General features: G+C 43.0%; 3 protein-coding genes across 6 annotated transcripts; 1 reads left to right on the forward strand and 2 right to left on the reverse strand.

The window, feature by feature from the left end:
* Positions 1–8764: 8764 nt before the first annotated feature.
* On the reverse strand, positions 8765–57247 carry LOC125695870 (uncharacterized). Of its 4 annotated transcripts, XM_048950899.1 has the most exons (9): positions 33138–33210; positions 23953–24078; positions 23551–23666; positions 21795–21858; positions 20734–20887; positions 19244–19404; positions 17816–18019; positions 17116–17297; positions 8765–16778 (listed from the first exon to the last, which is right to left on the reverse strand). In XM_048950899.1, exons 4-9 carry the CDS (start codon positions 21853–21855, stop codon positions 11220–11222), a joined length of 6321 nt encoding a protein of 2106 aa, XP_048806856.1. In that variant the 5' UTR covers positions 21856–21858; positions 23551–23666; positions 23953–24078; positions 33138–33210; the 3' UTR covers positions 8765–11219. The 4 variants fall into 4 exon arrangements, with proteins under 4 accessions (XP_048806856.1, XP_048806857.1, XP_048806858.1 ...); XM_048950900.1 differs by lacking the exons at positions 23953–24078; positions 33138–33210 and adding an exon at positions 57197–57247; XM_048950901.1 differs by lacking the exons at positions 23551–23666; positions 23953–24078; positions 33138–33210 and adding exons at positions 56803–56918; positions 57197–57234.
* PTCHD3 (patched domain containing 3) lies at positions 34174–39023 on the forward strand. Its single transcript, XM_048950906.1, has 4 exons — positions 34174–35037; positions 35136–35257; positions 35656–35801; positions 36016–39023. The coding sequence occupies exons 1-4, from the start codon at positions 34300–34302 to the stop codon at positions 37644–37646; spliced, it is 2637 nt and encodes an 878-aa protein (XP_048806863.1). The 5' UTR covers positions 34174–34299; the 3' UTR covers positions 37647–39023.
* LOC125695869 (uncharacterized) lies at positions 44951–55727 on the reverse strand. Its single transcript, XM_048950898.1, has 7 exons — positions 55686–55727; positions 55210–55273; positions 54149–54302; positions 53141–53301; positions 51801–52004; positions 51183–51364; positions 44951–50935 (listed from the first exon to the last, which is right to left on the reverse strand). The coding sequence occupies exons 1-7, from the start codon at positions 55725–55727 to the stop codon at positions 45377–45379; spliced, it is 6366 nt and encodes a 2121-aa protein (XP_048806855.1). The 3' UTR covers positions 44951–45376.
* Positions 57248–71449: the final 14202 nt, after the last annotated feature.

Consider the following 71449-nt stretch of genomic DNA (forward strand, 5'->3'; position numbering starts at 1 on the left):
CCTTCTTTGCATACCTTTTGCTTTTTTGAGCTGATTGCTGAGTGTTCTCTCTTATGTAATGCTATAGTGACAGTTGTTGCTCTTTTTTTAGAATAAATAGAACATTCTGAACATTTAATTTTGCCACTGCATAAAAGAAGGTATGTCCTCTCCCAGCTCATGCTGTATGTTTTGTATCCACAGTACATGAAAAGAATTTGATTTCTATTGTTTTTCTCATTGTGCAGTAAGTGTATTTGCTACTTCTTTGAACACCAGAATGAACATCTGGTTTTGGTGCTCGCTGATCTGCCAAGTCAGAAAGCTTTGAATATTTTGCCAATCCATTCACTCAGCATTGAACTGATAACTGATATCAGGAAAGTCACTGGAGGAAAATGTAAGAAACAATGGGCTGTGTAACAGACAGTGTAAATCTTTCAAGGATAATTTTTATATTATTAATTTTATCAATGTGGCTACAGACAGCTCCCCCCCACCCCGATTCAGTGTACTTGTATCAAAGAGCTGCTTTAGAAATATCCAAAGCAAATAGTTTCATTGTGAACATATATCTGTGAAATATTTTTGGCAAATAAGAACAATTTTGGAACTGAATCATCAGCAGTGGTAAATATGAAACAAAACAAGTTGCCTTGATGCTTTAAGAAACCAAACATAGAGCTTCAAAGCATCATAAATATAGAACTCAACTATTCCATGAAAGCAGCCAGAATTACGAGGAGATATCAAGAGGGAGTGCAAGGCATTAGGAAAAGCTTTATTTACAGTAAGTGTAGCTAAGGGCTGAAACAAATTACTTAAGGGTGCTGTGGTGTTGCTATTGCTGGAATTTTTCAACGATTGGCTACACAGTAACTGCCAAGAAAGGTTCCAGAAGAATACATTTTGTTTTGAGTTATCTCTCAGGATCTTTTCTTTGATTTTCTTCAAAATACTGAACAGAAGAAAAAATCCTGGAACAAGTCTCTCCTACATTTCCACACACCATCCAGATCTGACTGTGCTTTTAGTTGCATAGTTGCTTCTCCTGCTAGGGCCTGCTAGCCTCCCTTCTTGTTTTTCCTTCCCTGGTTTTGACATTTCTGATTCTAGCCAGTATTTTCAGTATTTGCTTTTCATCTGGCCTGTCTGCTCATGGCAGTTACCTCAAACTTGAGCCATCAGATAAAGTGCTGCCAAGGCTTCAGCGGCAAGTAAACATAAGACTCCAAATTAAAAACAGAAAAAAAAGATTATGGAAAAATAGTTTTAAAAAAAAAAAAACAACAATTTTTTAAAAAGGAAATCATCTTACTGACAGCTAAAATGTTTTCAGGAACTGTGTTTCCTACAGCCAACATCTCATCATCCTAGCGCCCAGCTAACGGGCTTCCTGCCCAGTGCTGGTGTGAGGAAGAAGTGCAAAAGAATCTGGCTGTAGTGGAAAGTCAAGGGGAAAATGAGGTGGAACGAGTTTGCGTGGCCCACTGCCATGGTTCAGCACGGGGTGAGGCTCCATCAGCAGCTCTGCAGGGCGGTGACAGCCCACACCCAGCCCTGGGTTCCACGTGGGCTCCAGCCCTCTGCAGCTGGGGGACCTTCCCCCTGGGCACACGGGCTGCCTGTCCTAAACATGTTCCTCGGAACACATAAAGCAACATTTTCTCTCCAAAGCTGTGAGTTTTCCCTAGGAAATTGAAGCAGCTCACGTGTCCTCTCAGCCCTTTGGTCTCACTGGACATGAAGTACCAGCTGCTCCCCAGGCTCAGCCTTTGCAGTCTCTCATCACACTTCCATAACTGTGAGGAGGACTACAGTCATTTTCTTTCATAACTTTTGATTGTTCCATCGTGGAACATTTTCTCCACTAATGAATAAAATAAAATAAAATTAAAATTAAAATAAAAAGGAAACAGAAAGGGACAAAGAGATGGAACAAAAAGCAACAGTGCAAGATAAGATGGAGAGCAGCAGGAAGATAAGCTTGTGGCCCTGCAGCTGAAATGCCACCTGCAGACAGGTGGCCTGGAAGCCGAGGATGGTTTTAATTCTATTTTACATGGCACACAATATAAACTGATCTATTCATATGCCTCTCTCTCCTCCTCTTTCTCAGATTTATTCTTTTCTTGCATATTGCATATTTAATTCTGTGGGTTTTGTTCTTTTTCAAAAGCAGGTTAAGCAAACACATTTTAGACAGATAAACAGTCAGCATGTGAAGCCTTCTGATGCAAAGTGGGTTTTAAGAATTTGCCTTTCATTGCATGACAGTCCAGAATCATCCATAGATTAAAATCTTGCTGTGCCACAGGAAGTATGTGAATTCCAGGCCTTACAAAGTAATTTTCCATGAGATTGGCGTGCAGTTTTGCTGAGGGCAGCTCAGCAGAATATATTCACCAGTCCCAGCACTGCCAGGCCAGCCAAGCAGCCCATGCCACCTTCACTGCTGCTGGTTTCAGTAACACAGGGAAGCTGGTGTCCTGGAGAACAGCAAAAGAATCTGACGTCTCCCAGAGGAATAAGGGAAGCATGACAGGTGGAAGGGAGATGTTCAAGGCTGAGCAGGTCATCTTATGCTTTTTTCATTTCCAGTGCAGAAAAGCAAGGCTTGTAATTTCAAGTCCTATGCTTGCTTCTGTATACAGACTTTGTTTTACCTGGTTTAGATGAGAATATCTGTGTTCTTAATCAAAGGAACCCATCAAGCCCAGGCAAAGCTTGCTCATGTGTGAGATCCAGATTTGAGTCCACCATTTCAGCACGTTTGCTATATACTGGGATGTGAATTTGTTCTCAATTTCCCCACGAGCTCTCATTCCCAGACCTTCCCAGATCTCTGTGCTTTCCCTGTGCATTGCCCAGCAAAGTGCTGTACCTGGAATTTCACTATTCAAATCCTAGCAAATTAAGATAAACCTTGGTCTCACGTACTATTTTTCCTCTTGGCAGCACCTGTTCATGTTGTCATGTACATCAGGTGCAGGTTCAAAAATTGTAGAGGAAATCAAGTTTTCAGGAGACAGATCTAGATGATGCTACACATACTGGCAGTAGTCAAAATTTTCAGTTTCAGTTCTGTTCCATGAAAGTGTTGAACAAATTGTGTTTTAATTCTCAGATGTTCTGCATCTGTTGTTTCTCTTTATTTGATGAATGTGGTAATGGAATTTATGTTGAGCAAAATGCCAATTTTTATTTAGCTTTTGTATTTTTGCAGCTGCAGCCTCTGCCTTTAAAGTCCAGAACTGGTAGTGCAAAAGTCTTTGGCAGTTCAACAGTCCTTCTCAGCAGCAGAAATGTCCAGACAGGCTATGAGGATTTTCGTGATCACACCAGTACAATGCAGTGGCCACTGGGACACTCAGGCAAGGGGCACAAATGTGCTTCCAGTCAGGACTGCATCCAGTTTATATTTCTGATATACAGAGCTAGTGTGAAAGAAGGAGTAGCCCTTCTTTTTCCATCAAATTTCTATTAAGTATCACTTACCCACTGTTTGAGGACATGTTTTTACAAAGCGTTCTTTTTCTTCTATATTTGGGTGTTATTTCTGGTCTGAAAAAAACTGAACTTCCAGGATTCTGAGCATTGCTCACTGACCTCTGCAGAAACAGCCATCCCAAACAGTATTGTATTCAGCTTATGTAGTTTTAATTTCAGTTTTCTTTTTCCATAGTTTCCAGTACTGGATTCAAGCTGTAGAACACAACTGGGACATGTAAAAATGAAGAAAGGCATTTCTTCTGCTGAGTGCTAAAGCCAATTATTTCTGAAAAGCACTAGTAAACTTGGCATTTCCATGGGCAAGCAACTTGGCAAGTCAAGAGCAAGTGATTGACTTTTTTGTGTTCAGTTGCTCAGCTGCATTTTCTATTGCCAACTTGAGGCATTAACTGAAATTGGAGAAATAATACCATTGGTTTCCTAGTGGGATGGGCAGCCTGTATTTTCATACACCATTTGAAACATTGTTTCTCCTAAACCTAGTACAGCTCATGGTCATACTCACAGAATCACAGAATCATTTAGATTGGAAAAGACCCTTGAGCTCATAAAGTCCAACCATTCAACTAACTACCATGTCCACTACTAAACCATGTCCCTAAGTACCACATCCACACATTTCTCTCTAGGGATGGTGGCCCCTGGGCAGCCTGTTCCAGTGCTCAGCCACCCAAACACAACCTCCATGAAGAAATTCTTCCTGATATCCAGTCTAAATCTTCCCTGGTGTAACATGATGCTGTTCCCTCACATCCTGTCCTACAGTTCCAAACTATGTAGCTTCTGATTTGTGTAGAGATGCTGAACAAAACAAGGTTTCCATACTAAAAATCCAATATAAAATTTGAGATCACAGAAACAGATCTATTCATCAGAAAAACAGCTTACATTATGCACATTTTTCCTTGTATGGTTCTTAACTGGATCATAATAGTGTAAACAGGTAAATCTTCCAAATAGAATTTTCATAATATGAACTTTGTCTGCTTTTGAAATTGTCAATTTTACTACCTGCTGGCTTAATTTCTGAGAAAATAGATTAATTAGCATTTTTCTTCTCAGTCCACATATTGAAATGAAGACCTAGTTTGTTGATTTGACACACTTTGTTATTTGGATTTCCTAATGGTTTAGCCATAAATTGAGCTGATGGCAAGAAATTAGAGCTCTGTGCAAGATCTTGTTTTTTTGTATCTTGATTTTGAATCCAACATTTGGATGTAATCTACCTTTATTTCTGTTCTGAGAAATGTAAGGATATTTTTCTAAACCAGTGCCATGGCCCAGGTGGCTTCCTCAGTTGTCACACATGTCATGAGCAAATGAAGCTGCTCTTCTGTTGAGGTCTGACATGTGTAGACATGACATGAGTATCACTGTAATGCATTTTATCTGACATTCAGTCGTACACAGCCCCCTGTACAGTTTCCTAGATTTTTGCCAAATGTAGGCCATAAGCTTACAGTTGTTTCATCTACGGCCACTTAGGTTGTGTTTCCCTGAAAGTTCAACAAAATCAGTCTGGCTGTCTTCTCAAAAGCAACAGGAGAGCTAACTGCACTGGTTTCCTCATACTCCATAGGGAAAGCATGTCACTGAGAGCAGAGTCATCAGATCCATTGTAGATGTTCCATTTTGGATCAAACAGCCATGGCTCACAGTGTTTGTCAGTCACAAATGACTATAAGGGGAGTTCAGGGTGATCAGCTGACATGGAGATATCAACTTTGAAGCACTGCCGTTTGTTCATATCACTCCCTCCTTTGTTTAATCTATCAAAATGTCTCTGAGAATAAGTCTGTGTGCTGTCTTTTATTTGAAGAGAATTAACACACCTCAGTAGTTTTTCTGTACACAGTTCCCTGGCTGTAATTGGCTGATTCTTGTGGAGGAGTGGGTCAAGATGCTCTTCATTTTGTGGTGAGAGGCTGTGCATGGCCATCTAGAACGTGTCTTGTGTTTCATGTCACTCTTGCCACTGCTGCACTGCACCACCCACTGCCTCACTGTGCTCACATCTACTGTGTGATCTCTGCCATTGTTCAGCAGGCATCAACGAATGTCAGTGGGTGCAATTTTTTTTCTACATGGATGAATTCAATTTCACACCTTTGCTTCCTATGCACTTTCATGTCAGGTGCCATTTTGTCAGCCTGCCCCTCTGCTGCCATCTGTCAAGTGGCAATACAATGTAACAGGATACTGGTGAGAAGGTTCAACCTCTACGGCCATACTGCCAACATGTTCCACTGACATTGTGGACCATCATAATAAAATAGGGAGCATTACTTCTGGAGCAGCCCTTGTATGCTGGGATTTCCAAAAATGGCTCATTGCTACCCGAGCATCAATGAAGCAGTTAACAAAATGAAAGAATAAGAAACAAGGGGGAAAAAAAAAACAGCCATGTTCCAAAGAGTAGTATACACACCTCCCTTAGAAACAGGCTGAAGTGAGACATATTTTAATCCTTTAACAACATTGATTAAAGCATTTACACGGATTCAAAGAAAATACAGATTGTCTTTGTAGGATCCTGGTGTTTGACTGACTGGGCTCAGAGCCAAGGTAGCTCACCTGGGACAGTGGGGAGAGACTCCCAAAGGCACTGGCCACAACTAGCTCCAGTCAAGGGAGATCTGCATTAAAACCAAGCCTGCATCACCTGGGTAACACCAGAGCTACAACCACAACTGTGTAATGGCATAGCTTGGCATATCAGGAGCAACAGTCCCTGATGCAAGTCTGAGCAAGTTCTGCAGTCCAACCTGCACGTTATCAAGCATTACATGATCCATGCAAAACAAAGAAACATAATGGTTTATTTGTGTGAAAACATAGTTCAGCCTGAAAAGTCCATTCACATAACAAAGAGATGCTCTGACTAATTGCCCGGGGCAGAAGGCAAACCATGCAGCTCTGAGCACATTTTTCAGATAAAAGTTCTATCTCTTCTCATTAATTTATGCCACTGCTGTGCAGAACATATCTGACTAATTACATTCATGGGTATACTCAGACCAGGGGAGGCAGGCATTTTGCAGATTGCCTACATGTATCATTTCAGGATCTGAGTGGAAAAATCAATATTTTTCCACAGACTGCGCTAGGGATGTGATTATCTAATGACTGAACATGCATCCTGCTAATGGGATCCTTCCTGTGATAACGGGACTGAGAGTTTGGAGACTGAGAGCCTTTGAAAACACACCCCAGGTGGTTAATGCTACCTGAGGATCATTGCAATGGCCGAACAATATTGTCACTAAAAGCTTTCTGTGAAACATAGAAACTGACTTCTTCAACAAGTAATTTATCTAATTACAGTCCCGATTATGAACAGAACATTGTTTTCCAGGCAGAAACGGCAGCTGCAGCTTTCTTCTAGCTCATGTCTGCCAGCAGCTGACAAAGAGCACTGAATCCAATCCAAGGGTCCAAGCAAGATCTGCAAGAGTCTGCAAGGGTCTGTTTGCATGCTCCGGAGATGATATTTGGCAGTACAGAAGAGCACGCAGGACTCTGTCACTGCTCCTGTTGCACTGTCACAGCAATGCAGGCTGTTTCTGTGTTTCTCCCAGGCCATCCTGCTGCTTCTGGATAACTTTCCCTTCCCTTCCCTTCCCTTCCCTTCCCTTCCCTTCCCTTCCCTTCCCTTCCCTTCCCTTCCCTTCCCTTCCCTTCCCTTCCCTTCCCTTCCCTTCCCTTCCCTTCCCTTCCCTTCCCTTCCCTTCCCTTCCCTTCCCTTCCCTTCCCTTCCCTTCCCTTCCCTTCCCTTCCCTTCCCTTCCCTTCCAGCTGCTTGCAGGTTTCAGGCCATCTAACGTATCTCCTACCTATTGTGTCATCTGCTTGCATTTCCCACTCTGTCTTTCTGCTTATATGTCCTACACATTTGGCAGGCAGAAGCAAAAGGGCCCTCAGCACCCCGCCACTGCTGTGCTCCTCTGCACTGCGACCTGCTGCTGTAGGACTGCCAAATGCTCCCTGCGCCAGCTGCAGCTGAAATGCACATCTCCAGAGCCTTTTTCAAAATCAGCTTTCTTATTGTTCTTACTGTGTGTGGGTTAGAACACTCTTGGTTTTATTCACATATTCTGGCCCCTTTATGGCAGATCCTGAGCAGCAACCAAAAGCAAAGATGTGGAAGACAGGAGCTGCCCTAGCACTCCCTCAGAACACAAGTGCCATCAGGAGGTGATGAGAGCCTGGCTTTCCCCACAGTGTGGCTGGGCACTGCTGCTGGCCCAGCAGAGGCAGCTTGGTAAGAGAAAGCCAGAAAGCAGCAGTGCATTCAGCCAGCCAGAGTTGGTGCTTTGGCCTCGTGGTCAGACCTGACTACCAAGGCTTTGATCAACAGATTACAACTACACAATGTGAAGGTGTACGTGAGATGTTCATGTGTACTTAACCCAGCTTCACTGCCCACAATGCTGAATGTGTATAACAGCCTCAGGAGCTGGGGATACAAGCTCTGGAATCAGCTGGGAGGATCCATCCTCTTTGCATCTTCATCTCAGGTGTTTGTTAGACATTGAGTCCTCTCTGCATTATGCTGAACAGTCCCAACTCCCTCTGCCTTTCCTCATAGGAAAGATGCTCCAGGTCCAGTACTGCCTTTCACTGGACTCTCTACAGTATGTCCAGGGCTTGGTCCAGCTTGGTCTTGAATACCTCCAGGCATCCACATCATCTCAGGGCAACCTGTTCCAGTGCCTCACCACCCTCTGAGTAATGAATTTCTTTTTAGCATCTAACCTGAATCTCCCCTTCTTATTTAACATTCTTCTCCCTCATCCTATCACTGTCTGTCCTTGGAAAAAGCTGCTCTTGGTCTTCTTTATAAGACCCTTTAATTAGTGTAAGACTGCAATGAGGTCTCTTCAGAACCTTCTCTTCTCCAAGATGAACAAGCCCAGCTTCTGAACATCTTTATGGCTTACTTCTGGACCTTTTCCACATTTTTCTTCTGTTGGGGAACAGATTTGTACACAGTACTCCAGATGAGGTCTTATGAAATCAGAGTAGAGGGGGACAATCGCTTCTATTGACCTGCTGGCTACAAAAAGTTTTGGCGCTGAGAGGGTGGTTGGGCACTGGAGCAGGCTCCCAAAGGCAATCAAGGCACAAAGCCTGTCAGATATCAAGAAGTGTTTGGACAACACTGATTAGCTCTATGGGCCAAAAATGTTCACAGTGACAGTAATCAAACAGTAGGACAGGTTGCTCAGAGAGGCAGTGGAATCTACATACTTGGAGATATTTAGGACTTCACAAGAATAGGCTACAAGCAATCCAACTGGCGGCCTTACTGTGGCCAACAGGCTTGACCAGATGGCTGCCAGAGGTCATTTCCAACTTAAATCATTCAGCAATACTACACCCTTGAGATTTAGCCCCCCTATTCAAAGCATGACTGAAAGACCTGACAGATCTCCCTTCCCCAGCTCTGCTAAATCATGTAATAATTAGGATATCTAATTCTGGTCATCATACTGCATCAACATATATATCTTGCTTCCCCTTCCTGATTCTGATGAAACAGCCAGTTGAACAGTTTCAGAATATAAGGGGATGGATTTCAGGACACTTCTTGAATATCAAGGATTTTGTCAGCAACTGTCCTACACTGGATTCCTTGAACACTCATTTGCTAATTCTTTTGCAGTAGTTCCAGCAGTCAAAGGCAGTTGTGTCTGCTACTGCCAGTCATGATGAAACTACTGGAAAGAAATCATCTGCCAAGCCATTCTGGGGCTTCATCGTTGTGAGATAATCACGCACCCAAAGGACCAAGAGACATTTTGCAATGAGATCCAAAGGACCAAGGGACATTTGCAATGAGGGCTGCCTCTGAGAAATAGCCATCTTTCATACTTCTCATTCTGCAAGGGACTTGATTGCTCCCTATATGATTTCTTCAGTGAGGTTTCATGTGCCTCGGTCAAATAAGAAAAGCTAATCATGCCTGTCCGTAGTAAGTGTGCCTGACTTTTTCTTCATATTTGAAGCAAAAGAGAGGACAAGAGGTAGCATTTGTTGAGCTGGCACTCTTGGCAGCTACTACTAGTTGGGATATTATGCTCTCATTGAGTGGACTAGTCCTGTGGTGAAAAATTGGCTGCATCATCAGGTTCAAAAAGTGAAGGTTCACATTCTTTCCAAAGACCAGTTACAAGCAGAGTTCTTCAGAGCTCTACCCTGAAACACACAGTTTCTTACCTATATCAGTAACATCATACGCATACACACAAGTTAGAGAGTCTTTCACCCAGGAGAAGAGATTGAAAGGAACTTAGGAAGAAGATAGGACAGAAGGGTAGATATACTGATCAGCTATAAAGCATGGCCAAATGTAATGATCAGCCATCTGCTGCCACACAACAGGCTTGCTTTATCTCCTTATCCCTCTGTCCCCCATGCTTGTTGTTCCTCAAATCACCTAGATCCCTCCCTTTTATAAACTTGTGTTTTTCTCCTAAATGACACACAAGTGCAGTCCTGAAATATTCTTTCCCTGAGTACCATGAGGCATCCCACTAGCCCTAGGCAGTAACCGCCCTCAGTTCAAAGGCTGTTCCAGTATAGTCTGATCTTGATGGCTGTCATACCTTGACACAGGGGCTGAGGCTCCCCTGAGATAGCACTGAGATGGTCCCAAGCAGGATATCTCTTCCTCTGAGTCCTTAATTTGGCTTCTTGGTTGTCACTGTGCCTTTGTGCTCTCTGTGCTCCTTTGGATGTATGGGGAGGGGCCTTTAATAGGTGAATTCTTCTTATGATAGGCCTGGGCACAGCCATGGGAGGGAAATAAACTAGGCTCCATCACCTACCATTGACTCTTTCTGCTCTTCATGGGTGTGCAAATGACCTTTTCTCACATAAAATAACAAAAGGATCTAATGCTGGTTCAGTTTTGAACAAATCACAGCCGCCTGCCCAATTTATGAAAGATACTGACAATAAACTCGACTTCAGCCAGAGGGTCATCAAGATGGTTAGGAACTGGAGCACCAGAGCTATGAGGAGTTCCTGAGGAAACTGTGCTTGTTTTGCTTGAAGAAGAGACGGCTTCAGGGGATGGATGTGTTCTTTCTGTAAGTGACGTCCATGCTCATTAGCATGCAATCAAGCCATGCATTAGTTCCACTATTACAGAGGTGGCTTCCCTTCTCAGCCAGGTGATGTGCCACCTCTGTATTAGGGTAAGTCCAGATGCTGCCAGAACTGCAAGAGAAATCTGATGGGAAGTGGTAACTGGATATAAAATGGATAAACAATACAAGGACACTGTCCTCATTTTAATCAATTATTGACAATGTTTCCTCAGTGTACTACGGGGAAAGTTAGTATTTTCTCTTGGAAGTAAAGTAAGGGCAATTGTTGTTATTAGGAACATTTAAAATTGGAGGGTGCAGGAAGGATAAAAACTAAAACAGCACAGAGATACACTTGCAGTTTTGCATTTTTAAAAATGTTACTATTTTCATTTATATGATCTTTCATAAAAGGCTAGCAAATACAGTTGTTTTACTGACAATTTTTAAAATTTTTGTATAAGCAAAATACAAATTCTAAATTGTTGAAAAAGAAAACCCTTAAATTCACAACATCTAAAAACAGTCATTAAAAAGATGTCCAATTTATACCTGTAACAAGAAACAGAAAATTACTGAGATCCTGCAAAGGGTCTAATCATCTTTAGATAATTATTGAGAGAAATGATTCCTACAGCCGAATCTCATGTTCTCCACTTGCAACTGCAGACATTTTTTTCTCTACAGTTCCATCTGCATTGGTTGTTTCTCCTAAAACTACTACTAAACTTGACAGAGTGGTGTGAGGATCAAGTAGTTTCAGAAGAGGTATGTCCACCTTTCTTTCTTGAAAGACGCGGTTCTGAATTGTCATGGCTAACATAGAGTCTATGCCCAATGATGAAAGAGGAGTATTCATGGCCAGTTCATCTGGGTTCAGTCCAGTGAGGTCAGCCATCAGTGAGGTAATATAGTCTTCAGACTTGACTGAAGCAGTATCCTGGACTTGAGATTTCTCAGGGGTTTCAAGCTTGCTTCCAAATTCTTCTGACATGAGTGATGTAAACCGATTTTTAAGTGAAATAATCCGAGTAAAAACATGATTAAATAAAGTTGAAAAATTTAATTTGACAACAGCTTGCTGAGGGTTATTTGAAAGTAAGCTCTTCTTGAGATACTCATGAATCTCATGCACTTCCAGAATATCTATGCCCTTGGATCCCAGAATGTTCTGAATCTGGTTTTGATTGAGCAATATGCCAAGGTTCAAAGCACCCCAGTTGATGGACTGGCCCGAAAGACCACAGTTCCTCCTGTAGAGGCAGAAGACGTCCAGGAAAGAGTTTGCAGCTGCGTAGTTTGCCTGCGTGGAGTTTCCTAGAAAGGAAGTAATGGAGGAGTAGCACACAAAGTAGTCAAGCTGTTGGCCTCTTGTAGCCCAATGAAGATTTAGGGTCCCGGCCACTTTGGGGCTTAGCACTTTCTGAAAGTCAGCAAACTTCAGAACTTCAAGACGACCATCGTGTAAAACAACAGCACTTTGAAAGACACCTTTGATTGGACACCCGTCAAATAATTTTGCAATGATCTGGAAAGCTTCCTCAACATCGCTGGTCAAAGTAATGTCACACTGCACAAACACTATTTTGCTGCCTTCATACTTCATCTGCAAATCCCTCATCTCTTCTTGCTTCTCCTTGCTCGGAAGTTTCCTGGACAGTATTGCAATACACCCTCCTCCATTCGCCGCAATGAATTTCACAGTTTCAAAGCCAAGGCCAGTGAGCCCCCCTGCTACTACGTAAACAGCCTTCGGCTTAAATATCTTCTTCTCAGATCCATACAATGGGATATCTGAAAGAACAGGGATGTCCTTCTGCTTTCGCAGTACAGCAAGTGGGACAGATTTGCAGGTAAAAGAGCACACCACAGACTGCGGCCTTTCAAAGTTCTCAGTTTGCTGGAAGACAGAGCCTGGTAGATGTCTAAACCGTTTCATATCTAAAGAACCGATCCACACCCGCACCGCCTTTTGCAGTTCCTTTAGAGATGCCTTCTGGAAGATACTGCTAAGGATGAGAATATGAAAGCTGATATGTTCATGATCAAGTCCACTGACGCTCTGAATACATTCCGATTGCTGATGGCCACATACTATCACCACATCTTTCAGACCGTACATGTGTGCCAAATCCTCCTGAGACAGTCTCCCTACTGAAGGAAGAACAACAAGGGCATTGCATGCATTTATATGCTGCAACATATCAGGAGTGGGCCTTGCAAGTACTGTTTTCCAGCCCACCTCTTCTGCTGCCACAGAAAGAACACGGCATAACACTGATGATGGTTCTGTAGAAATAATTCCCAAAGTTCTGCCGTGCTTCCCCTTGGGTAACCTCTGATTTAAGATCTCCCATGCAATGATGAAGTAGGACACACAAGGGACGGTCTGAAAGCACGGAAATTTCTTTACATTTAAACAAACAGTTCCTGGGACCTGAATTCTGGATGATGCAGCTGCCGGATAACATGAAACCACGCGATCACCCACTTTAACCTTCTTCACAGCTGTGCCTATTGCAATGACTGTGCCACTGAAATCAAGAGCTAAAAGTCTGTGTTTGTCTGCTGCTTGGGAATTCCAGTAGAGTGCATTGCCAAAGTTACGACTAGAAACACTAATGGGAAAATAATCTTCAGAGTGGATACAGATCTTATCCACTTGAATCTCAACACTTTGATTTTCCAGCTGAGTAGCAGTGCTGGTGGATAGTTCAGCAGACAAGTCTTTTGCTGAGTATGGATCAGCAGTGTACAAAGTGAATGTTTCTGAATTCTGGAGAGACCGTACATGCTGGCTGTAATCTTCATCTACAAAAGGAGTGCGTTTGATTTCAGATGCATAAATTCTTCCTTGGCTGATGTAGACTTCCGGATAATCCTTGCCTCTGTATTTGACAAGGACATCTGATAATGTTGAGATGTCCAGGGAGCTGGAAGAGCTGAGGTCAATTATCTGAAACGTGATTTCTGGAACTTCAACAACACAAGTTCTGGTCATGCCATGCAATGCAAACCCACAGTTAACGTGGTCTACATTTCTTTCTGTTGTTCTGTAGCTGATCACTCGGATTGAACAGGGAGACCTTTTCTCTCTTAACGCCACGATAACTTGGCGATAGGCTTCACAACACTTGGAGAGCTGGTCGACCACCTTACTTGGGAGCTCTTCATTCACCTTTTGAATTCCCCACAGGAAGAGAACTTCATCGTAATCCTCAACCTCTGCTTTCATCTTATTCCCTGCATGGACTTCCAAGAGGGATTCCCAGTCCTCATACATAACATATCTGGAATCGGGATGCAAATATTTTCTGAGCTGCTCAGCTATCCCAAATTTGTCAGCAAACACTAGGACTCTAGGCACTGCTTCTACATGACCAATCATCTTTGACGGAGAAACTTCTGACCACTTGTTTTCAAACATGAACTCATTGTCTCTGGAAGACGCTGGTTTCATGAAAGTGATGGCAACACGCTTGAGTTCAGCCAAAACGGACCCGTGTTTGTCCATGAAGCATCCACAGACCTCAAAGCAGTTCCCAATGGATTTGCTTGTTCTCATATATATCATCATTTCTTCCTCCAGAGGTCGCAGCACCACCAGGCTGCCTATCCCTGAAGGAAAGCCTGCTCTGGACTGCTGCGTGCTCGAGATCATGACAGCAGTCATCTGCATAAAACAGTCCAGCAGCACTGGGTGGATACAGTAGCTGTACATCTCTCTGAGAGTCTCCTTGTTCACCTTGATGCTTGTTATAGCTTCCTTTAGTTCCTGGCAATAATGCACATCCCTGAGCTGCCTGAATACGGAGCCATACTGAAAGCCAATCTGAGACAGTGCTTCATAGACCTTCTCTGTGCTAATCACTGACGTGCATCTGTGATAGACCTCTTGGAAGGAGATGGTGCTTTCTTCCACAACAGCCTCAGGCACCTTTCTAACTTGGCCTGAAGCGTAAACTGCGTTGGAGGAAGAGAGTATCTCAAAGGCTGTTGCTGCATTTTGTGGACTCAGATTGATATTCAAGACTTGGGAACTCTGTGTGAGAACGCAGGGCGCTGAAAAACTGACGTTCATCTGGCAAGCACTCAGAGGCATTTTAGGTCCTGAGCTGCTCATCACACAGGCCAGACCAAGCTCCACATAAAAAGCACCAGGAACTAAAGCCACACCGTTGTTCTTGTGCTCATATAAGTAGGATGTGGTGTCCTGGGAGAGCAGGCAGCCAAACTGCGTGTTGTCACTGTTGATGACATAAATCAAAGGATGACCAGAGCCAACGTCTCTTTGGTTTGCTTGTTGGCGGGTATCCAGAGAAGTCACAGCTCTTTTACGATCAAATTGATATCGTGGAATGGTCACTGGAATGCTTTGATATCCATCATAAAAGCGGTGCCAGTTGGGATTATAGCCCAATTCAAACAGATTTCCGACCAAACTAAAGAGTGCCTGATACTCTGCATCAGACTGCAGAGAAGGGAAAACCTTGGTGACTTTCCCTAGAGTCTCTTTTATATTTCTCTGCAACGCTCTATGAGGACTTATTTCAACAAACACTACATTTTCCCTGTCTCTAGCTGCAGTCGCTATGGCTTGAGTGAAAGCAACTGGCTCACGAGTATGCTGGGCCCAGAATTTGCCACGACTGAAGTCATTTGCAGAAGCAGCTGCCCCAGTCAGAGTTGAAATTACTTCAACATCACCCTTCTGTTCTTCTAAAGGCTCTATGCTCTGCTCCAACTCCCCAAGTATCACATCCATGCTAGGGCTGTGGTAGGCAGCTGGGACATTCAAGACATGAAGAAAGATGTTTCTGTGGCTGAAAGCTTCTGCTAAATCTTTCTGGACCAAGTCCACATCATCTGGATTTCCAGACAAGGTGCAGGAAACTGGGCTGTTGAAAGCTGCAATGCACACCTTTCCCGAGTAGCGATGCAGATGTTCAGCAATCTCTTGAACGGGGATGTTTCCAACCACCAGCATTCTGCCCCTGGCAGTCTTGGCCTGCAGCCTGCTCCGGTGATATATCACTTTGACCGCATCTGCCAGGGAAAGGTACCCTGCAAAATGTGCTGCGGCAACTTCCCCCACGGAATGGCCAACTGCAGCCACTGGCTTAATGCCCCAGTACTTTAGAAGAGAAGCTAAGGCAACCTGCAGGGCAAAGAGCATGGGCTGGGAGAGTTCTGGATTCAGCAACTCCTTTGAGCTGCGACCTCTTGCTGGCAGAAGGCTGATGGGAGCGTGTTTCCGAAAGAGCGCTTCTACTTCCTTACACTTGTCTCTGAACACCGGCTCTGAGCTCAGCAGTGCCTCACTGAACTCCTTCAGTGTTACGCCGTTGCCACAGAACACAAACACCAGCTGAGGCTCCACCTTTGACGTGGCAAAGTCAGTGCTTGCTGCCGACGTAACTTCTTGCTGCAAGTGTCGGAGAGAGTTTGCCACAAATGCTTTTCGGTACCTGTAGTTGGCATGGCTTCTTCTGCAGGCAGATGTATAGGCCAGGCTTGGCAGAGTTACGCAGTTTCTTGTACTCAGATGCGCAGCTGTGTCTGCCATTGTCATCTGAAGGGACTTAGCTGATGCTGCGGACAGCAGGACTAATTCCAGCGGCCTCTTAAAGGCAGGAAGAGGCTCTGGCTGCTTAACCTGCCTGACTACAACATGGGCATTGGTTCCTCCAAATCCAAAGCAGTTGATGCCAGCTACTCTTCCGTACTCACCGGAATCTTCCCAGGGCTCCACCACGGTGGGAATGGCAAGGTTTAACTTTTCTGTATCGATGCTGCTCATCTCCTTTGAGTAATGTAAAGATGGAACAATCTTCCCATGATGCATCATCAGAAGCACTTTGATCAAACCTGCTGCTCCAGCAGCTGATTCAGTGTGGCCAATATTTCCTTTCACCGAACCAATTTTCAGAGCAGGAACTTGTGAAGGTCTGTTTTTACAGATGACATTGCCAAGGCTTTCAGCTTCCGTGGGGTCTCCAGCAGCAGTTCCCGTCCCATGAGCTTCAATATACTGCACAACTGAGGGATCCACATGACCTTCATAAATGCTGCGCAGCAACTTCTCCTGCTCTATTTGAGACGGCCTTGTGATCGGCGTTATAGACCTACCGTTCTGATTGACTGCACTGATGTTTATAACACCCCAGATCTTGCTGTGGTCTTCCATTGCCTGTTTCATAGAAAGAGAAAATCATCTTTAATCATCTCATGCTTTATCTATCTGCGAGGAAAAGAACCATCAGTAACCTTTAGTGGTGGCAATGGTGATGAGGAGACAGTTGGACTAGATGATCTTGTAGGTCGTTTCCAACCTTGTGATTCTATGATTCTATGATTCTTACATTTGTGATCTTTTCCACGCTAGAAGAAAAGCATAAATGTTTTCCTAATGCTAATAATAAGCTTATATTAGAAATGCTTTTTGCTACAGTAACTACAAGAAATGGATACACAAAATTCAGGTAAGAAGCCAGGCTTATTTTAGGCTTCTTCACAAACAATCTTACCTTTTTCAGTGGTTTGAGGAAAACAACACCACAGCCTTCTCCCCTTCCGTAGCCATCTGCCTTTTTGGAAAAGGGTTTACTCATTCCATCTGGAGAGATCATTTTTGCTTTACTGAGAGACACAAAGGTGAGGGGATCTATTATGCTGTTCACACCACCACAAATAGCTGCCTCACAATCTCCTGGAGTAAAACAGAAACATATTCCAGTTGAGATGTTCAAGGTCACAGAAAGAAACACATTAACTGTAACTTAGTTGATTGAAAAGACAGATATTACAGAAAGACTTCACTGATACTAAAAGTTAGTTGTGATATTTTAATTGTTAAGATTGGAATCTGTCATTGTGATTGGTTGTTGAAAAAGTACCCAATACAATTATCTAAAATTACATCAGGCTATGTTAGAGAAAGTAACAGAATTCCTCACAGTAAAAGATTACTGCTTCTGCAGGTACAGTGCATATTTCTGAGGCACTGGAATCCATTAAAGCACCTACTGGTGAACATGAAGGTATTAATCACATCTCAGGAAGAATAAAAACATGAAATAATATTGTAACTTAGTTCTTCAAAATAGCTAGAACACCTAACTTCAGAACTTATGTAACACAAATCCCAGGTTAATATATATATACCTCTGCAATTTCATACAGCATTAGTTCTAATTTCTTTGCCTACAATCTCTTCAGTCCCATTACCTGATTTCATTGCTCGCAAGGCGTAATGCAGGGCAAAAAGAAATGATGAACAAGCAGTGTCAACTGTCAGCGATGGTCCAGTCAGATTAAATATGAAGGAGACCCTATTAGCAGCTATGCTCATTGCTGTTCCTGTACCAACATAGTGATTTATTTCACTTACTGATTTGCTTCTTATGATTTCAAAGTCTCGATTCATAAGGCCTGTAACAATACAAATACATGTCACGTTACCCTGACCAAACCAAAGGAATGTACAACCTTGAACTTGATTCCACATCCTTATATCTAAATAGGGGATAAAAAGATTTGAAGGGTGGACTATTTGGTATATAAGGAATTGGTTGGAAGGCCACAGCCAGAGGGTTGTGGTCAATGGTTCTATGTCCAGGCGAAGGCACAAAGTAAGTGGTATTCCCCCGAGGTTTGTCTTGGGACTGATATTCTTTAATATCTTTATTAATAACATAGATGATAGGATTGAGTATATACCCTTGAGGTGGAAATGCTAAGTCACAGCCTGAAACGGTGACTGAGCACCTGGTGGGAAGGAAAGATGATCAGAGAGTTGGAGAACCTCTCCAGTGGAGGCAGGCTGAAGGAAGTGGGCTTGTTCAGCCCAGAAAAGAAAAGGCTGCAGGGAGACCTCATTGCAGCCTTCCAGTATTTAAAGGAAGACAATGAACATAAGGGAAATGAATTTTTTTTATGCAGGTAGATAGTGATAGGACAAGGGGGGGATGGCTTTAAACTAGAAGAGGGGAGACTTAGATTAGATGACAGGAAGTTTTTTTACTGACAGAGTGGTGAGGTGGGCACTGGTTTTCTGGGCACAAGTTGCCCAGAAAGGTTGTGGATGCCCCATCCCTGGAGGTGTTTAAGGCCAGGCTGAAGGGGGGCCATGGAGGGGGGCTGGAGGGGGCCATGGGCAGCCTGACTTGATCTAGAGGTTGGCAACCCTGCCTGTGACACGTAGGTTGAAACCTGATGAGTCTTGAGGTTCCTTTCAACCTAAGCCATTCTATGATTTTATGATTCTATGACAATCAGCAGCTGGACAAGTACACCTTGGTAGTATACCAATATCTACATAAGAATTTCTGCTGCTTTCAAACTATCTTAACCTCCACAACACCTTAACCACAGTACACTGCTAAACATCAAGGTGTTTAGCAGAAAGGGCTAGGCGGAGTTGAGATTGTTTTCCGTGCCAACACTGGTGCCTCAAGATATTAACAGGGACACCTAAAATTAGATACATTAATTATGTTATGAATTTCTAGAGTGACCTAATAGTCTGTCTTCAAAAATAACTAGTCATAATACAGTAGCCTTAACATCTCCTAGGCCAGCGACACACAGTTTACAAAGGGGTGATCAATTTCATGAGGGTAGAATGGATATTCTTCACCATAATTTTTCTCTTACCAACAAAAACACCTGTTTTGGTGCCACTGATGGCTTCTACAGGGACTCCTGCATCCTCCAGTGCTTTGTATGTGCATTCTATCAATAACTTCTGTTGTGGATCCATGCATTCAGCTTCCATACTATTTATTCCAAATAGTTGGTTGTCAAATGTGTTAAATCTGAAATACATGAATTAGAAAAAAGCACAATATGTATGCAATACATAGATTACCAGCTTTTTCTTTTGCAGTGTCACAAAAAGCAAAGCAGTAAGTGATACTGTTCACATTTATGAAATTTTAAAAAAAGACTGGGCCAAGAATGCTTTATTTTCTGCCACAAAAATATATATTTTTATCAACTATTCTACATTTCAGATAGAATACCATTCATTGATTTTCATTTTTTTTTACACACTGGTAGATTATCGTACTGGTACCAACAGCATTCCTCACGCTATCAAAACTTGCACAATGAGACCCCTTTGCTGCAGTGTTGACCTAGTCAACAAGTTATGACTGCCTTCTAAACAATTTAAAGACAATACAGACATATGACTGTACAATTTAAATATGTATGGGATCAGCTCAGATGCTCCCAGAAGATACCTTTCTTTTTCTCTAACAATAATCTAAAAATATATTGTGTTTTTGTAGTGTTTCTCTCTTAAAAATCTTTAAAATAGGCCCACAGTTAAAAATAATTAAGCCCAGATTTTAGCTTTTATTCACATTTGTATGGCTTTCTGTCATCTCTTGAATTAAGCAAAAAATAAAATATCTGAAAGGAGAAAAAATAGTTGAGTAATTCTAATCCTAACCCATTAAGTGTTCTTCCCAGGGCCCGATAAGATTAATTCTGTCTGTATATATTGGAGAAAAAAGAAAAAAAAGCACATACCTAATATAATTTGACAGGAAACACTGGGGCACAAGTGAAAAGATACACACCACAGTTCAAATCTCCATGACTTCTTTGTTCAGAAGGATCTTAAACCAGTATTTATGTACACAAGATTAGTGCCTGAGGTCCAGCAGATCTGGTCAACCTTCAAACTGAAACTGGGCAAGGCTCCTAAGGCAGACTGTACTCTGAGTCCATACTCTGCCGCATTCTTCCACAGGCCATAACTGGGCTTTACAAATCCTTTAGCAGGCTGTAGCCCACCTCAGATCTGAAATACACACCTTCATACCTAACGCAGGTGCATGTGTGTACTCAAAAAGTACACATCCATTGCACGACTGGTTGCATCCCAACACATGACAAGTATGATCGTGAAGTTGCATTATGCATTCAAAGATCGTGGCCTGCAAAGAAATGTGCTCGTAACTGTCATGATACAGGAATTCCTGCAATTTGAAAACTACAAGTTCATTGTGTGAGATGAAACAAAACTGTTTCTACGTCCAATTAAAATATCTCCCTGCAGCTTGCCCTCTCTGAAAGGCTGGACACATCAGACTAGATACAGAAAAAAATCTGTGGCACAGCACAGTAACACTCACTCAGTGAGAAGAGCAGCTCGTGTTGTATACATTTTTCCTGGCTTGTTACTGTCTGGATCGTACCACTCTTCGGTATTAAATCTCTCTGGGGGGATTTCTACTGTGCAGTTCTTGCCTTCCTCCAGCACTTTCCAGAAATTCTCAATTCCTTCACCTATTGTACAAATATGGCAAAGAAGATTACATTATGCATTCCCTTTTGTCATGCTCATTCAGAAAAACACATTCTGTTACCTGAAACTCCCACATATAAATCCAGGTAGCTGAAATGTAATTGCTACAGACAAACCAACCATCATGTTTTGGTGACACAAATATGGGAAGGAATGACTCATCTTTTCACTACATGCTTAAAAGCAAGTTAACCCACCAAATTAATTCCTTGAGAACTCTGAAGATTGTTTAAGAAAAATAATATGGCAGATAGCAAAATAACATGGCATCAATGTTCCAACACACATTCCATCTCCTCCCAGCTTCAGCTTTCTCCACTATTCGTATGTCCTCATCCACGCTCCCTCTGGAAGCAGTGCTAACCTGTTACATGACCAAGTACTGACCAGCTCAGCTCTAGCTGATGTGGGACATCGGGCACCGGAACTGTCAGGAATAGTTACTGGACGACAGCAATCTCACCTGAGGCTAAACACCCATGCTCAGTCCACCAGCCAGCTACCTAAATGTCTCCATCCATCTAACCTAACAATACAAATGTCCCTATGGATGCACAGTCCTACACCTGCGCATGATCATCTGGCCAGTGCACGTGCAATAACCCCAAATCATCCCTGACACGTTTGGTTTGTCTGCATGAGTTTCATGCATGCAGCTCAAAGCCCTGCCCACAGCGAACACTGCAGCTCTCGCTCTCAGTGGGCCAATTCAAACAAACTCATTTTCACCATAATGAGATCATTCAGAAAGATCCTACAAGTAGCAAAGCCATGAACTCTGCAAAATTAAGGGGGAAACATGCTATTTTACTCCACATCAGTGCTAACAAGTGACTGTGCTTTTCAATATTCAGTCAGCATCCTGCTTTCTATTTACTCAAAACTTACCTCCGGGAAAGTTGCATGCTATTCCCACAATAGCAATTTCATCTCCTGTCTCCATCTTCATCACCTGGGCAGCACAACGCAGTTAGAAACAAAACTCAGATCAAACAACTTTACATTAACCGTAAGATAAATATTAGTTTAAAAGATGATCTTCACGTAAGTACACATATTTGCTCAAAGGTTGGCTTATTCTGAATGACTTATTTTTGGCTGCAATGAGAAAGGTGGCCAACCTGAGGGGTATTTCTCATTCGCTCTACATTTAGAGGAAAGTCCCTAACTAATTCCTCGGACTCCCTAATCCACAGACACTCTTTTTGTTGTTTAGCCTCAGATACACCCATCACCACCTCGTCTGCTCTTCAGCATAAAACACAGTTACCAAGCAGGCTCTGCATGTTACCAGTTAAAATCAGACCAGCTAAGCAGTCAACAAACAATCAAATAAGGGAAGGAACAAAAGTTGCTTCATCCACACTCTGAAAAAGCGCTTGGAGAGAAAATCCTATTCTGGGCATTGCTTTGCTGGATCCCATGGCTGCCTGGCTTTTCTCTGAATTGCCTTCCGCTGGTGAAGTTCCATAAGAGAACTCCCACAGACTCTGCTCAAGGCTACCAACAGCTAGCAAAGAGATCTCTGTATTCCTGACAGTGAGCAATCTCCAAATAGCACCACTACAGCCCCTGGAATCGCTTGCCTTGCATCCCACCTGCAGCTTCAAGGAGAAAGCTTTTGTTGAGGAGAAATTTGAAACAAAACCGTGACATTTTTCAACAACATAATGGTAAGGAAAAACATTGTATCAAACGAAATTTCTCAGAATAGATTTCAAAGATTTTGTTTGTTTGTTTTGTTTGTTTGTTTAATTCTAGAATTCAAACTGGGAGACAAAAATGGGTTCAATCCAAAGAATGCCTGCCTCAGATCCCTTGCTGTGCTTCCTTCAGCCTAGAAAGCTGTGAAGATTCACAGTGAAAGGAATTTTTTTTTAATGCTTGGCAATGATAAGATTATCATCTCCGTGGTAGCACAGTAGGTCCCAAAGAGCCCTTCGGAGTCACTGACTGCAGTGAAGGAGAAACAAAGCTGATTCACAGCCCTACAGATCACATCTGTGATTTCTGGGAGGTTATCTTTGGAATGGGTAATTAAAACAACTGTAACGATTCATACTGTGAGAGGGGAAGTAAGGGGGCAAACTAGCAAATAAAACCAAGCCAGGATCTAGCTTTCTAGGATTAGATTCTATTTTAACAATCATAATAACCCTAAAATGCCATAAAAAAGTTTCCTTCTTGTTCTTTCCAAATCACCTCTGATTTTAGGACTGGAGATCCCTTCCAAAGAGTCAGAAATAAATATGATCATTAACACGTCTGTGATTTGGGATCTTTTCCCCCATGCTAACTTGAGAATCCAGTTTCTATTTCTATTAATCTCTTCATTAATTTATAGTTTGAATTTCAGTTTCTATTTATTTCCATTTCATAATTTAGGCATTATTTAATTTGAAGTTAAATTTCCTTTTCATTTCTACTTTTGTTCTATTGATTTCCATGTTATTTCTATTGCATATTTTAATTTCACTGCCAACTTAAAGTTGCAAAGCCCAACACTGATATTCTTACCACAAAGATACTAGAAAGCACTGGTTTTAAGTAAGCATTTAAATAGCATTTGATAGAAAAAGGATTTCCTCTTTTAACACTAAGTATGACAGTTACAAAACTATCCAATGAGATTCATAACTCTTACCTTATGTGATTCCAGTAGGGATTACTAACAGACTGAGTCTTTGGAAGTCCTTTATATAGCATTCTGGGAGGTTTCTTATTCAAATCCATGCTAGAACGTGACAAAAATGTGAACGCCTTTTAGAAGAAAAAAAACAAATGAGTCAATACATTATGATTAATCAGCAGCCCTCTCCATGACTAAAGTTCAAAACTCCCTCCTTGAAGGTAGTAAATGCTTAACGAAATCAAGTGTTACATCAGGACAAAAATAAAATCTGTCTTATCTAGCTCCCACTCTTATCAACATCCAGAAGCAAACTCTGAAGGCATCACATCCCCCAGCCTCTGCTAGATGCCTTTTTAACTCTTCCCCAGCTGGTTTCATCCCAACTTCCCAAACTCATCTTTCTCCTTCTCTTACTTGCCAATGGAAGCACAGTCTTTGAGGAGCCAGGAGAGTCCACATGTCAGCATCTTCCCTGATGTTAGTGCCTTCCCTGGCTGTGGAACAAACCTCTTTCCAAAAAAGAAAGAAGAAATCACTGTCCTGAGTAAAAGAAAACAACGTATACTGTCACTAAATAGCTCTGAAACCTGCTCTGAAAAGCCCCAAATCTGCTCACTTTCATAGCTGTAAAATGCTTTCCTGTATTCTGGCATTACTGGGGTTATTTATGCCATTTCTTCAAGTCAGTTAACCCACAGGCTCTGCCCACATCATCATCTCTAGGCTGATTCACAAGGTGGCTACTGCAAAGATAAGTTGAGTCTCCCTGTATTTTGCACGTGTCTAAAGAGCAATCTTGTCAGTGGTGATACCACTAACATCCCCAACAGGGGGGAACGTGGGTCATCAGATGAACCAGCAAGGCACTGTGGAACCTCCCTGACATTTTCACTGTTAGTTCTGAAAGTAAGAAATGCCGAGCCATGTGTTGAGGTATTGGTTCAGTATTGGAAGGAGTACTGAAATGAATCCTGCACAACTATGAATTTCAATGCAAATTAAACCAGTTTGTGCACTACTCAGATACTGATAGGGAAGTGCTGTTAATGTCACTGATCCAAAGCAGAAGACTGATGAACGGTTATCAGTCTGTTGTATGAGCACTGCTGACCTGCAAGAATATACTTACAAACGGGAGGTAAAGGATGTGAGAGTAAAATATGTCAGCCTGATTTTGCTGAGATCAGGTTGAGGGCCTGAAACAGCAAAGAGCTTCCCCATTCATTCTAATTGTAGGGGGGAAGTATCACTGCTGGCAGTTCAACCATGGACAAAAGCAACTATTTTCATGACGATTAAGAGGCAGTAGAGAAGACACAAAATCATAATAGGGAGGAATTTGCCTGATTTTCCTAAAATGTGTGTGGTAAGAAGGGGAATAAGGGGGTTCATATTAGTTTCCCTGAAGGTGGAATACAGAAGCCAAATACCACTGAAGTTCACCGTGTTGTATTAATAGAAATAGGCCTACTAGACCAAAAAAAATTGGTCCTTAACATCAGCTTCATGCATCAAATGAAATCTACTGCTCCAGGTTAACAAACTGTAGACTGAGTCCTCAAAAACTGTTCAGGAATAACTGGTTTTCTTCCTGGCTCCAAGGTCCTGTTAATTACCCTCAGTTCAGCCCTTGCCCTTAAGAATCCATCTGCAGACTGAAGGAAGATATGCAAAACATAAGGCTATCAGTGCCACCCAGAGCTGCCATCATCTCTTGTAGGTAGGACTGCCTTTCACTCCATAATCTGTGCATTTATTATTGTTCAGACTTCTGATTCAGTCTCCTTAGTCTGCTGGTGAGCTACAGTCACCTGCAGCTTCTGGATTCTGGGTTAAAGTCTGTAAACCAGCTAGGAGAGTGTCCACCACCAGAATGTTCAACTGGATCTACTCATTAAATAGTAGTTTTTCCCTTTCTTTAGCCATAGTTTTGCTTACAAATCCACAGACCTCTTCAGCAAGCAATGCCAAAATGTGATGTGCTGTGCAAAAATGGCACTGCTCCTAAATGTATTAATTTACCTTTGCTTTCTCCCAGACAGTCATTGGTGACCTATCAACGGAATTTACGCAGCGCTGGCAATATTTGGAATTTTCTGCTGTGTTGGGGATAATTAAAAAAAAAAAAATTAGTAAAGGGGGATAGCAATATACCATGCTTCTAGAAAACTGCGTAATTCCCTCACTGACTCTACATACCAAACTAAGATGGCTGATGGTTCCTCTGTGTTACCTTTTTTTTCCTCTGGACCTGCCTGCACCCAAGTGGACGGCAACATGAGTGTGTTTCATGCCTCATACAAAAAGAAACTGTAGGCAAATAGGTAGAGGATGCTGATTGGGTACACTTAAGGAGAAACGCCTCCAAAAATTCTCTCAAGTCTCCTCAAGAGAGAACCCAAGTGCCCATCTCCCTCACAGAACTTTTTAAGAAGAGATCAGTAGGAGTAAGCCCAACGATGACCTAACCATACTACCCTGACTAACAACCCTCCACTTTGATAGATAAACAGAAGGTCTTGATGCTCAACATCTAAAACAGAGGCGTATTTGCAACTCCTTCTGGGTAACAAATCTAAACCACAGCACCAGGCAGGCTGCTCTGGAAAAAATTAACTCCATCCCAACCAAACCCACTGCCACATGCAGTGGAAACCGGCACAGAACAGAGGTCCACTACACAGCATAAAGTCTTTCTGAGCAGAAAAAAAGATGGGCAAGGAAATGCTGCATGCAGCCTCTGGACATACAGTACTGGTGCAGATGTGGCTGCCTCACTGTTTGTATGGGTAGCTCAGCACTTGCTCTGTTCAAGGAGGTCCCAGGCAAAAGATGCAGAAGTTTGGCATGTTCTGCTTTTGCTGTTGTTTTTCACTTTGAATCTTCTCAAGGTTCAGAGCTCAGCTTATAGCACGGTTTATCTGTGTAGGTACTGCATAAATGAAAAGGCCTAGGACTTTCTGCATTCTCCAAAATTCACTGGCAATTTTTTCTCCCAGTCTAGGGAATGGTATTTGCTTGACCAAGGCATGGTTCTGCCTGTCACACAGGCTGGTTTGAGGATTAAATTCTCTCTGCTGCGTTCAGAAAACAATCAGAAATCATACTATGCTGCTTTGAAAACCTAAGGCTGCCCTAAGCTAGTCTTTGATGGTAAAATAATGCCATAAACATAAAATTACCCATGACTGTAATTGATACTGACTTCACATGAAATAAATCTGCTTCTCAAAGAGGCAGTTGATTATATCATTACACAGAAGTATCAAACAAGTGTAAATAACTTACGGCTTCTTTTAAAAGCTATAAAAAAGGTTCAAAGTGTGAAGTGAAATGGCATTCCTTGACTTTTACAGCATAAAAAATTAACCTAGAAGGAAACATATTCTAATATTCAGCACTGTAATATTAAAATTAACCCGAATAATCTGGACAGCCTAATTTGCTTTACTCTCAGATCACTCCCTTACAAGAAATATTTCCTGTAAACAGACTTTATGGAAATGGCAGACATGAATTGGGTGGCCAGCAGGGACACTGAGGTCATTGTCCCTCTGTACTCTGCCCTCCTGAGGCCCCATCTGGAGTGCTGCATCCAGGTCTGGGTCCCCTATACAAGAAAGACAAAGAGCTGTTAGAGAAGGTCCAGAGGAGAGCCAAAAAGAATATTAGAGGGATGGAGCACCTCCCCTACAAAGACAGGCTGAGGGAACTGGGCTTGATTCAGTCTCGAGTAGAGAAGGCTGTGGGGTGACCTCATTGCAGCCTTTCAGTATCTAAAGGGAGCCTATAAACAAGAGAGGAGTCAACTCTTTGAAAGGGTGGATAATGGCAGTACAAGGGAAATGATTTTAAGTTATGGGAAGGAAAACTTAGGTTGGATATCAGGGAGAAGTTCTTTATTATGAGAGTGGTGAAGTGCGGGAACAGGCTGCCCAGAGAGGCTGTGGATGCTTCATCCCTGGAGATGTTCAGGGCCACGTTGAATGGGGCCCTGGGCAGCCTGGTCTAGTATTAAATGGGGAGGTTGGTTGCCCGGCCTGTGGCAGGGGTGTTGGAGATTCATGATCCTTGAGGTCCCTTCTAACCCAAGCCATTCTATGATTTTATAATTCTATGATTCTGATACTATGATTCTACGATTCTATGAAGTTGGGTTCAACTGCAGACTTAAATACTAAATGTTGCACACGTAAATTGAAGAGTGTTTACATAGAATTGCCAACTGACCAATTGTCACTCTAGATAATGACAGTATAGTCATCAGGAAGATGAGTGTGAAAGTGTCTTTTACAGCTTGTGGACAGCCTGTCCACAAAAGTAGAGGAGTTTTGCAGAGCTGCCCATTTGACCAATGCAGTTTCCAGCCTCCGTTACCAACATTTAGACCTCCAAAAACAATGAGAACTTAGCTCACTCAGATAAAGTTAGCTACACTGCAGACATCTAAATGTAGGTGAGATGGATGTCATTAATACCACTCCAGGAGGAGGCACTGAGCACTTGTGGAATGATCCAGAAAAATGGAGGGAAAGAACTCTCAGTAAGTAGGCAATTTGTATCCAAGAAAGATAAATGAGAAGTAGCAGCGATGGGATTACATTTTGCTTTTTAAAAATAGTAATCTTACAAGATTCCTAGCCTAGCAGGAAAGATTTCTCTAAACAGTATTTCAGTAGGTGAACAGCAAGGAAAAAGAAAAGAGTGAAGTTACAAAATTTTTAAATCAGAGGATAATTGCTCAGAGAGGGAAATGAGTAATAAATTTAGATGTAATTTTATCCTCTGTATATAAGGCACTGTCAGTTTCAATGCTATGAAATCACAGAATCAAAGGGATTGGAAGACATCTCTGGAAATCATCTAGTAGATGAGCGTCCATCCTTTTAGCAGCCCCAGCCCCGGGCACTGGGCACCACCATGGACACTGGGACAGGCTGGGGCCAGGGACAGGTCCAGGCCAAGTCTTGTGGTTGGGGTCTGGGCCCAGGCTGTGGGCCGTAGCCAGGCACAGGCAGTTTCCACAATCCATGACTGCACCTTGGCTGCAGCCTTCCCACAGCACAGCTGGGAGCCTCTGCCCACCTCCCAAACACTGGGGCTGCTGTCAGCTGTGACTTTGCCCTGCGTGCCCAGGGCCCTGGCAGCCAAACCCCTGGGGCGATGCCCTCAGGACTGGCACAGCCTCTTCCTTGTTGTCCCACCTCTCACTCAGATTTGTGTGGTCTAAGGCTTGAAATCTGAAGCGGTTTTGGGCAAGTCCCTGGCCTTGCTGTCCCTGGGACTCCATGCTTCAGGCAAGATACAAATTGCCAGGTCAGCTCTTATTTTGTCGTTCACATGAGTTCCCATTGCAATTGATGGTAGAGTAGGTTTCCACATTATGGCTGATTGCAGGTGTCATCTTGTCTTTAGTTCTCACCATCAGTATATGTCAGGTAGAGAGTGGAACAGGAATTTTGTCTCACAACAAGAATTTCAGGTAATTTGAAAGTACAAATAGGTTCACTCTTAGAGTGCTTCTGAGAGACAGAACAGAAGCCCTAGGGAACCCCCCCATTGTCAGGGTATCTTGGCTTTCCTACACACAAAACAAGGCTGTCATTCAGTGACAGTGATATTTCAGATATACCTAAGAAAGCACAAACAACATCAGATAGTAATCCTAGATCTAAAGCATACAACCACCTGTTGCTATTTAACTAATAGGATTTTAGGAGATGTACAAAGCAGACCATGGAGGGGGAAAGGGAGACAAAATGAAAAACAAACTGTAGACCAAACAGTGACATTTGTGAAGCCGCTTTGTACTTGATGTGATCATTCTACCTACTGAGGTACCGAAATGAGCTGAAAATCCCACACTTGTGCACAGCACCTATGCGTTGTAGCAAACAGCCAGTTAATGAGAAATTGTGGCAGGAGGCTGAATTGTCCCACAGTATTTCCAAGAGAATAAAACTGTGCACATACACTGGGGCTAAAAAGGAGCTGTGGTCGGAAGACACCCAGGAAGATCTCATGTTTGAAATTGGATGTCAGCTAGAGATTTTCTTTTACCTAAGCATGAAAATAAATCCTCCAGTGAACAGAGAGGTTCAGCTCAGGAGCACTTTCAAGCGCACTTCAAGTTTATAGGAACTCAGCAAGCTCAAATTCTCTACAGATTTCTAGTATACTGTAAGAAAAGCAGGTTATCCAAGTACTGACATTTTTGCATTTATTATATTTTCCTCCAAAAGTTTAAATCCTTGGGTAGTTAAAAATACACAGACACAGTTTCACACATGTAGACTTCATGCACTCTGAATGTGCAACGGCACATTGCTCAGAGAGTACACTGATAACAAACAAATATATGTGCTTGGAACCTTGACTGATGTGAGAAGAAGGAGATAACATTGTTAATGTTCTCCTGTTACAGGAAAAATGGCACAAACATTGATTAGCAGAAAGTTTTGATCCATAGTTTTTATAGTTATTTTCCTGTAAATGAAACGGGGACAGCTATGAAAGTTTATAGGTTATATAGATAACATCATAAATGCTGGAGTTACCTCATTTGTTACCCTTATTTGACCCTACCAGGAATTTTACAAGGAAGCTTGCAATGAAACAGCAGTCTGTAAAGATAACATCCCCGTCACTGATAAGATATTATTTAAAGAGGTTGACTTCCTACACTTTTCACAGAAGTTTTGAAATAATCAATATTTATTGAGGGGAAAAAAAATCTATAAATCTTATATAGGGAGTGTAGATACAAAAGTTGATGAGGTTCTTCATAATCCTCACATTACATAGTATTTATGGCACTGCAGGGTTTTAAAAGTGTAATTCAGAGCAGTCTTCATGATTCTGAAATCACAGTGCAGACAGGAATTGTTATTTATGTCAGCTCTAAAAGAAATATTCCTGAAGCTTAAATAATATAATCAAGCAACTCACCTTGTCTTTCTGGTAATCAGTATATTAACAAGTTGAAATTCTGACCATCATTCTCATGTGCAGGGGCTGTTCTGAAAGTAATAGGAATGTTGGCCCAGGACATCAAAGGCAGATGGTGGTATGGTAGCAGAGATGGAGCCTTCCCACCAATATTCCTGGCAACATGCTGTTGCCATGTGACAGATGGCAGCAGAGGGGTAGACAGAATGGTGTCTGGCATGGAAGCACGTATGCAACAAAGTTGTGGAACTGAATTCACAGAATCACAGAATCACAGAATTGTAGGGGTTGGAAGGGACCTCCAGAGATCATCGAGTCCAACCCCCCTGCCAAAGCAGGTTCCCTACAGTAGGTCGCACAGGTAGGCATCCAGGCAGGTCTTGAACATCTCCAGAGAAGGGGACTCCACCACCTCCCTGGGCAGCCTGTTCCAGTGCTCCGTCACCTCACTGTAAAGAAGTTCTTGCGCATGTTTGTGCAGAACTTCCTATGCTGCCGTTTCTGGCCGTTTCCCCTTGTCCTGTCTCCACTCACCACTGAAAAGAATCTGTCCTCGCCATTCAGCCCCCCACACCTTAGATACTTATAGACCTGGATCAGGTCCCCTCTCAGTCTTCTTTTCTCAAGACTGAACAGACCCAGTTCACTCAGCCTTTCCTCATAGGAGAGATGCTCCAGGCCCTTCACCATCTTTGTGGCCCTCCGCTGGACTCTTTCCAAGAGATCCCTGCCTTTTTTCCTCCATGCAGAAAAAAATTGCACCTGTTGACATTCATTGATGCTTGCTGAATGTTTATGGAGACCAGTGGATGTAAGCACAGTGAGGCGTGGGTGGTGTGCTTCAGCAGTGGTGACAGTGACAGTGGGTCACCTCCACTGGTGCAGATTTTTAAGAGCATGGCATCGCTAGTCAAATGCATAGCCAATGGCAGTCACTATGTTAAAAAATAGTGTTTGCAGCTGAGAAGGTGCTCTATCAAACAGTATTATTGTGCTCTTCGCACCTGTTTTAGTTTTCATGGAAATAAATAGGAGGCACTGCTTTTGGGCAACCTACGTGCAATAAAAGCAGCTTATCACCTAGCATGGGCATATCCAGCCTATGGCAAATAATGGCAAATTCTGATACTCTGCCTAAACACGGTCCTGCAAACAGTGGAAAGTATGCAGTCTTGTTTTCTGTTTTGATAAAGAGATTTGAGAATAGATTTCAATAGATTGCTGAAAAAATCACCAATTCTTGGTATATTTGTGTCTCTGTTTTCCATTGACATAAAAACTCTAACTAAAAGTTTTCAAATGGAGCGTACAGAGTTGCAATCAGATATTCAATTCAAAAATTTTATCACATCTCTTTACCAGACTTCCATAAGACCTCTTCTAACCAGAGAAAAATATCCCCACAGTCACACCTTACTCATGTTGTTGTCCAAAAAAGTGGATTTGTCATTGCCATGCAATGAGTCAGTCATCGCGAACTCAGGAGAGACACTGCTTATTTATTTCAACATTGTGCAGGCCAAGGTGCTCAGTGGTTTCTCTTAGATCAAGCACCACACAAAACTATCCACACAATATTTATATACAAAAGTCAAAGAGGAAATAGTTTTCCAGTCTGTTCTCCTCACAATGATTTGTTGGTAATTTTCATACAATTATAAGGATTCATGGAGCTTGGGTTTTCTTGCTAAGTCAGCAACGTCCCCAGCATATCATGATTAATTTTCCCTTCAAGGCTGACTGGCTCTGGGAAGTCCCGTACTACGTATTTATTCTTCTGATACCTAATACAACCATAGATCAGTTTGTTTAGAATTAGTCTTCAACTATGTCCTCACTTATTGGCAGCACGTACATTTGTGAACAAATATTTTCAAGGACAAAGCACAGGAAGAGCAAAATTTCATCAAAAAATCTCTGATGAGCACCTTGAGAACTCACTAAGAATTGCAACCACTTCCATCATATCATTAGTTGCACTAGTTTCATAAAAACAAGGTCAAATATCCTACTAGTTTTATGTTTTTCTTCCTTTTTTTAATGTTTTTAAATATATATATATATATATGAAGATGTTTTTTTACTTCTATAAGTAAATACATTAAATACATTCTGTACTTTTTATGTGGTCCAAGACAAATTCCTTTTCACACATTGCAGCCCAGACAAGCCAAAATGTTGGATACCTGTGATTTAATCAGTTAAAAATCTACATGCAACTTCATGCTTCCTAAAAATAAAAAACTCAACTAAACACAGAAATTCCTGAGAAGCCCCACAACATACCTAACACATATCAACAACTCTGATATATCACATAAAAACAGTCACAGTTTTTCATATGATTTGACTGCCTGCATTGACACTGTCCTCTCTTGGATGGCCTAAGGCACATAATCAGAGCAAATACCTCTCTCACCATCGATCAGAGGAGCAGCAGTCACTCACTCTGACTCATCCTGACACTGCTTGGTGAATGGCAATTCCGCAGAATCACTGTGTGTAACACAAGCAAGGAAGAGCAGATCTTGAATCTGAATAAATATCAGCTCATTCCATGTCCTGGAGCCACAGTAACTTCAAGGTTCTTTTCAGAATGGTTATTATCTAAGCAGATAAGCTTCGCTGGAAGAAATCATGAATTCACTCACCACATAGCTGTGCTCATCACCAGGCTACATCCCCATCATTCCCATCATCTGCACATGATTTAAAGTCGTGGATAGATTGTTGCTGCCAAGCACAGGAGGCAAAGACCTATCTTTGATGGCAGTCATGCATGCAAACAGAGACAGCAGATAGGCAACAGAGCACATCCGCCCCATCCAGGCAGGTGGAAAGTCTGCGTCAGGCGAGGAAGAAGCTTCCCAGTCACTGTAGGGTACAATAGTGGGCATTGTAAAGAACATGTTAGTCAAATTTCCTTCAGAAATGGTGTGGGCATACCTGACACTGCCTTATGGCAGCAAGAGTAAGATGAAAAAATGTATCTGTTTATAACTGCTCTTGTGCGCACACTTTATTGTGCCTGGGTTGTTTGTCAAGAGGCTCAGGACTGCATGTTTGTTTATAGACATCTGGCAAAGCACTTTCCACAGGTAGCCTGGATAAAGAAACACTTCTTTGTCCACCAGTTCCAAAGAGAGGCGCAGAAATGAACCTTTATATCTACAGACAAGAGATATTCGGGCCCTGCTGGTGTGCACAAGAGCTGTTACATTTCCAGACTACTCCTATAACTGTAAAAATCAAACCCCAACTTTTTTACAGCACTCAGTCATAGTAACCTGGACTCGCAGCCATGAGCTACACAGAAGCTCTCCACAGCCAACCGCGCCAGCCCAATTTGCTGCAGTTCCCACGTCCTTTGCTCCTTACTCTTCCCCTGTGCACACCCTACATCCTCAGCCCCCTCACTGAGTTTGTTCGGCTCCTCACAGCGCCAAAAGCCACGCACTGCTTTTGGCTGGGAGAAGCGTTACGCTTCGTGCGCCATCGCCACGCGCTGCCAGAGGGTACGGGCGGACCGCCGCCCCTCAGCCACGGCCGTGCCCGGCAGCGGGGCACCCGTCCGACACCCGATACCGGGCGCGGAGCGAGCAGCCCCACCTGCATGCCGAAGGGTGCGGAGAAGGGCGCGGGAAGGGCGGAGGGCGTGGCTACCGGCCGGCAAGGGGACGGCCTGCAGCGCTGCGGCTGGGGAGCGCTCAGTGCCTGCGCTACGCGGCGGGAAAAGGAGGTGCTCTTCCCGCGGGGCAAAAGGCCGAGCTTCGGCGTGAGGTGCGCCCGCGAGCAGGAGCCGCCGCCTCGGCCATGGGGCAGCCGCGGTCCCCTCGCGAGCGCTGCTCCTGCAGCAACACCAACTGCGTGGAGCGGCCCCTGACGCGGCTCTTCGAAGCGCTGGGGCGCGTCGTGGCCGCCTGCCCCTGGCCCTTCGTGCTGCTGCCGCCACTGCTCTCGGCCGGGCTGGGCGCCGGCTTCGTCTTCCTGCCGGACCTGCAGACGAATGACATCGAGGGCCAGTTCACGCCGACGGGCGGGCCCGCCAAGGCCGAGCGCGACTTCGTGCAGCGGTACTTCCCCACCAACGATTCGGAGCGCTTCTCCGCCGAGCGGCTGCCCACGGAGGGCGCCTACGCGGCGCTCATCGCCGTGGCCGCGGGGGACGCCTCGGTGCTCGACCGGCCGGCGCGGGACGAAGTGCTGCTGCTGGACGGCGCGGTGCGCGCCCTCGGCTACGAGCGGCTCTGCGCCCGCAGCGGCGACGCCTGCGCCAGCGCCAACCCGCTGCTGCCGCTGCTGGCCAACGGCAGCGCCCTGCCCGAGCTGCCCTTCCCCGGCGGCGGCGGCGGCGGCGACGCGTTCCTGGGCACCGCGCTGGGCGGCGTGCAGACGGACGGCAGCGGGCGCGTGGAGCGGGCGCGAGCAATGAAGCTGATGTATTACCTGCGGGAGGACGGCGGCGCGGCGGGCGAGAGCCGGGCGTGGCTGGAGACGTTCCTGCGCGTCTTCCCGGCGAAGCTGCAGGAGCTGAACCTCACGGCCGTCGAGGTAGCGCCGGGGCGGGGGGCTGCGGCTGCGGCGGAGCGGGGCCGAGCGGCGCGCGGGGCGGGAAGGCGTGCTCTGACTTGGCGCTGTTTTCGCTCCAGGTGACGTACTTCACCTCGTTGTCCAGACAAGAGGAGTTTGAGGGAAACACCAAGAGCGTGATCCCGCTCTTTTCCATCACGTACTTCCTGACGATCACCTTTTCGGTCGTCTCTTGCCTGAGGTAAAGTACCTGGGGCTGCGAGCAGCCGCCTCCGCGCTTCCGCTCCAGCTCCGGCGGGGTCTGGGCTCCTTCGGCTGCTGCTGAGCGAAGTGGTTCTGAAGACGCCGCCCTCGTGAAATGTAACCTTTGGCAAAAAGCATTTCTTTGCTCCTTCTTTCCAACGTACACGTGCATCCTATCTGCTTTTGTTCGGTTTGTGCATGGTTACCCTCTGTAACTGGCCAGCAGTAGTAGTATATGTGGCACCTGCCCTATAAATTCATTTTGTCTTAATGCCGACATTTGGGAACAATCTGATTGGATACGATCCGTATCTCTGCAGAGAATTCAGTTGTCGTGCCAGATGTCTTGGTCAAATACTTGATGTGTAAGTAAGCTGTTCCTTAAAACGTTTTCAGGCTGAGCTGTGTAAGGAATAACATCTGGCTTGCATGTTGTGGAGTGCTTTCCTCCGGTTTAGCTGTATTAAGCAGCTTTGGATTGATGATGTACTGTGGAGTACCATTTGTGGCAACTGTAGCAAATGCTCCATTCCTTATTCTTGGTAAGTAGAAAAAGTGTGTTGGGCTCTGGTATAAGGAGAAAAGCTGGTGTTTTCTTGTATCTTAAACTCACATCAGCACTAAAGCAAGTAGCCTCGCTTGCTTTTGGAAAATTCTGTGTAGCCTTAAATGCTGCTTTTGTTTTTTGGTACTTTTGCTAGGTGTCGGTGGAAGCCGCCTTGTGCCATGCAGAGTTAACTTTTTCTCCTCTTGCAGGAGTTGGCGTGGACGACATGTTTATCATGATCTCTTCCTGGGAACAAAGCTCAAGCAAGGCAGACAAATCAGACACCAAATCTCGGCTGGCCGAGACTTACAGAGAAGCAGCGCTTTCTGTGACAATCACCACTCTCACAGATGTCTTGGCCTTCTTCATTGGCACCTGGACTTCTTTTCCTTCTGTGAGGTCGTTCTGCCTCTATACTGGCACCGCCTTTGTCTTCTGCTATGTCTATGTCATTACCTTCTTTGGGGCAGTTATCGTGCTAAATCATAAAAGGGTGAACGGAAACCGACACTGGTTAACGTGTGTGCAAGTGAAAGTAGGGAAGAAATCCTGCTTGTACAACGCGTGTTGTTTAGGCAGCTGTTCTAGTGAGCCGCCGGAGCCAGAAACCAGTGGGACAGAAAGCGAGCATCCCATGAGCATATTCTTCAAGAAGTATTATGGTCCTTTCTTGACAGGTAAATGGATCAAGCTTCTTGTGGTGTTGCTGTACGGAGCGTATTTGGGTGGCAGTGTTTATGGCTGCACCCAGATGAAGGAGGGCATAGATCTTCGAAATCTGGCTAGTGATGACTCTTACGTTATTGCCTACTATGACGACGATGACAAATACTTCTCAGAATACGGACCCAGGGTCATGGTCGTCGTTACTGACAGCGTAAACTACTGGGACGAGTCTGTTCGTAATGACATTGAGGCTTGCCTACAGGATCTAGAGAGCATTAACTATGTAGACAGGAACCTCTCGCTGTCATGGCTGAGAGTATACACAGAAATTGCTGGCAGTGGTTTAATAAATATAAGCACTAAAGATCTTTTCATTAATAACTTAGCTGTACTATTCCGGTTCTTTCCCAGTTTTGAGTGGGACATTAACGAGACTGCAGAAGGAATAGCAGCTTCTCGTTTCTTCATCCAGACAGTGAATGTGACCTCAGCCGTTGACGAGAAAAATCTGCTAAATCAGTTAAGAGACAGAGCCAAGCAGTGCGTAGTTCCACTCATGGTGTACCATCCAGCATTCATCTACTACGACCAGTACCTGGTCATAGTGCAGAACACCATTCAGAATGTTCTCATCGCTGCTGGGGCGATGCTCGTGGTCTCTCTTGTGCTTATTCCCAGCCCACTGTGTTGCTTGTGGGTGACTTTTGCTATAGCTTCTGTTATCGTTGGTGTTGCTGGTTTCATGACATTTTGGGACATCAGCCTCGACTCCATATCCATGATTAACCTGGTCATTTGCATTGGATTTTCTGTAGACTTTTCTGCACATATTTCCTATGCCTTTGTTACGAGTGGAGAGTCATCAGCCAATGAGAAGGCAATAGGAGCTCTGCACCAGCTTGGTTACCCAGTGTTACAAGGAGCAGTATCTACTGTGTTAGGAGTAGTTGTCCTGGCTGCAGCAAAAACCTACATCTTCAGAACGTTTTTTAAGATCATGTTTCTTGTTATATTGTTTGGGGCTCTTCATGGTCTTGTGTTTATTCCAGTATTTCTAACCTTTTTTGGATACTTGGGCAAATCACTCCCCATCACTGAAACTAAAACGCTAGACCTTAAATTCTTTAGTAAATCTGGAGTTCAGTACGTCAGAGATAATAAAGACTGCCCGTAATTTAAATGTAAGATGTTACTTATTTATGCTGTGTAGATTAAAATGCAGTGACTTCCAAAGAATGTAAGAAATTAAGGACTGGAAAGATGGAATAATAAATATAGCAGAGAGGCAAAGGCTTAAGAAAAGCCAGGCATTAAGTCACAAAAGAAGTGAATGTGCATAGAATGGATTTACATTTTGTAACTTTTTGTGTGCTTGACTTTTTTAACCTTATTGGTATTAAAACTTCTTTTGTAATTTAGTTACTGCAACACTCAAAGCCCTTAGAGAAGGCAAATTGATGAACATTTTACATTCAGCTCCTTTTTTTCTTTTTAAGAGTAACCAACATGCAGCTTTAAGAAGATTAATGAGTTTCCAAAAGGATATGCTGTTTATAGTTGGCCTTACATGGACCTCCTGAGTAACCATTGCACTAGATAGTGTGCCATGGCAGGGCACAGGAAGGACAGCCCAGAACCATGTAGAAATTAAATTCTTGTGATGCCGCAGGGATTATGTGAATTCCAGGCCTGACAAAGTAATTTTCCATGAGATTGGTGTGCAGTTTTGCTGAGGGCAGCTCAGCAGAATATATTCACCAGTCCCAGCACTGCCAGGCCAGCCAAGCAGCCCATGCCACCTTCACTGCTGCTGGTTTCAGTAACACAGGGAAGCTGGTGTCCTGGAGAACAGCAAAAGAATCTGACGTCTCCCAGAGGAATAAGGGAAGCATGACAGGTGGAAGGGAGATGTTCAAGGCTGAGCAGGTCATCTTATGCTTTTTTCATTTCAGTGCAGAAAAGCAAGGCTTGTAATTTCAAGTCCTATGCCTGCTTCTGTACCTAGGCTTCACTTGTGGTTCATTGCCACAGAAGTTCCTCTCTTAATTGACATGGAAGGAGCTCTTAAACCTGGTTTAGATTTGGATACCTGTGTTCTTAGTCAAAGGAACACACCAGGCCCAGGCAAAACTTATGGATGAGATCCAGGTTGAAGTCCATCATTTCAGCAGGTTTCATATATGCCCTGCCTTCTTACCAGGTGCTCAATCACTGTTTCAAGACATGACTTAGCATTTCCACTACAACCTCCCAGGTTTCACATCTCCAGCTCCTGAAGAGTTCTCTGGAGTTGCTTTACATCACCACAGGGGGTCAAGGAAGCAAAGGGAAAGGAGAAGAGGAGAGGGCAGGCAAGCTTTGGCTCTGAAACATGTAATGTAATGAAAACCAAAGACCTGCTGGCTCCAGTCACATCCTGGGCTAAGGTAGCCATCATGCAAAAATGCTTTTCCCAGTCTGCCCTGTGGTAATTCTGAAGACTTTTGAGTCCTTTTTCACTTGTGACCACGCACTGAACTAAGAACGAACCTCTTTGCAATAAACCTGCATAAATAAATGTGTTTTGTTTTGTTTTGTTTCTGAAGGGTTTGTGCCACATGCGGCTTGCTGCACAGTTTTTCGGCAAAGAGTCTGGGGATGGAGTGGACTTGGGGGTTCTCATAGGGCAGGGATGAAGATTTTGACAGTGCGAAGACTTTGAGAGTGCTTCCCACTGCAGCACTATACAACCCTCATAGGGTCTGCAGAAACTGAAAGAAACTCAGACCTGAAGATAATGTGAGATGGGCAGCAGGCCTCCTGCAGTGATCTACCCTGCACAGTTGCATAGCAAAAATCCATCAACATCCAGAAAGCACTCACATGCAGGAGGCACTGTTATTAAGAAATGGCTCTGGATGAAGCCAATATGAATCAGGAACCTTACTGCCTTTAGAGTCCTTTCAGCCTTGCCCAAAAATGCCCCAAAGGGAATCATATAATAATTATATTTGGAAAAACCACTAAGATCTAGTCCAACCATTAACCCAGTTCTACCATACCTCTAAGCCATGTCAGTCAGTGTGACATTTACCCTTTTGTTGAAGACCTCCAGGGACAGTGGCTCCACCACCTCTGTGGGCTCCACCTCCACTCTGGGGCAGCCCATTCCAGTATCTTAGCACTCTTTCTAAGAATTTTTTCCTGATATCCATCCTTAAGCTACTGTGGTGCAACTTGAAGCCATTCACTCTCACCCTATTGCTATTATGTGGGAGAAGAGGCCGACCCTCACTTTGCTATAACTTCATTTCATGTAGTTGCAGAGAGCAAGAAGGTCTCCCCGGAGCCTCCTCTTCTTCAGATTGAACAATCCCAGCTCCTTCAGGCGCTCCCCATAAGCCTTGTGCTCCAAGTTCCTCACAGTTTTGCTGCCCTTCTCTGGACACACTCCAGGGGCACAGAGGGGCCCAAAACTGAACACAGTACTCAAGGTGCAGGCAGCCTCACCAGTGCTGAGAATAGGAGGATGACCACCTCCCTGCTTCAGCTGGCCACACTGTTCCTGAAACCAGCCAGGATGCCGTTGGCCTTCTTGACCACCTGGGCGCAGTGTTGGCTCGTGTTCAGCTGGCTGTCAACTAAGACACCCGGATTCTTTTCCACTGTACAGCTTTCCAGCCACTCTGCTGCCAGCCCTGTAGCACTGTGTGGGGTTATTGTGACCAAAGTGCAGCACTCTGCACTTCATCTTGTTGAAGCTCATACAATTGGCCTTAACCCATTGATCCAGCCTGTCCAGATCCTTCTGAAGGGCCTTGTTATCCTCCAGCAGACTGACAGTTCCTCCCAACTGGGTGTCATCTGCAGAGTTCCTGAGGGCACACTCAGTCCCCTCATCCAGATCATCAGTGAAGATATTCAACAGGGCTAGTTGCAATGCCAACCCCTGTGTGAACCCAACTAGTTCCCTTCCCTGGAAGGGAACTTACAGCCCATACCCTCCTCATTCTGCTGACAGAAAGAGAAATGATGCTTTTTAGCTTCTTTCAGCTTTTCTTCCAAGCGCGGCTCTGTGCAATGCCTAGTTTTAAATTCAGTGTTCTTTTTCCGCTGTTTCCAGTACTAGATGCAAGCAGTGGAACACAAGTGGGACATGTAAAAATAAAGTGTTGCCAATTATTTCCAAAAAGCATTCATAAAATTAACATTTCAATGGACAACCAGCTTGGAAAGTCATGCGATTGATTTCTTGCATTCAGCTGCTCAGTTGTGCTTTCTCTTGTCAGTTTGAGGTATTAACAGGAAGTGGAGGAATAATTCCATTGGTTTCCTAGTGGGACAGGCAGCTTGTATTTTCATACACTGTCTGAGACATTGTTTCTCCTAAACCTAGCACAGCTTATGTTCATACTGTCCCAGTCTCTCCAGCTACTTCTCATTTATGGGGAGTTGCTGAAGACAGGAGGATTTGTTTCTTTCTAACTCTGCAAAGAGAGTGTCTAAGGAATGCAAATATTGGACAGTCTCCTCAGTGATGCAGAAAGACATCTCTGGAAGCAAATTTAATTAAGCACAGTTGATTTTTAATCATCAGTCTTCAGAGTAAGCACTCATGTCAACTATTCAACCAAGGTATCATCAACTTGATAAATACAGCATAATGAATTTTCTTGCTCGGTACAGAGCTAAGTGCAATGAGATCATGAACCAGCTGTTCTGTTTTACCTGACTGCTATTTGTAGTATATAATATATAGAGTATAGTCAATAAAATCTTTAAGAAAGGTGAGCTAGAATTATCCAAGCCATTCCTACCACAATCGCTTTAACTGTTATCATCGTTCTAGTGTTTCTGTAGATTTTAATTATTTCACAGAATCACAGAATCACAGAATGGCCAGGGTTGGAAGGGACCTCAAGCATATTTGAGATATATCCTTGATATTTCCTTGATATCCTTGCTATATAATTTCTCAAGGATATATAAATCATATTTGTATGCATCTAAGAAGGTGCATTTCAAAATAACTCTCTTTCATCCTGAGTCTACTGCTGTTTGCTGTAATAGAGCTTCAGGCAGCAAACTGTAAGCAGGTATTTTCTCCAAATAACCTTTAATGCAACTCAAGTCCTTCACTCAAGTTAGTGGGAACTGACACAGCAACTACAGCACTGCTTCTTTTCCAAAAGAAAATACAAATTAAACATGGATTTGAGGTATTTCCAAAGAAGCAGATTCATTCTGTTGAATCTAGTCTGTGTGGTTGTTGCGGCCTAAGCTGGCAGCAGCTGAGCACCACACAGCCCTTCACTCACCCCCACCTTCCAGTGGGATGGGGAAGAGAATTGGAAAAAAAGTATAACTTGTAGGTTGAGATAACAACTATTTGCTAAGGCAGAAAAGGAAGAAAGAAATAAAAGTAATGATAATTATATATATATATACATACATATATATATATATATATATATATACACCAAAACAAGTAATGCACAGCTCAATTGCTTATTATCTGCCAAATGGTGCCCAGCCAGTCCCAGAGCAGCAGCTACCCGCTGCCAACTCCCCATAGTTTTATAGTTTCTTCACATTGTCATAGGGTATGAAATACCCATTGCCTAGTTCAGATCAGTTGTCCTGGTTCCATTCCCTCTCAGCTCCTTATGGCCCCCAGCCCTTCACTGGCAGGACAGCACGAGAAGCTGAGAAACTGAAATGTCCTTGGCTCCATTCAGCACTGCTCAGCAACAACTAAAACATCAGTGTGCTATAAACATTGTTTTTTTTCCTAAAGGCAAAACATAGCATCATACTGAACACTATGAAAAACAACTCTGTTCCAGATGAAACTAGACAGTGGTCCTGGCTACAAAGGGAATCTGAATTGTCCCCTTAGCTCTGTCTAGCAGCATTGGCCACCAGAGTGGTGAAAATGCAGGTATTGCTGTCCTGTGCCCATCTGCCCTTGTATCAGGTGTTTGTATCCAATACCAGTTGAGAGGCATAAAAGAGTAACAACAGTAATGAAAACCAGTAAAAACGAGATGAGGAAAATAAAAATTGCCTAGACAATTGTATGAGTGACATTCCTGTCATCATCACTATCTCTGAACCTTCCTGATCTTAAAGCCAAGGAGGATAATCAGACAAAGCATGGGAGCAATTTGCTAAAAAATCTAAAGCACAAAGCTTATTGGGCAGATTTCTACAGCTCATTAAAGACAATATTATTCTCTTCCCAGAGAACAAGTTTAGTGTCTACATGTTAAAAATCCAGTGCAAAGATTGAGATCACAATAACAGGCAAATCGGGAAGCTGATTCACTTTGTTCTCTGAATGGTTCTTACCTCAATCATGATATTTTGATACTAACTCTTTCAATTAACACTTTCATAACATGAATTGTGTCTGCTTCCAGAAATGGTCAGCACTACTACCTATTAGCTTAATTACTTAAAAAGTGGAACTAATGATTTCTCTCCTTGCTTGAAATAAAAAATGTAATATGTCACAAATCACAGAATGGTAGGAGCTGGAAGGGACCTCTGGGGATCATCAAGTCCAACTTCCTGCTGAGCAGGTTTCCTACAGCAGGTGACACAGGAAAGCTTCTTGGTGGGTCGTGGAGATTTCCAAAGAAGGAGTGTCCACAGCCTCTCTGGGCAGCCTGTTTCACTGCTCTGTCACCCTCATTCTTTTTCATGTTCAGATGGAACTTACTGTGTTCCAGTTTGTATCCACTGCCTCTGCTCCTATCACTGGGCACCACCAAAAAGACTTTGAACCCATCCATTTGATTCCTACCATTTAGATATTTATAAGCTTTAATGAGATGCTCTCTCTGTCTTCTCCAGGCTGAACAGCCTCAGATCTCTCACCCTTCCCTCATAAGGGAGATGCTTCAGACCCTTCACCTTCTTTGTGGCCCTCCACTGCACCCTCTCCAGAACATCCCTGTCTTTCTTGAGCTGGGAAGCCCAGAACAGGACATAGCACTACAGACTTGGCCTCACCAGGGCAGAGTAGAAGCTCCCTCAGCCAGTTGGCCACACACTTTTTGATGTACCCCAGGGCACCACTGGCCTTCTTGGTCACAAGGGCACACATGGCCAACCTGTTCCAACCAGGTCGCAGTGCAGAGGAGCACAGCAGTGGCGGGGTGCTGAGGGCCCTTTTGCTTCTGCCTGCCAAAAGTGTAGGACATATAAGCAGAAAGACAGAGTGGGAAATGCAAGCAGATGACACAGTAGGTAGGAGATACATTAGATGGCCTGAAACCTGCAAGCAGCTGGAAGGGAAGGGAAGGGAAAGTTATCCAGAAGCAGCAGGATGGCCTGGGAGAAACACAGAAACAGCCTGCATTGCTGTGACAGTGCAACAGGAGCAGTGACAGAGTCCTGCGTGCTCTTCTGTACTGCCAAATATCATCGCCGGAGCATGCAAACAGACCCTTGCAGACTCTTGCAGATCTTGCTTGGACCCTTGGATTGGATTCAGTGCTCTTTGTCAGCTGCTGGCAGACATGAGCTAGAAGAAAGCTGCAGCTGCCGTTTCTGCCTGGAAAACAATGTTCTGTTCATAATCGGGACTGTAATTAGATAAATTACTTGTTGAAGAAGTCAGTTTCTATGTTTCACAGAAAGCTTTTAGTGACAATATTGTTCGGCCATTGCAATGATCCTCAGGTAGCATTAACCACCTGGGGTGTGTTTCCAAAGGCTCTCAGTCTCCAAACTCTCAGTCCCGTTATCACAGGAAGGATCCCATTAGCAGGATGCATGTTCAGTCATTAGATAATCACATCCCTAGCGCAGTCTGTGGAAAAATATTGATTTTTCCACTCAGATCCTGAAATGATACATGTAGGCAATCTGCAAAATGCCTGCCTCCCCTGGTCTGAGTATACCCATGAATGTAATTAGTCAGATATGTTCTGCACAGCAGTGGCATAAATTAATGAGAAGAGATAGGACTTTTATCTGAAAAATGTACTCAGAGCTGCATGGTTTGCCTTCTGCCCCGGGCAATTAGTCAGAGCATCTCTTTGTTGTGCAAAAGGACATTTCGGACTAAACAAACCTCTGCCTTTTACTTCTCTTGCCTGGATCATGTAATGCTTGATAATATGCACACAATTTCATGGGACATGATGGGATGCATCTAGAGGGATTCCTGAGGTTGCAGAAGGAACTGGAGGATGAGTAACTTAGGAAAATGGTCTAGTGTAGCTTGGAGAAGAGATGGCTTCAGCGGACTGATCTGTTATCCCTGAAAGTGATGTTCAGTTTTCTTTTAAAAAATGTTACTATTTCCATTTATATGCTCTTTCATAAAAGAAGGCTAACAAATAGAGTTGTTTTACTGACCATTTTTAACATTTTTGCATAAGCAAAATACAAATTCTAAATTGTTGGAAAAGAAACCACTTAAATACACAACATCTAGAAAAGACATTCAAAAGATGTCCAATTTATACACCTTTAATAAGAATCAGAAAATTACCGTACACTAAAAAAAGTAATAATGAAAAACAACTGGGATAATGCAGAATTGCTTTACACAGATATTCATCATTTAAAACAGTGAACTCATTCTTTTCAATCAGGACCTTAGTATGGTTAAAAAAATACATAATGTGACTTTAACATACAAACTCATCAAATGAAATTCTGTATTCTATTTACAGTTTAAAATATTGAAAATGAAGGTAAAAGAGATTGGAAGCATAACATCATACCACTATCTACAAGTAACAAGGTTAGAGCAATGGCAGGAGAAACTGGTGTGAGTTTTTCTAGGAAAACACAGATTATATTCAGCATATGTGCACGTTCAAACTTGCCTTTGCCATAACAATTCTGAGATCCTGCAAAGGGGTCTACTTATCTTGAAAGCTACACAGTTATTGAAAGAAATGATTCCTACAGCCAGCTCTCATGTTCTCCACTTGCAACTGCAGACATTTTTTTCTCTACAGTTCCATCTGCATTGGTTGTTTCTCCTAAAACTACTACTAAACTTGACAGAGTGGTGTGAGGATCAAGTAGTTTCAGAAGAGGTATGTCCACCTTTCTTTCTTGAAAGACGCGGTTCTGAATTGTCATGGCTAACATAGAGTCTATGCCCAATGACGAAAGAGGAGTATTCATGGCCAGTTCATCTGGGTTCAGCCCAGTGAGGTCAGCCATCAGTGAGGTAATATAGTCTTCAGACTTGACTGAAGCAGTATCCTGGACTTGAGATTTCTCAGGGGTTTCAAGCTTGCTTCCAAATTCTTCTGACATGAGTGATGTAAACCGATTTTTAAGTGAAATAATCCGAGTAAAAACATGATTAAATAAAGTTGAAAAATTTAATTTGACAACAGCTTGCTGAGGGTTATTTGAAAGTAAGCTCTTCTTGAGATAGTCATGAATCTCATGCACTTCCAGAATATCTATGCCCTTGGATCCCAGAATGTTCTGAATCTGGTTTTGATTGAGCAATACGCCGAGGTTCAAAGCACCCCAGTTGATGGACTGGCCCGAAAGACCACAGTTCCTCCTGTAGAGGCAGAAGACGTCCAGGAAAGAGTTTGCAGCTGCGTAGTTTGCCTGCGTGGAGTTTCCTAGAAAGGAAGTAACGGAGGAGTAGCACACAAAGTAGTCAAGCTGTTGGCCTCTTGTAGCCCAATGAAGATTTAGGGTCCCGGCTACTTTGGGGCTTAGCACTTTCTGAAAGTCAGCAAACTTCAGAACTTCAAGACGACCATCGTGTAAAACAACAGCACTTTGAAAGACACCTTTGATTGGACACCCGTCAAATAATTTTGCAATGATCTGGAAAGCTTCCTCAACATCGCTGGTCAAAGTAATGTCACACTGCACAAACACTATTTTGCTGCCTTCATACTTCATCTGCAAATCCCTCATCTCTTCTTGCTTCTCCTTGCTCGGAATTTTCCTGGACAGTATTGCAATACACCCTCCTCCATTCGCCGCAATGAATTTCACAGTTTCAAAGCCAAGGCCAGTGAGCCCCCCTGCTACTACGTAAACAGCCTTCGGCTTAAATATCTTCTTCTCAGATCCATACAATGGGATATCTGAAAGAACAGGGATGTCCTTCTGCTTTCGCAGTACAGCAAGTGGGACAGATTTGCAGGTAAAAGAGCACACCACAGACTGTGGCCTTTCAAAGTTCTCAGTTTGCTGGAAGACAGAGCCTGGAAGATGTCTAAACCGTTTCATATCTAAAGAACCGATCCACACCCGCACCGCCTTTTGCAGTTCCTTTAGAGATGCCTTCTGGAAGATACTGCTAAGGATGAGAATATGAAAGCTGATATGTTCATGATCAAGTCCACTGACGCTCTGAATACATTCCGATTGCTGGTGGCCACATACTATCACCACATCTTTCAGACCGTACATGTGTGCCAAATCCTCCTGAGACAGTCTCCCTACTGAAGGAAGAACAACAAGGGCATTGCATGCATTTATATGCTGCAACATATCAGGAGTGGGCCTTGCAAGTACTGTTTTCCAGCCCACCTCTTCTGCTGCCACAGAAAGAACACGGCATAACACTGATGATGGTTCTGTAGAAATAATTCCCAAAGTTCTGCCGTGCTTCCCCTTGGGTAACCTCTGATTTAAGATCTCCCATGCAATGATGAAGTAGGACACACAAGGGACGGTCTGAAAGCACGGAAATTTCTTTACATTTAAACAAACAGTTCCTGGGACCTGAATTCTGGATGATGCAGCTGCCGGATAACATGAAACCACGCGATCACCCACTTTAACCTTCTTCACAGCTGTGCCTATTGCAATGACTGTGCCACTGAAATCAAGAGCTAAAAGTCTGTGTTTGTCTGCTGCTTGGGAATTCCAGTAGAGTGCATTGCCAAAGTTACGACTAGAAACACTAATGGGAAAATAATCTTCAGAGTGGATACAGATCTTATCCACTTGAATCTCAACACTTTGATTTTCCAGCTGAGTAGCAGTGCTGGTGGATAGTTCAGCAGACAAGTCTTTTGCTGAGTATGGATCAGCAGTGTACAAAGTGAATGTTTCTGAATTCTGGAGAGACCGTACATGCTGGCTGTAATCTTCATCTACAAAAGGAGTGCGTTTGATTTCAGATGCATAAATTCTTCCTTGGCTGATGTAGACTTCCGGATAATCCTTGCCTCTGTATTTGACAAGGACATCTGATAATGTTGAGATGTCCAGGGAGCTGGAAGAGCTGAGGTCAATTATCTGAAACGTGATTTCTGGAACTTCAACAACACAAGTTCTGGTCATGCCATGCAATGCAAACCCACAGTTAACGTGGTCTACATTTCTTTCTGTTGTTCTGTAGCTGATCACTCGGATTGAACAGGGAGACCTTTTCTCTCTTAACGCCACGATAACTTGGCGATAGGCTTCACAACACTTGGAGAGCTGGTCGACCACCTTACTTGGGAGCTCTTCATTCACCTTTTGAATTCCCCACAGGAAGAGAACTTCATCGTAATCCTCAACCTCTGCTTTCATCTTATTCCCTGCGTGGACTTCCAAGAGGGATTCCCAGTCCTCATACATAACATATCTGGAATCGGGATGCAAATATTTTCTGAGCTGCTCAGCTATCCCAAATTTGTCAGCAAACACTAGGACTCTAGGCACTGCTTCTACATGACCAATCATCTTTGACGGAGAAACTTCTGACCACTTGTTTTCAAACATGAACTCACTGTCTCTGGAAGACGCTGGTTTCATGAAAGTGATGGCAACACGCTTGAGTTCAGCCAAAACGGACCCGTGTTTGTCCATGAAGCATCCACAGACCTCAAAGCAGTTCCCAATGGATTTGCTTGTTCTCATATATATCATCATTTCTTCCTCCAGAGGTCGCAGCACCACCAGGCTGCCTATCCCTGAAGGAAAGCCTGCTCTGGACTGCTGCGTGCTCGAGATCATGACAGCAGTCATCTGCATAAAACAGTCCAGCAGCACTGGGTGGATACAGTAGCTGTACATCTCTCTGAGAGTCTCCTTGTTCACCTTGATGCTTGTTATAGCTTCCTTTAGTTCCTGGCAATAATGCACATCCCTGAGCTGCCTGAATACGGAGCCATACTGAAAGCCAATCTGAGACAGTGCTTCATAGACCTTCTCTGTGCTAATCACTGACGTGCATCTGTGATAGACCTCTTGGAAGGAGATGGTGCTTTCTTCCACAACAGCCTCAGGCACCTTTCTAACTTGGCCTGAAGCGTAAACTGCGTTGGAGGAGGAGAGTATCTCAAAGGCTGTCGCTGCATTTTGTGGACTCAGATTGATATTCAAGACTTGGGAACTCTGTGTGAGAACGCAGGGCGCTGAAAAACTGACGCTCATCTGGCAAGCACTCAGAGGCATTTTAGGTCCTGAGCTGCTCATCACACAGGCCAGACCAAGCTCCACATAAAAAGCACCAGGAACTAAAGCCACACCGTTGTTCTTGTGCTCATATAAGTAGGATGTGGTGTCCTGGGAGAGCAGGCAGCCAAACTGCGTGTTGTCACTGTTGATGACATAAATCAAAGGATGACCAGAGCCAACGTCTCTTTGGTTTGCATGTTGGCGGGTATCCAGAGAAGCCACAGCTCTTTTACGATCAAATTGATATCGTGGAATGGTCACTGGAATGCTTTGATATCCATCATAAAAGCGGTGCCAGTTGGGATTATAGCCCAATTCAAACAGATTTCCAACCAAACTAAAGAGTGCCTGATACTCTGCATCAGACTGCAGAGAAGGGAAAACCTTGGTGACTTTCCCTAGAGTCTCTTTTATATTTCTCTGCAACACTCTATGAGGACTTATTTCAACAAACACTACATTTTCCCTGTCTCTAGCTGCAGTCGCTATGGCTTGAGTGAAAGCAACTGGCTCACGAGTATGCTGGGCCCAGAATTTGCCACGACTGAAGTCATTTGCAGAAGCAGCTGCCCCAGTCAGAGTTGAAATTACTTCAACATCACCCTTCTGTTCTTCTAAAGGCTCTATGCTCTGCTCCAACTCCCCAAGTATCACATCCATGCTAGGGCTGTGGTAGGCAGCTGGGACATTCAAGACATGAAGAAAGATGTTTCTGTGGCTGAAAGCTTCTGCTAAATCTTTCTGGACCAAGTCCACATCATCTGGATTTCCAGACAAGGTGCAGGAAACTGGGCTGTTGAAAGCTGCAATGCACACCTTTCCCGAGTAGCGATGCAGATGTTCAGCAATCTCTTGAACGGGGATGTTTCCAACCACCAGCATTCTACCCCTGGCAGTCTTGGCCTGCAGCCTGCTCCGGTGATATATCACTTTGACCGCATCTGCCAGGGAAAGGTACCCTGCAAAATGTGCTGCGGCAACTTCCCCCACGGAATGGCCAACTGCAGCCACTGGCTTAATGCCCCAGTACTTTAGAAGAGAAGCTAAGGCAACCTGCAGGGCAAAGAGCATGGGCTGGGAGAGTTCTGGATTCAGCAACTCCTTTGAGCTGCGACCTCTTGCTGGCAGAAGGCTGACGGGAGCGTGTTTCCGAAAGAGCGCTTCTACTTCCTTACACTTGTCTCTGAACACCGGCTCTGAGCTCAGCAGTGCCTCACTGAACTCCTTCAGTGTTACGCCGTTGCCACAGAACACAAACACCAGCTGAGGCTCCACCTTTGACGTGGCAAAGTCAGTGCTTGCTGCCGACGTAACTTCTTGCTGCAAGTGTCGGAGAGAGTTTGCCACAAATGCTTTTCGGTACCTGTAGTTGGCATGGCTTCTTCTGCAGGCAGATGTATAGGCCAGGCTTGGCAGAGTTACGCAGTTTCTTGTACTCAGATGCGCAGCTGTGTCTGCCATTGTCATCTGAAGGGACTTAGCTGATGCTGCGGACAGCAGGACTAATTCCAGCGGCCTCTTAAAGGCAGGAAGAGGCTCTGGCTGCTTAACCTGCCTGACTACAACATGGGCATTGGTTCCTCCAAATCCAAAGCAGTTGATGCCAGCTACTCTTCCGTACTCACCGGAATCTTCCCAGGGCTCCACCGCGGTGGGAATGGCAAGGTTTAACTTCTCTGTATCGATGCTGCTCATCTCCTTTGAGTAATGCAAAGATGGAACAATCTTCCCATGATACATCATCAGAAGCACTTTGATCAAACCTGCTGCTCCAGCAGCTGATTCAGTGTGGCCAATATTTCCTTTCACCGAACCAATTTTCAGAGCAGGAACTTGTGAAGGTCTGTTTTTACAGATGACATTGCCAAGGCTTTCAGCTTCCGTGGGGTCTCCAGCAGCAGTTCCCGTCCCATGAGCTTCAATATACTGCACAACTGAGGGATCCACATGACCTTCATAAATGCTGCGCAGCAACTTCTCCTGCTCTATTTGAGACGGCCTTGTGATCGGCGTTATAGACCTACCGTTCTGATTGACTGCACTGATGTTTATAACACCCCAGATTTTGCTGTGGTCTTCCATTGCCTGTTTCATAGAAAGAGAAAATCATCTTTAATCATCTCATGCTTTATCTATTTGCGAGGAAAAGAACCATCAGTAAGCTTACATTTGTGATCTTTCCCACGCTAGAAGAAAAGCATAAATGTTTTCCTAATGCTAATAATAAGCTTATATTAGAAATGCTTTTTGCTACAGTAACTACAAGAAATGGATACACAAAATTCAGGTAAGAAGCCAGGCTTATTTTAGGCTTCTTCACAAACAATCTTACCTTTTTCAGTGGTTTGAGGAAAACAACACCACAGCCTTCTCCCCTTCCATAGCCATCTGCCTTTTTGGAAAAGGGTTTACTCATTCCATCTGGAGAGATCATTTTTGCTTTACTGAGAGACACAAAGGTGAGGGGATCTATTATGCTGTTCACACCACCACAAATAGCTGCCTCACAATCTCCTGGAGTAAAACAGAAACATATTCCAGTTGAGATGTTCAAGGTCACAGAAAGAAACACATTAACTGTAACTTAGTTGATTGAAAAGACAGATATTACAGAAAGACTTCACTGATACTAAAAGTTAGTTGTGATATTTTGTTAAGATTGGAATCTGTCATTGTGATTGGTTGTTGAAAAAGTACCCAATACAATTATCTAAAATTACATCAGGCTATGTTAGAGAAAGTAACAGAATTCCTCACAGTAAAAGATTACTGCTTCTGCAGGTACAGTGCATATTTCTGAGGCACTGGAATCCATTAAAGCACCTACTGGTGAACATGAAGGTATTAATCACATCTCAGGAAGAATAAAAATATGAAATATTTATATCTCAGCAATTTCATACAGCATTAATTCTAATTTCTTTGCCTACCATCTCTTCAGTCCCATTACCTGATTTCATTGCTCGCAAGGCGTAATGCAGGGCAAAAAGAAATGATGAACAAGCAGTGTCAATTGTCAGCGATGGTCCAGTCAGATTAAATGTGAAGGAGACCCTATTAGCAGCTATGCTCATTGCTGCTCCTGTACCAGTGTAATGATTTATTTCACTTACTGATTTGTTTCTTATGATTTCAAAGTCTCGATTCATAAGGCCTGTAACAATACAAATACGTCATGTTACCCTGAGTGAAGAAAAGGGATGTATAGCACTGAACTTGACACCATGTGTATGTTTTTCTGTTTCACCATTAACCTACTTAGCAACACAACTTCTATGGTAAAGCTTTTTCTACTCAAGTCAGAAGACCGTGAATTACAGGCTTGTCCTGCTGGTTTAGGTCATTGTATGACACAATTAAGGTATACATAGCCTGTTTAGACCCCTGAATCTCAATTTAAGAGTAGTTGGTTTGTCTTATCTATGATAACAGATACAAACAAGTTGGAGTGAGGACAGATGGAATGGAACAGAAACTTACAGAGCATTACCTTCATTTCCTCAAATGCTCCAAGTTAAATATCACAGTGAAAGCTATATGAAGTGTTCTTCATGTATCTTTAGTTTGCTCACTGTGATCCAGGAAGTCAAGAAAGAAGTAGAAAAGAACAGGACCTGTGTCTGGGGCAGCATTTGAACCGCCTCCCTGGGAACACAGATGCCTGCACTATAGGAGGATCCCAAGTCCAAAGGCATGTGTGGAAAATGCAGTACATCTCTATAGAGAGGAAGGAATAATTCCCTCAGTGTAACGAGAGCATATTCCAGACCAGAGAGCAACATAAATAGCTCATCCCTATCCTTCATCAGTCTAACTATCCTGGACAGCTCTGGAAATAGACACATACTACAACAACCAAAAACAGATTCGCTTCTTGGGACAATCAACAGTTGGACAAGTGCACCACAGTAACATACTACTAACTACAAGATGATCTTAACCTCAAAAACACCTTAACCACTGTTAAGTGGTTAACCACAGTGCTAAATACAAAGGTGTCAGACTGGATTGAGAGTATCAGTCTTGGAAAAGGTTTGGGGGTTTGGCAAGGTGAAGACTTTAACTGTTTTCTGTCAACACCAGTGCATCAAGATATTAACGGGAACATCTAAAAGTAGATGTGTTAATTATATAATAAATTTCTAGAGTGACCTAACAGTCTATCTTCACCAAAATTTTCCAGTAGTGTCACAATACAGTAGCCTTAAGGTTACATATGCAGTTTAGAAAGGGGTGTTTCATTTTTATGAGGGTAAAAGGGACGTTCTTCATCATGAAATTATGCCTTACCAACAAAAACACCTGTTTTGGTGCCACTGATGGCTTCTACAGGGACTCCTGCATCCTCCAGTGCTTTATATGTACATTCTAAAAGTAATTTCTGCTGTGGATCCATGCTTTCAGCTTCCACATTATTAATTCCAAACAGGTGGTTGTCAAAAGTGTTAAATCTAAAATAAACAGAACAAAAAGAAGCACAGTATGAATAAAATACTCATTTAAATCTAGCCAGATTATTACCCGATATTTATATACACATAATTCCCTAGCATGATGAACGACTGACTTGAGTCAAAAGGGAGAAAAAAATATTTATTTATTTATTTATTAATACATGACAGTACAAGCCCAGGGAAAAACAGGACTGATCATGATCCAGTTCTGGATTCTTATGATACTGGTCATAAGAACAGTACACCTTCACAAGCAAATCAAGAGCATAAGATCCCTTTCTTGTCCATTTAGCAAACGCAAATTTTCTTACTTTGTAATAAAACTCTCACAGCTTTATTTTAATTAGTGCTACATGCCCCAGGAAGCACAGGATTAGGTCAACCTTCAAACTGAAACTGGGCAAGGCTCCTAAGGCAGACTGTACTCTGAGTCCATACTCTGCCGCATTCTTCCACAGGCCATAACTGGGCTTTACAGATCCTTTGGCAGGCTGTAGCCCACCTCAGATCTGAAATACACACCTTCATATCTAACGCAGGTGCATGTGCGTACTCAAAAAGTACACATCCATTGCACGACTGGTTGCATCCCAACACATGACAAGAATGATCGTGAAGTTGCATTATGCATTCAAAGATCGTGGCCTGCAAAGAAATGTGCTCATAACTGTCATGATACAGGAATTCCTGCAATTTGAAAACTACAAGTTCATTGTGTGAGATGAAAGAAAACTGTTTCTACGTCCAATTCATAATATCTCCCTGCAGCTTGCCCTCTCTGAAAGGCTGGACACATCAGACTAGATACAGAAAAAAATCTGTGGCACAGCACAGTAACACTCACTCAGTGAGAAGAGCAGCTCGTGTTGTATACATTTTTCCTGGCTTGTTACTGTCTGGATCGTACCACTCTTCGGTATTAAATCTCTCTGGGGGGATTTCTACTGTGCAGTTCTTGCCTTCCTCCAGCACTTTCCAGAAATTCTCAATTCCTTCACCTATTGTACAAATATGGCAAAGAAGATTACATTATGCATTCCCTTTTGTCATGCTCATTCAGAAAAACACATTCTGTTACCTGAAACTCCCACATATAAATCCAGGTAGCTGAAATGTAATTGCTACAGACAAACAAACCATCATGTTTTGGTGACACAAATATGGGAAGGAATGACTCATCTTTTCACTACATGCTTAAAAGCAAGTTAACCCACCAAATTAATTCCTTGAGAACTCTGAAGATTGTTTAAGAAAAATAATATGGCAGATAGCAAAATAACATGGCATCAATGTTCCAACACACATTCCATCTCCTCCCAGCTTCAGCTTTCTCCACTACTCGTATGTCCTCATCCACGCTCCCTCTGGAAGCAGTGCTAACCTGTTACATGACCAAGTACTGACCAGCTCAGCTCTAGCTGATGTGGGACATCGGGCACCAGAACTGTCAGGAATAGTTACTGGACGACAGCAATCTCACCTGAGGCTAAACACCCATGCTCAGTCCACCAGCCAGCTACCTAAATGTCTCCATCCATCTAACCTAACAATACAAATGTCCCTATGGATGCACAGTCCTACACCTGCGCATGATCATCTGGCCAGTGCACGTGCAATAACCCCAAATCATCCCTGACACGTTTGGTTTGTCTGCATGAGTTTCATGCATGCAGCTCAAAGCCCTGCCCACAGCGAACACTGCAGCTCTCGCTCTCAGTGGGCCAATTCAAACAAACTCATTTTCACCATAATGAGATCATTCAGAAAGATCCTACAAGTAGCAAAGCCATGAACTCTGCAAAATTAAGGGGGAAACATGCTATTTTACTCCACATCAGTGCTAACAAGTGACTGTGCTTTTCAATATTCAGTCAGCATCCTGCTTTCTATTTACTCAAAACTTACCTCCGGGAAAGTTGCATGCTATTCCCACAATAGCAATTTCATCTCCTGTCTCCATCTTCATCACCTGGGCAGCACAACGCAGTTAGAAACAAAACTCAGATCAAACAACTTTACATTAACCGTAAGATAAATATTAGTTTAAAAGATGATCTTCACGTAAGTACACATATTTGCTCAAAGGTTGGCTTATTCTGAATGACTTATTTTTGGCTGCAATGAGAAAGGTGGCCAACCTGAGGGGTATTTCTCATTCGCTCTACATTTAGAGGAAAGTCCCTAACTAATTCCACGGACTCCCTAATCCACAGACACTCTTTTTGCTGTTTAGCCTCAGATACACCCATCACCACCTCGTCTGCTCTTCAGCGTAAAACACAGTTACCAAGCAGGCTCTGCATGTTACCAGTTAAAATCAGACCAGCTAAGCAGTCAACAAACAATCAAATAAGGGAAGGAACAAAAGTTGCTTCATCCACACTCTGAAAAAGCGCTTGGAGAGAAAATCCTATTCTGGGCATTGCTTTGCTGGATCCCATGGCTGCCTGGCTTTTCTCTGAATTGCCTTCCGCTGGTGAAGTTCCATAAGAGAACTCCCACAGACTCTGCTCAAGGCTACCAACAGCTAGCAAAGAGATCTCTGTATTCCTGACAGTGAGCAATCTCCAAATAGCACCACTACAGCCCCTGGAATCGCTTGCCTTGCATCCCACCTGCAGCTTCAAGGAGAAAGCTTTTGTTGAGGAGAAATTTGAAACAAAACCGTGACATTTTTCAACAACATAATGGTAAGGAAAAACATTGTATCAAACGAAATTTCTCAGAATAGATTTCAAAGATTTTGTTTGTTTGTTTTGTTTGTTTGTTTAATTCTAGAATTAAACTGGGAGACAAAAATGAGTTCAATCCAAAGAATGCCTGCCTTGAGAAATTAAAACCACTGTACTGATTCATAGTGTAAAAACTTTATTACACAGTGCTATTAAGGGAGATAAAGGTAGAGGGCAAATAAGCAAATATAAGATCTGGCTTTCCAGGATTAAATTCTATTTTAACAATCACAATAATTTTTACATCCCATACAAAAGAAATCTTTTATTTATTTCCAAATGACAAATGCTTATAATACTGGAAATCCCTTCCAAATAGTCATTAGTAATTATGATCATAATGAGATCTAAACATACTACTGTCTTGGGACCATTCTCTACACCCCAGTCTTGGGTGTTAGTTTCTGTTTCTATAAATCTCTTCATTAATTTATATTTTGAATTTCAGTTTCTATTTATTTCCATTTCATAGTTTATTTAATTGTGGCTAAACTTCCTTTTCATTTCTACTTCCATTATATCGATTTCCGTATTACTCACACATTGTATTTATATTATATCCCTATTTAAATTTCACAGCCAACCTAAAGTTGGCAAACACAGCCCAGCACACATACAAACAAAGCCCAGCACAGACACTCTTACCACAAAGATACTAGAAAGCACTGGTTTTAAGTTATATCTAAATAGCATTTCATAGAAAAAGAAGGAATTTCACCTAAGTATGACAGTTACAAAACTATCCAATGAGATTCATAACTCTTACCTTATGTGATTCCAGTAGGGGTTACTAACAGACTGAGTCTTTGGAAGTCCTTTATATAGCATTCTGGGAGGTTTCTTATTCAAATCCAAGCTAGAATGTGGCAAAAACGTGAACGCCTTTTAGAAGAAAAAAGCAAATGAGTCATTACATTATGATTAGTCAGCAGCTCTCTCCATGACTAAAGTTCAACATTCCCTCCTTGAAGGCAGTAAATGCAATCAAGTGTTACATCAGTACAAAAATACAATCTGTCTTATCTAGCTCCCACTCTTATCAACATCCAGAAGCAAACTCTGAAGGCATCACATCCCCCAGCCTCTGCTAGATGCCTTTTTAACTCTTCCCCAGCTGGTTTCATCCCAACTACCCAAACTCATCTTTCTCCTTCTCCTACTTGCCAATGGAAGCACAGTCTTTGAGGAGCCAGGAGAGTCCACATGTCAGCATCTTCCCTGATGTTAGTGCCTTCCCTGGCTGTGGAACAAACCTCTTTCCAAAAAAGAAAGAAGAAATCACTGTCCTGAGTAAAAGAAAACAACGTATACTGTCACTAAATAGCTCTGAAACCTGCTCTGAAAAGCCCCAAATCCGCTCACTTTCATAGCTGTAAAATGCTTTCCTGTATTCTGGCATTACTGGGGTTACTTATGCCATTTCTTCAAGTCAGTTAACCCACAGGCTCTGCCCACATCATCATCTCTAGGCTGATTCACAAGGTGGCTACTCCAAAGATAAGTTGAGTCTCCCTGTATTTTGCACGTGTCTAAAAAGCAATCCTGACATTTTCACTGTTAGTTCTGAAAGTAAGAAATGCCGAGCCATGTGTTGAGGTATTGGTTCAGTATTGGAAGGAGTACTGAAATGAATCCTGCACAACTATGAATTTCAATGCAAATTAAACCAGTTTGTGCACTACTCAGATACTGATAGGGAAGTGCTGTTAATGTCACTGATCCAAAGCAGAAGACTGATGAACGGTTATCAGTCTGTTGTATGAGCACTGCTGACCTGCAAGAATATACTTACAAACAGGAGGTAAAGGATGTGAGAGTAAAATATGTCAGCCTGATTTTGCTGAGATCAGGTTGAGGGCCTGAAACAGCAAAGAGCTTCCCCATTCATTCTAATTGTAGGGGGAAGTATCACTGCTGGCAGTTCAACCATGGACAAAAGCAACTATTTTCATGACGATTAAGAGGCAGTAGAGAAGACACAAAATCATAATAGGGAGGAATTTGCCTAATTTTCCTAAAATGTGTGTGGTAAGAAGGGGAATAAGGGGGTTCATATTAGTTTCCCTGAAGGTGGAATACAGAAGCCAAATACCACTGAAGTTCACCGTGTTGTATTAATAGAAATAGGCCTACTAGACCAAAAAAAATTGGTCCTTAACATCAGTTTCATGCATCAAATGAAATCTACTGCTCCAGGTTAACAAACTGTAGACTGAGTCCTCAAAAACTGTTCAGGAAAAACTGGTTTTCTTCCTGGCTCCAAGGTCCTGTTAATTACCCTCAGTTCAGCCCTTGCCCTTAAGAATCCATCTGCAGACTGAAGGAAGATATGCAAAACGTAAGGCTATCAGTGCCACCCAGAGCTGCCATCATCTCTTGTAGGTAGGACTGCCTTTCACTCCATAATCTGTGCATTTATTATTGTTCAGACTTCTGATTCAGTCTCCTTAGTCTGCTGGTGAGCTACAGTCACCTGCAGCTTCTGGATTCTGGGTTAAAGTCTGTAAACCGGCTAGGAGAGTGTCCACCACCAGAATGTTCAACTGGATCTACTCATTAAATAGTAGTTTTTCCCTTTCTTTAGCCATAGTTTTCCTCACAAATCCACAGACCTTTTCAGCAAGCAATGCCAAAATGTGATGTGCTGTGCAAAAATGGCACTGCTCCTAAATGTATTAATTTACCTTTGCTTTCTCCCAGAGAGTCATTGGTGACCTATCAACAGAATTTACGCAGTGCTGGCAATATTTGGAATTTTCTGCTGTGTTGGGAATAATTAAAAAAAAAAAAAATTAGTAAAGGGGGATAGCAATATACCATGCTTCTAGAACACTGCGTAATTCCCTCACTGACTCTACATACCAAACTAAGATGGCTGATGGTGCCTCTGTGTTACCTTTTTTTTCCTCTGGACCTGCCTGCACCCAAGTGGAAGGCAACATGGGTGTGTTTCATGCCTCATACAAAGAGAAACTGTAGGCAAATAGGTAGAGGATGCTGATTGGGTACACTTAAGGAGAAACTCCTCCAAAAATTCTCTCAAGTCTCCTCAAGAGAGAACCCAAGTGCCCATCTCCCTCACAGAACTTTTTAAGAAGAGATCAGTAGGAGTAAGCCCAACGATGACCTAACCATACTACCCTGACTAACAACCCTCCACTTTGATAGATAAACAGAAGGTCTTGATGCTCAACATCTAAAACAGAGGCGTATTTGCAACTCCTTCTGGGTAACAAATCTAAACCACAGCACCAGGCAGGCTGCTCTGGAAAAAATTAACTCCATCCCAACCAAACCCACAGCCACATGCAGTGGAAACCGGCACAGAACAGAGGTCCACTACACAGCATAAGGACTTTCTGAGCAGAAAAAAAGATGGGCAAGGAAATGCTGCATGCAGCCTCTGGACATACAGTACTGGTGCAGATGTGGCTGCCTCACTGTTTGTATGGGTAGCTCAGCACTTGCTCTGTTCAAGGAGGTCCCAGGCAAAAGATGCAGAAGTTTGGCAAGTTCTGCTTTTGCTGTTGTTTTTCACTTTGAATCTTCTCAAGGTTCAGAGCTCAGCTTATAGCACGGTTTATCTGTGTAGGTACTGCATAAATGAAAAGGCCTAGGACTTTCTGCATTCTCCAAAATTCACTGGCAATTTTTTCTCCCAGTCTAGGGAATGGTATTTGCTTGACCAAGGCATGGTTCTGCCTGTCACACAGGCTGGATTGAGGATTCTCTCTGCTGCATTCAGAAAACAATCAGAAATCATACTATGCTGCTTTGAAAACCTAAGTCTGCCCTAAGCTAGAAGTCTGTCTTTGATGGTAAAATAATGCCATAAACATAAAATTACCCATGACTGTAATTGATACTGACTTCACATGAAATAAATCTGCTTCTCAAAGAGGCAGTTGATTATATCATTACACAGAAGTATCAAGCAAGTGTAAATAACTTACGGCTTCTTTTAAAAGCTATAAAAAAGGTTCAAAGTGTGAAGTGAAATGGCATTCCTTGACTTTTACAGCATAAAAAATTAACCTAGAAGGAAACATATTCTAATATTCAGCACTGTAATATTAAAATTAACCCGAATAATCTGGACAGCCTAACTTGCTTTACTCTCAGATCACTCCCTTACAAGAAATATTTCCTGTAAACAGACTTTATGGAAATGGCAGACATGAATTGGGTGGCCAGCAGGGACACTGAGGTCATTGTCCCTCTGTACTCTGCCCTCCTGAGGCCCCATCTGGAGTGCTGCATCCAGGTCTGGGATACCTTGGGATGGCATACCTTGACTTTTACAGCATAAAAAATTAACCTAGAAGGTGATAGGTGGATGGTTGGACTGGATGATTTGAAGGTCTTTTCCAACCTTGGTGATTCTGTGATTCTCTGAAATATATTCTAATATTCAACACTGTACTATTAAAAGGAACCTGAATAGTCTGGACAGCCTAACTTGTTTTACTCTCAGATCACTCCTTTACAAGAAATATTTCCTGTAAGCAGACTTCATGGAAATGGCAGGGATGTGGATCATGAAGTGGGTGGCCAGCAGGGACACTGAGCTGACTGTCCCTCTGTACTCTGTCCTTGTGAGGCAGAGGCATGAGGGACGAGTCTACTACTATTCACATAGGCACTCTCCTTAAAACAGAACTACAAGAAATCTGTCTTTAAATTTGCTAAACGTTTCATCTAAACTTCAGATGTTCAAAGTATCAGCTATAAAGTAATGTCATACAGGAGGCACTACTGATACTTTGCCTACCAGCCATTACAGTTACCACCTCTAAACAGCTAATTTTTTAACCATATCTATACCTGATAATTTGTCCAAAAGGACAAATAAAATATATTTGTGTTTTCTCAGCAAGTTTTTAAATGAAGGATTACATTTTTCCAAGGTTTGTATATGTTGTATGCTGAGTCTTGCTTTTTTCAATCATCTTTTACCTGACTTACAGTAGAAAAATCTGCATGAGTGAAAGTTCATTTGGGATTGGGTTTACCTCAGAGACAATACAGGTATGGAGGAAAAATGGAGAGGAAGGAGAGATGTAAAAAACAGTAGGAAAAAAATCACAATTTATTTTCACGTAGACTTCAACTTCAGGAATCAAAATGTATCCTGAAAATATGTCTGACTGCTAACTTCTTTTATATACAGCACAAAAAAACATGAAGAGCATTTCCAACTCTTGCATATTCAAACACGACTGCAGATCCTCACATCTTTTTATACCATTCTGTATTGATTTTCTATTAAAAAGTAAGTAGGAACGTGCAATGAAAATAGAGCAAGACATTCTCATTAAGATAATATAATGATAATATAATGATCGTATAATCATGGAATTGAAGATATCATCCAAAATCCAGGAAGAAAACTCTCTGACCCCAGTGTGGTGTTAGAAAGCAGCCTTTCTTTATTCTTCATAATATGTAATGGGCGACTTGACAAGCACATGCATGCTTTTAGAGTTCAGGTTTTACATTTAAACAGTAAAGACGTACATATGCAGTACGTAGGCACTCATATTCACTCTTCTTCAAGGACTCATTAACATATGCTAATGCCCCTTTGGGCACACTCAGTGGTATTTAGGATGGTCGAGTGCCCACACATTTGTTCCCCATTTTCCACCATCAGCTTAATCACTGAAACCTTCAACTCATTTTTGCTCATTTTGGAAAATTTTCAATCCTTATTAGGCCACAGTGAACAACTTTTTAAAACAATATATGTGGTACCTGAGGAAAATGTCTTTGTTACCTTTTGAGGCAAAAGATAAAAGTATTCTGTTATGCCCCCAGTGCAAAATTATTGAGGGAAACAAGATTTCTCACCCACTAAAATCAAAAGCTTTAGAACTATCAGTTATGGATTCCTTTTGCTAAATTAATATATTGGTTTTTGGACTAACGTACTAATTCCTATTGCTAAACAAACCAACCTATACCAAAGGGATTTCTAGAGGTCACATTGTCCAAATTCCCTGCTCAAGCACAGACACCTCAAGTCCCTCAGTCCACTGGCAACACTTCTCCTAAAGCAGCCTTAGGACTCCATAAGCCTTCTCTGCAGCAAGAGACATTGCTGATTCGTGAATAAGATTCATCTAGTTAAACTTGAGCTACATGAATGCTGGGTATGTAATCTGTGCCAGCTTCCTAGCTTTCTTCATTCAGTCAGGCAGAAAAAAAAACTGCAGAGTGAAATTCAAATCAATTTTAGATAGCTTAAGATAGATAAGTAAATCCACTTTCACCACTAAATGTGTAGTACAATAGTATATAGAATATTAGTATGTTAGTATGTTAGTACGATGACATTCCTACACCTGATAAACATTCTTATTTAAGTGTCCAGGGAAGTCATTAAGGTGTGATTTTCTCTCCTCTATACTATATGTAATTCTTGTATTCTTGAACATTATCAGTTTCCTCTCAGTATCATAGCTTCTGAGAAAGAAATACCACATCCTGCCAAACACTTCCCTATCTGACTCATTTAGCTGTATCAAACTGTAACCCTGACAAATTCCACTATTGAGAAACAGCAAATGCTATTAAGGCATACATCAATGTATTTAAACTGCCAGATTTACGAAACAGAGACTATAAATAGGTTTGCATAAATAAGTAATCGTCATTAAAAAAAAAATAAAGTGACTTGAATAATTGGGAAAATACATGCCTAGCTTTTGCAATAAATAAAAACAAGCATTCCCCTTAATATTCAATAGCAAGTAATTCATGCTTTCCCCTAGTATAAATTTACTGAATAATTTAGATTTTAAATGCAAAAATAGTGTACATTTAAATCTAGTCTGTAAGCACCTCACAGGGACTGCAAGGTAATGCAGCCACATTGACAGTGGTTATGATTGATACAAGATCAGCAGAAATCCTATCTTCAGCTGATGATGTGAACGTGACTAATACTAGCCAATAGAGAGATAACTGAATTCTAAAGAATAATCCACTGGCAATATCCCAGGTGCATGATAAGCATACGCTCACAGCAACTGCTGGCTGTCAGCTCGAGCAATGCCTCGCCAGTCCCTGAGCAGCAGCAGCCCCTCGGCAAACCCCATGTGTGACTGCTCAGCAGTACATCCCATGGCATGGGATATCACGTTAACATTTTGGGTTGGCTTGCTGGCTGTGTCCTCTGTCAGCTTTTTGTGCTCTCCAGGCTCCTTGCTGGCAGGGCAGCACAATTAGCAGGAAAGTCACAGGCTCCATGTAAGTATGGTTCAAAGTCATCTAAAACTCTGTGCTGGCCAGCTGGAGACCTGATGATCATCAGCTCAGTGCAGGTGTGTTCCATTAGGAGTTGTGGCACATGGGGGGCGGGGGGAAGGTTCCTAAAAGGCAGCTTCAGGGAGCAGCACAGGCAGTCAGGCCTTGGCACGGCTCCTGGCACGGAGGGCTCCGTCGCTCTGCTGCTCCCAGTGGCCGTTGCCGCTCACGCACGAGGAGCTCCAGTCGTGGCATCCACTTGGCAGAAAGCTGCGTCCTCTGCGTCCCCTTTGTCTCTGCAGCAAACAGGAGCCAATGCAGCTACCAAAACGGATCTCCAAAGGGAACGTGCAGCCATGCAGGTCTCAAGGTTTCTGTCAGGGTCTGATGGCAGCAGTGAATGCACCTGTGGCATAAGGACTGCTAGTCTGGTGACAGAGCTCTGTGAGGAGCCGAGCAGGCTGAGGGGCATCAGGGAATCGGAGAAGAAAATCGACTGCTGCAATCACACCTTACTATCCTCGCGATAGACCTTCTGCCTCCTCAAGAAGTTCACATCCACGTGTAGATAAAAAAGTGTAGAGATACAGGTAGATCAAAGCAAGTGGACTTCATGTGTTTTTATGCGTTACCGCTCCGATAGACAGGGGCACCTGCAACCAAAAAGACATGCCAGCAGAGCCTGGACAGACATGATGGGAACGATGCTGGTTCTCTAACATCCTGCTGGCACAAGAGCAAAGGTTCACAATGTCAGTGATTACTCTGTATTTAGCAGACATCCTTTTTCTCCAGGAAGTAAGAAATTCTGGTATCAGAGGATGATTGTTCAGTGAATGAAAGGAGGAAGAGATGTAATAAATTGAACAATGTGATTTCATCCTGTGTATGTAAGAACCTCTCAATGTCATTGCTGTGAAATGACTGTTGAGCATTTCTGCATTCCAAAGAGAAGTTCCAGTGAAGTGACAGTTAAGGCATGTCATACATGGGTAAATATTCACCATACCACATTTCTTCATGTTTCCTGATACTAAGGAAATGGTGGCAAGCAAGGCAGGCTTTCAGCTGCCATGACAGTGCCTCTCAGATTTGTGCAGCATCTTTCTGCCTCTCAGCAAGATCTCTGGAGATACAGAAATACAATCAATTTGTATGTAATACAGCTTCATCTCTGGATGGTGTCAGCATGCACCACGCACTCACTGTCAGCTTCAGTGGGTAGCAAGGAGAAAGCAAACTCAGCCCAGATCTCTTCAGCCATAGCCTAAGAAGGCTCACAGAGCAGCGTGCATAAAAGGGTATTAAAAAAAAGGAAGATCTTTGTGAAAGCACTTGTCTCCGTAAGAGTTAGTGCACATAAGAGTCAATGCACATATGAAGCAGGAAGAGAAATGTATGAGCTAATGAATGTCACCAGAATAAAGCAGAGATATATGCCAGAATTATATTTTTGCATGTCCTGGCTTTGGCTACAGCATTGCAAGTCAGCAACTGACCCCTGCCATCAGAGTTCCTATGAAACAAGGGATGATTACTGGTGCATAATTCTAGAAGCGAGCTAGGAGACAAGAGATCTCTTTTTTTTATAAGGATGTTTGTTCACTGAGTGTGCCCACCAGAGTCCAGGGTTGATCAGCTCCCTCTCCAACTCCCACCTCAGTTTCCTCCAAGTACAACAACAAGGCACAGAATGTACCCACAGACACCAGTGGCCAAATCCATCCTGAATCTTGGCAAACCCCCAGTGTCTCGCAGGCAGCAATACTGCACCAATCAAGACTCCCTGATTCCTCCCATAGGCTGTTTGGATCGGTTCACCCTCTTATAGTCCCATATGGAGAGTGTGAAAACGCAATGGAGAATGGACATAAACAGTGGGCTATTGTGACCTGAATTAAGTACATTACCACTGAGTGCTACCATGCTGGACGTTCCAGTGAATACAAACTGGAGTCCAAGGCAGACAACTGATGTCATCAATGTGTTTTCCTCCATCCCCCTTTGAGATTGGGAAGAAAATTATCTGCATTCTTGTAACAGTTTTTCCACCATAAAAAAATATAAATAAATGAACAAACAAATAAATAAATAAAGGGATCTGGATTAAGTTAAATCTGGGTGCAGTTGTACATCAGTGTGCTCACATAAAATATAAACACCCAAAACATATTCTGTTTCCCCAGGCCATCAACATAATGACACACAGCCTGATGCAAAACAAGTTGGGAGTGTCATAAACAAGCAAAGGTCCATTAGGTGTGGATGCTGAAAACTTCGGCTTCCAACCTCCTGCTGAGCAGCCACCAACACCTGGAAGTGAAACCTGACAGCAGCTTTGCAGATGGTTTCCAGCATTTACAGAGAAAAGGGGGAGAGTGAACAACATTCAGATTGAGTGGAGGACTACAGGCTATCATTTTAGTTTTAGGCTGGACGTAACAAGCGTTATTTTTATCTAAAACGTCAAACTTCTCATTTCTGAAACACGAAATTTCCCTGAAAGTTCCCTTTGAAATGTTCACTACTTTTCCAAGTGATTGTTGCACTTCCCCTAGCATTTTTCCATAGTTCTCTATTTTTACTCTGCACATCTTTGCAATTCAGTCAAGAAAGCTACAGTATTTTCCCCTAAGTATCTAAGTATTGTTGCGTAATTACAAGGAAACAGATGTGTATTCTGAAAATGTATCTATACACAAATATCACAAGTCACAGCCTCTCTTCTAACCTTCTAACCTTGAATTTAAGTGCTCATTTTGGCCATCTTTATGGTACTCAGCACTGCTGAAAGTGAAGGAAGAGTTTCTGTGTACACAACAAAATAACAACACACAGCATATTGACTTTGCCAGTATTAGATAATTCAATTCTGAGGAACTTCACAACTAATATCCTTACATAACCTACAGCAGGAACTGGGGCCTGGCCTCTGTCCCAGGTACACATCATCAAAAATGCAGCTATTCCCTTTCGAAGAATCATAGAATGGTTTGGGTTGAAAGGGACCTTTAAGACCATCTAGTTCCAACCCCCTGCTATAGATAGGGACACATCACCCTAGACAAGGTTGCTCACAGTCCCATCCAGCCTGGCCTTGAACACTTCCAGATAGATGGAACCCACAGTCTGACTGGGCAACCTATTCCAGTGTCTCACCATCCTTACAGTGAAGAATATCTTCCCAATATCTAGTCTAGATCTACCCTCTTCCAGTTTAAAACCATTTCCCCTTGTCCTGTTGCTACATGCACTTATAAATAGCCCCTTCTCCTCCTGGTTTATTTATTTAGTCTGATTTTTTTTTACATTTATTGGATACTATGGACTTCATAATTTTGACAGACAATAAAAGGAGAAGAACCTGCTGTAAGAAGCTGAGCTGCCCAAATATGTTGAACTGAATGAGTTAATATCTCAGACACTCGGCAGAAGAAAAGAGATGTTATGGCACCTCTGTTTTGACAGGAGCACCTGTGAGAGACTGAGATGTTGTGGTTACCTTACTCAGGCTGGATAGCACCTTTCTGGGACTAACTTATAGTGAAGGAGAGGGAAGAGCACAGGCTAGCTTGCTCAAGTCCCCTTCTAGAAGGTCCAGGAACCACACACTGAGCATGTGTGTCTAAAAGACACAGTCCTACACACCCATGTGTGCACGCACTGTTTGGAGGAACCAGACCCAATACATTGCTTGAACCTGGGGTGGTAGTTTGGACTTTTCATTTACCTCTATTCTTCTATCTTCATTTTTTTCTTTCTCTCTCATATGTTAAGTGCATTAAGATAACAAGGTTGAAAAAGTTTCTTAGCCCAGATTTCTTCTGCCAAAATAGCTGCTTAAATTTTGGTTGCTTCTAAGTGAGAAAGGTGCTGAGCACTGTAAGCTGGAGGGAGACACAGCAATTTGGTTATGTCTTAAGTGCTCAATCAGGTTTCAGGAGAGGATTAGCTGTGTTTGTTGTGTCAACCAATACGCTATCTATAGCCATATCACTAGCCTCTGGCTTTTTTTTCTTTTTCTTTTTCTTTTTTTTTTTTTTTTTGACCTTTGGTATATCACAATCAATGCTAATGATTTTCCAGTGGTGAGAGCTTCCTTGTTCCCTGTGGGGAGGCAAACCAAAGTTATAGGCAGGTCCAGAAAACTTCAGGACGAGCCCCTGTTCAAGAATTGAGCGGACTGGAAAATAGAATACGCATATGAAGTGTTTTTTAAGACTCCTCTGACCATCAACTGAGAACTAAAGGCTCTTACAAAGCTGGAAGATGACAGAAACTTTAGAACAGAAACAGGGATATTTTACTTCCTAGATGCTTTGTCAAATTCATTTTCGCCAGCAAAATGACAGAGCAATAACCCTTAAGGCAGGAGCTGGGAAACAGAACATTTTGCATATGTGATAGCATAATATTTTCTGGTAAATGGTAAATTTTCCCAAGATGGCTTCTCATCTCAGGCTCTTTTATTAGGGTTCATACAAATTATTTCTCATCTACGGATTTAGTACCCTCAGGAGTATTTCTGCATTTCATTATTTTCCAACCAGTAGTTCAGGTTAGATGGGCAAGGCAAACTGGAAAACAGAACCTTTCTGAGTGCCAGACATCTGAGCCAACAGCTCTTGACTCTCCTCACTAGGCCCAGAAAGGGCTGGGGCTCGCTTGGTCAGGAGAAGGCCTGGTAGCCAGGGCCTGTCCCACAGCCTGAGTCAGGGAGCAGAACAAGCCTGGGACAGGAGATGCAGCCCCAACCCCGGGGCACCACCATGGACACTGGGACAGGCTGGGGCCAAGGACAGGTCCAGGCCAAGTCTTGTGGTTGGGGTCTGGGCCCAGGCTGTGGGCCATAGCCAGGCACAGGCAGTTTCCACAATCCATGACTGCACCTTGGCTGCAGCCTTCCCACAGCACAGCTGGGAGCCTCTGCCCACCTCCCAAACACTGGGGCTGCTGTCAGCTGTGACTTTGCCCTGCGTGCCCAGGGCCCTGGCAGCCAAACCCCTGGGGCGATGCCCTCAGGACTGGCACAGCCTCTTCCTTGTTGTCCCACCTCTCACTCAGATTTGTGTGGTCTAAGGCCTGAAATCTGAAGCGGTTTTGGGGAAGTCCCTGGCCTTGCTGTCCCTGGGACTCCATGCTTCAGTCAACATACCAATCACTATCCTGTTCTTTTGTTTTTCCTTTTTTTTTCTCCCTTGCATTTATAACACATAGTTACAGAGCAGAACTTTGTATCGATAGACAACCAGTTCTGAGCCTCCTGAAAGGCACTCCAGGCCCCCTGGTATGCAGGGGGTGTTGCAACATTTCCAGACTATAATTGTAGAAACCAAACAGCAGCAAGCTTCCTCGACTGTTTGAGGAGTCTCACTCTCTGGAGATATTCAGACCTGGGCGGGGCAGTGTCCTGAGCAACCTGCTCTAACTGACCTTGAGGCTGTATCTCCAGTTTTAGCCGTTCTGTGGCTCCCTAAAAGGTACACATATAATTTTATTTCACAAAGAGCATGGCTCTCCAACTTCCTCATGTCTTTATGAAAGCAGGCAGCTGAGGAAAAAAAAAAAAAAAGTAGCTGAAGAATGGTATCAACATAGCATAAACAAAAGCAAAATCAAAGCCCCAAAGTTCCAAAGAATATACAATTAAGCTATAATTTCTGGCAGTGTTTTCAAGAAAACAGGAAAACTCATCTGGAGTGCTATCTCATGATACTCTATTTGAAGGAGCATTATTCTAAATGATATCTGCAGTTGTGTTTGAAAATTGCTTTTAGGCTATACGAATTTCTTCAATGTACAGAAATTGGAGATATCTTTTGTCTGTGAAGCATGGAGTAAATAGGGATTTCACTGATTCGGTCTCAGAAGAAAATATTCTTGGAGCTGAGAAACCAGAGAGCCTGTTGAAATTTTTTTTTTACCCTTTCTCACAAGAATCTCCATTTAGGAATTTCTGTGTTCAACTGAGTTTTCTTTTTTATTTTTAGGAAGGATGAAGCTTTTAGAAGAATTTTAACTGACTAGTTGATAAGCTGTTTTTATTATGCATCCAAATGATGCACAGAATTTTAGCTTATTAACATAGGTTACCAGAAAGACAAGATCAGTTGCCAGATTTTATTAATTTAGCACTGGGATATTAGTTTTCAAGCTGAAATAGACAAAGATTCCTGTTTCTACTGCGACTTCAGAATCACGAGATTTTCCATGATGGATGTTCTAAATTATACTTTAAAATGTGGAGAGCTGTAAGTACTCTGTAATGTGAGTATAATGAAGAACATCATCAACTTTTGTATTTCTATTTCCTTATGTAAGAACCATGGAGTTTCCTTTTCCTTCATACATAAATGTGACTTTATCACTTTCATGAGAAATATGAAGTGTCTTTTTAATCAGTATCTTATCAATAAGGTAAATGTTATCTTTGTGTGCTGCTTTTTTATTACATGTTCATAAGCTTCCGTGTAAAACGCCCATAAATGAGCTTCAGGAACTGTAACTACATGTTGTTGATGCAAAGAAACTGCAGCGCCCCTATTGATTACATCAACTAATGTCTGCTTTAGCTTTTCAGAGTATTTCTTTCTTGTTTTAGGGGAAAAAAAACTCCTTATGTTAAATATTTGGTGATTCTGTGGTATTTGAATATTCAAGAATTTGGCTCTGAGCACAAGCTATGATTCAGCAGAGCTTGAATACAAAACAAAGTAACTGAAGGGGGGGTAATTTTACTATGTATTGAGTTCTTCATATAAGGGATAACATTTCGTACCTGTATTTATTTCACTTACAGAAAGACAATTTTATACATTCCCAAGATGTAAAGATCAGGCTTGAGCACACAATTGATGTAATCATTGCTATTCTGTGACATTTTTCCCATGCCAACGGGACCTTAGCAAAGGTCAGTCTGGACTCCCCTGGCATTTATCCCAGCAGAGGCTCCCAACAGGGCTGTGGGCAGCCACAGCCAGGGCCGGGTTGTGGACTGTAGAGACTATGCCTGGCCATGGCCCTTATCTGGGTGTGGACCTGTCCCACTTCATATGGCAGTTCCTGACTATGAGTTATGATCATTTGCATTTAGACATATTTCCAGAATTGACAGCAGCTTTCCTGTACATAGGTAAAAGGCAAAGCAGTGCTTAAAAATGAAGATCTCTAATTGGTCTGCTTTTCTTTCAGTGAAATTGCAGCTGAGTTTCCTATTAAAAGCACTGTCTAAATGGAAAAATGTGGAACAGTGTTAGGGGAAGTGATGTCCAGAATAATCATTATTTATAAGCTTGGGAAAGTAGTGAATGATTCAAAGGGAACTTTGAAAGAAATTTCATGTTTCAGAATGGGAAGTTTGACATTTTAGCTAAAAATAATGCTTGTTACGTCCAACCTAAAAGAAAAATCATCGTGTAGTCTTTCATAGAATCATCACAGAATCATAGAATGGTCTGGGTTGAAAAGGACCACAATGATCATCTAGTTTCAACCCCCTGCTCTGTGCAGGGTCACCAACCACCAGCCAGGCTGCCCAGAGCCACATCCAGCCTGGCCTTGAATTCCTCTAGGAATGGGGCATCCACAACCTCCCTGGGCAACATGTTCCAGTGCTTCACCGCCCTCTCAGTGAAAAACTTCCTCCTAATACCTAACCTAAATCTCTCCTGTCTCAGTGTTAAGAGCATTCCCCCTTGTTCTATCACTATCCACCCTTGTCGTTGCACCTCCTGTTCATATGCAGCTTTCAAGTATTGGAAGTCCACAATGAGATCTTCCTGGAGCCTTCTCTTCTCCAAGCTAAACAAGCCCACTTCCCTCAGCCTTTACTCACAGGAAAGGTGCTCCAGCCCTCTGATCATCTTGGTGGCCATTCTACTCTAGACTCATTTCAAAAGCTCTGTGTCATTCTTGTGCTGGGGGCCCCAGGCCTGGACGCAGTACTGCAGATGGGGCCTCACAAGAGCTGAGTAGAGGGGAACAATCACCTCCCTCTTCCTGCTTGCCATGCCTTCTCTAATGCAGCTCAGAACACAGTTGGCCTTCTGGGCTGCAAGCGCACACTGCTGGATCACATCAAGCTTCTTGTCTACCAGGACCCCCAAGTCCTTCTCAACAGGGCTGCTCTCAAGGGGTTCTTTGCCCAGTCTGTATAAACACCTGGG

Source organism: Lagopus muta, chromosome 7 (genome assembly GCF_023343835.1).
Source record: "Lagopus muta isolate bLagMut1 chromosome 7, bLagMut1 primary, whole genome shotgun sequence".
Classification (NCBI taxonomy): domain Eukaryota; kingdom Metazoa; phylum Chordata; class Aves; order Galliformes; family Phasianidae; genus Lagopus; species Lagopus muta.

Excerpts from the sequence above, each read along its gene's own strand:
- PTCHD3 (XM_048950906.1), top strand. The coding sequence starts at position 34,300 with ATGGGGCAGCCGCGGTCCCCTCGCGAGCGCTGCTCCTGCAGCAACACC. Across the intron at positions 35,038-35,135 it reads TGAACCTCACGGCCGTCGAG|GTGACGTACTTCACCTCGTT; the intron begins GTAGCGCCGGGG and ends TTTTCGCTCCAG. Across the intron at positions 35,258-35,655 it reads TCGGTCGTCTCTTGCCTGAG|GCTGAGCTGTGTAAGGAATA; the intron begins GTAAAGTACCTG and ends AAACGTTTTCAG.
- LOC125695870 (XM_048950900.1), bottom strand. The coding sequence starts at position 21,855 with ATGAAGATGGAGACAGGAGATGAAATTGCTATTGTGGGAATAGCATGC. Across the intron at positions 20,888-21,794 it reads AGCATGCAACTTTCCCGGAG|GTGAAGGAATTGAGAATTTC; the intron begins GTAAGTTTTGAG and ends TTTGTACAATAG. Across the intron at positions 19,405-20,733 it reads CGAGCTGCTCTTCTCACTGA|ATTTAACACATTTGACAACC; the intron begins GTGAGTGTTACT and ends CATGTATTTCAG.
- LOC125695869 (XM_048950898.1), bottom strand. The coding sequence starts at position 55,727 with ATGCCCAGAATAGGATTTTCTCTCCAAGCGCTTTTTCAGAGT. Across the intron at positions 54,303-55,209 it reads AGCATGCAACTTTCCCGGAG|GTGAAGGAATTGAGAATTTC; the intron begins GTAAGTTTTGAG and ends TTTGTACAATAG. Across the intron at positions 51,365-51,800 it reads CTTGCGAGCAATGAAATCAG|GAGATTGTGAGGCAGCTATT; the intron begins GTAATGGGACTG and ends GTTTTACTCCAG.